This window comes from Bufo bufo, chromosome 1 (genome assembly GCF_905171765.1).
Source record: "Bufo bufo chromosome 1, aBufBuf1.1, whole genome shotgun sequence".
Taxonomy (NCBI): domain Eukaryota; kingdom Metazoa; phylum Chordata; class Amphibia; order Anura; family Bufonidae; genus Bufo; species Bufo bufo.
The window spans coordinates 45,647,844-45,708,791 of NC_053389.1; the positions used below are offsets into that span (position 1 = coordinate 45,647,844).

The following is a 60,948-nucleotide window of genomic DNA, read 5'->3' on the forward strand; positions in this document are numbered from 1 at the left end:
TGACACTGACACTTGGGGTACAGGATAATGACACTTGGGGTACAGGATAATGACACTGACACTTGGGGTACAGGATAATGACACGCTGACACTTGGGGTACAGGATAATGACACTTGGGGTACAGGATAATGACACTTGGTGTACAGGATAATGACACTTGGGGTACAGGATAATGACACTGACACTTGGGGTACAGGATAATGACACTTGGGGTACAGGACAATGACACACTGACACTTGGGGTACAGGATAATGACACACTGACACTTGGGGTACAGGATAATGACACACTGACACTTGGGGTACAGGATAATGACACGCTGACACTTGGGGTACAGGATAATGACACTGACACTTGGGGTGCAGGATAATGACACACTGACACTTGGGGTACAGGATAATGACACTGACACTTGGGGTACAGGATAATGACAAGCTGACACTTGGGGTACAGGATAATGACTCGCTGACACTTGGGGTACAGGATAATGACACGCTGACACTTGGGGTACAGGATAATGACACTGACACTTGGGGTACAGGATTATGACACACTGATACTTGGGGTACAGGATAATGACACTGACACTTGGGGTACAGGATAATGACACTGACACTTGGGGTACAGGATTATGACACACTGACACTTGGGGGACAGGATAATGACACACTGACACTTGGGGTACAGGATAATGACACTGACACTTGGGGTACAGGACAATGACACTGACACCTGGGGGACAGGATAATGACACTGACACTTGGGGTACAGGATAATGACACACTGACACTTGGGGGACAGGATAATGACACACTGACACTTGGGGGACAGGATAATGACACACTGACACTTGGGGGACAGGATAATGACACACTGACACTTGGGGTACAGGATAATGACAAGCTGACACTTGGGGTACAGGATAATGACACACTGACACTTGGGGTACAGGATAATGACACTGACACTTGGGGTGCAGGATAATGACACTGACACTTGGGGTACAGGATAATGACACTGACACTTGGGGTACAGGATAATGACTCGCTGACACTTGGGGTACAGGATAATGACAAGCTGACACTTGGGGTACAGGACAATGACACTGACACATTGGGTACAGGATAATGACACGCTGACACTTGGGGACACACGGAGGAGTTTCCATTGCTAGTTTGCAGGGTACATGTGGGTGACGCCCGTTATGTAGGTGTTTCTTCCGCCATATGGGGCTGCCTTGTGTGCTGATCCATACATGTCTGAACACTGTACACAAGACTGCTGGGTATGTAGAGAAGGGGAGGAAAGACCAGGGAGAGATGGAGGTGTCTGACCACGATAACCTCCTCACAGCCTCTATTGCTGTTGTAAATTCCCTAGCAGGAAGTGCAGCTCTGGAGAACAAACTGCAGTTCTTCAACAAGTGAAATATGGTGCTTTAAATGAATGGAAATTCTATACATGAACCCGTTGATGCATCCCGCCTTGTCATACAACCCACACAAGTTGTCAACCAAAATTGTTTGCGCTCAATGGCCAAGAAAACTGCATAGAAGGCACTTCCCTGCGTACAGGTGGGTTGTGCTGCCATAAACTGCTCTGGTGGTGAATGAGGATAGAGGCAGGGGTCTAGTTATAGGGGGTGCACTGAGCCCGGGAACCAAAGACCCCTCCGCCACATAAGAAGACACCAGTATTGCAGAAAACACATGGGGGGGGCCCAATACGGATTTTGCATTGGGGCCCAGGATCTTCGAGTTCTGCCTCTGGACGTTGCTGCTCCTGATAATGGGGGGGTATTAGGGATTTACTGTATCTTCCCTGCAGCGGCGGCTCCCTGCTACACAGTGTGTGCAATCTTGCATAACCGCTCTGCAGTGCTGGAGAGCGCACTCCATTCAGCTCTGCTAGCACTGCAGTAGGGGCGACTATTTTTTGTCTGGGGTTGGGGGGGGCGAGGGGGTGTGCAAAACTGTCCGCCCCCCTCCACACACACATACATCTGATTGCAGCCATCTTCCCAGCTCTACTGTAGATGCAGATAACAGTGATCTTTAACTGCAGCATTGCCAGGGACGAGAGATGTCCTCTGCTGAGGGGGCGTCCCTGCGCTGGAGAGCAACTGGTTGGCTGATATGTCCCCTTCCCAGGTCAGAAGAAGAGAGCAGTGCGGATCCTGCACGATTATATCACTGGATAAATCCGGGTAATTCTCTCCTTAATCCCTCGTCCTGTTATTCCTGCACACGGCGTGGGGATTCTGCAGGAGACGCAGGCAAAAACTCCCATTGTGGGGGGGAGGGGAGCGTGAGTCATGATGTCCGCAGCATCCCTATTGTCGCTAAAAGAGTGGCTAATAGCAACCGATAAAGAGATGAAAGTGAAGTGCCTATAGCACAATAGCGCAAACCCATAGGGCTCATGAACACAAACTTATTTTCTTTTCTTTTTTTTTGCGGACCATAGGCGGGACCATTCATTTCAATGGGTCTGCAAAAAAAAACGGAAGTTGCTCCATGTGCATTCCGTTTTCCGTATGTCTGTTCCACAAAAAAAATAGAAGATGTCCGCATAACGGACAAGGATAGGACTGGGTCAGCAGTTCCGTTCTGCAAAATACGGAATGCACACCGACGTCATCTGTATTTTTTGCGGACCGCAAAATACATACGGTCGTGTGCATGAGCCCTTAAAGGGAACCTATCATCAACTTTATGCTGACCTCACTGAGGGCAGCATAAAATAGTGACAGAAATGCTGATCTCAGCGGTGTGTCCCTCATGAGCTAAAAGTAAGTGGTTGCCGAGAACCAGCATCATAATCATTGCAGCCCGGGCCTGGAGAATAGTCAGATCTACCTGAGAAGAGTCCTGGTTATTCCTAATCTCCTGCTCTCTCACCATCTGCTGATGATTGACAGTTCTCTCCTAGAGAGAAAGAGAGAAAACTAGGTAGAAGACTGTCAGCCATCAGCAGGTGGGCAGGAGAGCAGGAATTCATGAATAACCAGGACTCTTCTCAGGTGGTCGTGACTCTTCTCCAGGCCCGGTCTGCAAAGATTGTGATGTTGATTCTTGGCAACCACTTACTTTTAACTTATAAATGACCGACCGCTGAAATCAACTCACCTGTCTCTACTTTATTCGGCCGTTAGTATGGGCAGCATAAAGTTGATGACAGTTTCCCTTTAAGGACCAAGCCAATTTAGTATTTTTGTTTTTTCACTTACTGCATTCCTGTCATAACTTTTATTATTTTATTTTTATAGAAACAGCCATAAGAAAGTTTTTTTTGTTCTGTTTTATTTTGTGGGCAAGTAAATATTTTTTTATATTGGCACCATTTGATCATTTATTTATTTGATAATTCATATAATGTATTCATAAAGTATTAAAAAAAAGTTAATTTGTAAAGCCTCATGCACAATGCACACGGCCATTGCTCGGCTATAATACTGACTTCTATGTGCAAGAATATAACTACTATAATACTGTTCCTATGTACAAGAACATAACTACTATAATACTGCTCCTATGTACAAGAATATAACTACTATAATACTGCTCCTATGTACAAGAATATAACTACTATAATACTGCCTCCTATGTACAAGAATATAACTACTATAATACTGCCTCCTATGTACAAGAATATAACTACTATAATACTGCTCCTATGTACAAGAATATAACTGCTATAATACTGCTCCTATGTACAAGAATATAACTACTATAATACTGCCTCCTATGTACAAGAATATAACTACTATAATACTGCTCCTATGTACAAGAATATAAGTACTATAATACTGCTCCTATGTACAAGAATATAACTACTATAATACTGCTCCTATGTACAAGAATATAACTACTATAATACTGCTCCTATGTACAAGAATATAACTACTAGAATACTGCCTCCTATGTACAAGAATATAACTACTATAGTACTGCTCCTATGTACAAGAATATAACTACTATAATACTGCCTCCTATGTACAAGAATATAACTACTATAAAACTGCTCCTATGTACAAGAATATAACTACTATAATACTGCCTCCTATGTACAAGAATATAACTACTATAATACTGCCTTCTATGTACAAGAATATAACTACTATAATACTGCCTCATATGTACAAGAATATAACTACTATAATACTGCCTCCTATGTACAAGAATATGACTACTATAATAATGCCTCCTATGGACAAGAATATAACTACTATAATACTGCTCCTATGTACAAGAATATAACTAGCATAATACTGCCTCCTATGTACAAGAATATAACTACTATAATACTGCCTCCTATGTACAAGAATATAACTACTATAATACTGCTCCTATGTACAAGAATATAAGTACTATAATACTGCTCCTATGTACAAGAATATAACTACTATAATACTGCTCCTATGTACAAGAATATAACTACTATAATACTGCTCCTATGTACAAGAATATAACTACTAGAATACTGCCTCCTATGTACAAGAATATAACTACTATAGTACTGCTCCTATGTACAAGAATATAACTACTATAATACTGCCTCCTATGTACAAGAATATAACTACTATAAAACTGCTCCTATGTACAAGAATATAACTACTATAATACTGCCTCCTATGTACAAGAATATAACTACTATAATACTGCCTCCTATGTACAAGAATATAACTACTATAATACTGCCTCATATGTACAAGAATATAACTACTATAATACTGCCTCCTATGTACAAGAATATGACTACTATAATACTGCCTCCTATGTACAAGAATATAACTACTATAATACTGCCTCCTATGTACAAGAATATAACTACTATAATACTGCTCCTATGTACAAGAATATAACTACTATAATACTGCCTCCTATGTACAAGAATATAACTTCTATAATACTACCTCCTATGTACAAGAATATAACTACTATAATACTGCCCCTATGTACAAGAATATAACTAGCATAATACTGCCTCCTATGTACAAGAATATAACTACTATAATTCTGCTCCTATGTACAAGAATATAACTAGCATAATACTGCCTCCTATGTACAAGAATATAACTACTATAATACTGCTCCTATCTACAAGAATATAACTACTATAATACTGCCTCCTATGTACAAGAATATAACTACTATAATACTGCTCCTATGTACAAGAATATAACTAGCATAATACTGCCTCCTATGTACAAGAATATAACTACTATAATTCTGCTCCTATGTACAAGAATATAACTAGCATAATACTGCCTCCTATGTACAAGAATATAACTACTATAATACTGCTCCTATCTACAAGAATATAACTACTATAATACTGCCTCCTATGTACAAGAATATAACTACTATAATACTGCCTCCTATGTACAAGAATATAACTACTATAATACTGCTCCTATGTACAAGAATATAACTACTATAATACTGCCTCCTATGTACAAGAATATAACTACTATAATACTGCCTCCTATGTACAAGAATATAACTACTATAATACTGCCTCCTATGTACAAGAATATAACTACTATAATACTGCCTCCTATGTACAAGAATATAACTACTATAATACTGTCTCCTATGTACAAGAATATAACTACTATAATACTGCTCCTATCTACAAGAATATAACTACTATAATACTGCCTCCTATGGACAAGAATATAACTACTATAATACTGCTCCTATGTACAAGAATATAACTAGCATAATACTGCCTCCTATGTACAAGAATATAACTACTATAATTCTGCTCCTATGTACAAGAATATAACTAGCATAATACTGCCTCCTATGTACAAGAATATAACTACTATAATACTGCTCCTATCTACAAGAATATAACTACTATAATACTGCCTCCTATGTACAAGAATATAACTACTATAATACTGCCTCCTATGTACAAGAATATAACTACTATAATACTGCTCCTATGTACAAGAATATAACTACTATAATACTGCCTCCTATGTACAAGAATATAACTACTATAATACTGCCTCCTATGTACAAGAATATAACTACTATAATACTGCCTCCTATGTACAAGAATATAACTACTATAATACTGCCTCCTATGTACAAGAATATAACTACTATAATACTGTCTCCTATGTACAAGAATATAACTACTATAATACTGCTCCTATGTACAAGAATATAACTACTAGAATACTGCCTCCTATGTACAAGAATATAACTACTATAATACTGCCTCCTATGTACAAGAATATATCTACTATAATTCTGCTCCTATGTACAAGAATATAACTACTATAATGCTGCCTACTATGTACAAGAATATAACTACTATAATACTGCCTCCTATGTACAAGAATATAACTACTATAATACTGCCCCCTATGTACAAGGATATAACTACTACAATACTGCTCCTATGTACAAGAATATATCTACTATAATACTGCTCTTATGTACAAGAATATAACTACTATAATACTGCCCCTATGTACAAGAATATAACTACTATAATACTGCTCCTATGTACAAGAATATAACTAGCATAATACTGCCTCTTATGTACAGGAATATAACTACTATAATACGTTTCCTATGTACAAGTATATAACTACTATAATGTTGCCTCTTATGTACAAGAATGTAACTACTATAATACTGCCTCCTATGTACAAGAATATAACTACTATAATACTGCTCCTATGTACAAGAATATAAGTACTATAATACTGCTCCTATGTACAAGAATATAACTACTATAATACTGCTCCTATGTACAAGAATATAACTACTATAATACTGCCCCTATGTGCAAGAATATAACTACTATAATACTGCTCCTATGTACAAGAATATAACTACTATAATGCTGCTCCTATGTACATGAATATAACTACTATAATACTGCCCCTATGTGCAAGAATATAACTACTATAATACTGCTCCTATGTACAAGAATATAACTACTATAATGCTGCTCCTATGTACATGAATATAACTACTATAATACTGCTCCTATGTACAAGAATATAACTACTATAATACTGCCTCCTATGTACAAGAATATAACTACTATAGTACTGCTCCTATGTACAAGAATATAACTACTATAATACTGCCTCCTATGTACAAGAATATACAGTGGGGGAAATAATTATTTGACCCCTCACTGATTTTGTAAGTTTGTCCAATGACAAAGAAATGAAAAGTCTCAGAACAGTATCATTTCAATGGTAGGTTTATTGTAACAGTGGCAGATAGCACATCGAAAGGAAAATCGAAAAAATAACTTTAAATAAAAGATAGCAACTGATTTGCATTTCATTGAGTGAAATAAGTATTTGAACCCTCTAACAAAAAAAGACTTAATACTTGGTGGAAAAACCCTTGTTTGCAAGCACAGAGGTCAAACGTTTCTTGTAATTGATGACCAAGTTTGCGCACATTTTAGGAGGAATGTTGGTCCACTCCTCTTTGCAGATCATCTCTAAATCCCTAAGGTTTCGAGGCTGTCTCTGTGCAACTCTGAGCTTGAGCTCCGTCCATAGGTTTTCGATTGGATTAAGGTCCGGAGACTGACTAGGCCACTCCATGACCTTAATGTGCTTCTTCTTGAGCCACTCCTTTGTTGCCTTTGCTGTATGTTTTGGGTCATTATCGTGCTGGAACACCCATCCACGACCCATTTTCAGTTTCCTGGCAGAGGGAAGGAGGTTGTCGCTCAGGATTTCACGATACATGGCTCCGTCCATTTTCCCGTTTATGCGAATAAGTTGTCCTGTGCCCTTAGCAGAAAAACACCCCCAAAGCAAAATGTTTCCACCCCCATGCTTGACGGTGGGGACGGTGTTTTGGGGGTCATAGGCAGCATTTTTCTTCCTCCAAACACAGCGAAGACTTGAAAGCCTTATGCTGGAAAACAGGCACCTAAAGCCCCCTATGTACAAGGATATAACTACTATAATACTGCTCCTATGTACAAGAATATATCTACTATAATACTGCTCTTATGTACAAGAATATAACTACTATAATACTGCTCCTATGTACAGGAATATAACTACTATAATACTGCTCTTATGTACAAGAATATAACTACTATAATACTGCTCCTATGTACAAGAATATAACTACTATAATACTGCCTCATATGTACAAGAATATAACTACTATAATACTGCTCCTATGTACAAGAATATAACTACTATAATACTGCCTCCTATGTACAAGAATATAACTACTATAATACTGCTCCTATGTACAAAAATATAACTACTATAATACTGCTCCTATATACAAGAATATAACTACTATAACACTGCTCCTATGTACAAGAATATAACTACTATAATACTACCTCCTATGTACAAGAATATTACTACTATAATACTGCCTCCTATGTACAAGAATATAACTACTATAATACTGCCTCCTATGTACAAGAATATAACTACTATAATACTGCCTCCTATGTACAAGAATATAACTGCTATAATACTGCCTCCTATGTACAAGAATATAACTACTATAATACTGCTCCTATGTACAAGAATATAACTACTATAATACTACCTCCTATGTACAAGAATATAACTACTATAATACTGCCTCCTATGTACAAGAATATAACTACTATAATACTGCCTCCTATGTACAAGAATATAACTACTATAATACTACTTCTATGTATAAGAATATAACTACTATAATACTGCCTCCTATGTACAAGAATATAACTACTATAATACTGCCTCCTATGTACAAGAATATAACTGCTATAATACTGCTCCTATGTACAAGAATATAACTACTATAATACTGCCTCCTATGTACAAGAATATAACTACTATAATACTGCTCCTATGTACAAGAATATAACTACTATAATACTGCCTCCTATGTACAAGAATATAACTACTATAATACTGCCTCCTATGTACAAGAATATAACTACTATAATACTGCTCCTATTGTAGGAAGGTGCAAGGGGCCGTCATTGATGGAAGGTATGTGTCTCCGAGGTTCCTGGCCTCGGTGAGGTAAGAGTCGGTAGTTTTAAGTGTCAGTGACAGCTAGTGCTGACTGACACTGTTGTTAGTATGGCTTTAATGCCGATCCGGGCCGGCTCTTACTGGGAGTAGCCAAAGTGCTGGGTGGGTGGCTCCTCCCCACGCTCCAGGCCGGGTCTTTATTGGCCTATATAAAACCCAGCCAGCAGTCTCAGCTGGGTGTGGTTGATCCTCCATCTGACAGGGAAGCTGTGGAGACTCTGTTTTGGGTTCTGTGAATCGGTGGCGTGCTAAAGACTTGAAAGCCTCATGCTGGAAAACAGGCACCTAAAGCCTGCTGTGGACGGCTGGGGGAAAGACTGCTAACCAGGTGAAGATTTTATTCTATGGACATTGCATGGTGTGAACAAACACCAAGACTGTGAATGCTCATTTTGTGTTTCCTTACGTGTGAATAAACACTGAACTGTTTAACCACCTCCGGACCGCCTAACGCAGGATCGCGTTCCGGAGGCGGCTGATTCATTCCTCCTAGATGCATATACGCGTCATCTCGCGAGACGCGAGATTTCCTGTGAACGCGCGCACACAGGCGCACGCGTTCACAGGAACTGCAGGTAAGCGATTGGATCTACAGCCTGCCAGCGGCGATCGTTCGCTAGCAGGCTGTAGATGCGATTTTTTTAACCCCTAACAGGTATATTAGACGCTGTTTTGATAACAGCGTCTAATATACCTGCAATCTGGTCCTCTGGTGGTCCCTTTTGCTTGAATCGACCACCAGAGGACACAGGCAGCTCTGTAATAAGTAGCACTAAGCACCACACTACACTACACCCCCCCCTGTCACTTATTAACCCCTGATCACCCCATATAGACTCCCTGATCACCCCCCTGTCATTGATCACCCCCCTGTAAGGCTCCATTCAGACGTCCGTATGTGTTTTACGGATCCATGGATCGGATCCGCAAAACACATACGGACGTCTGAATGGAGCCTTACAGGGGGGTGATCACCCCATATAGACTCCCTGATCACCCCCCTGTCATTGATCACCCCCCTGTCATTGATCACCCCCCCTGTAAGGCTCCATTCAGACGTCTGTATGTTTTTTTACGCATCCATGGATCGGATCCACAAAACACATACGGACGTCTGAATGGAGCCTTACAGGGGGGTGATCAATGACAGGGGGGTGATCACCCCATATAGACTCCCTGATCACCCCCCTGTCATTGATAACCCCCCTGTAAGGCTCCATTCAGAGGTCCGTATGTGTTTTGCGGATCCACGGATCCATGGATCGGATCCGCAAAACACATACAGACGTCTGAATGGAGCCTTACAGGGGCGGTGATCACCCCATATAGACTCCCTGATCACCCCCCTGTGATTGATTTTAGACATTTATATTCCAGACTTCTTCTCACGCTTTAGGGCCCCTAAAATGCCAGGGCAGTATAAATACCCCACATGTGACCCCAAGGTATTCGTTGAGGGGCATATTGAGTCCATGAAAGATTGAACTTTTTGTCCATTTCCGCTAACTTGTGCCAAAAAAAAAAAATCTTCTATAAACTCGCCATGCCCCTCATTGAATACCTTGGGGTGTCTTCTTTCCAAAATGGGGTCAAATGTGGGGTATTTATACTGCCCTGGCATTTTAGGGGCCCTAAAGCGTGAGAAGAAGTCTGGGATCCAAATGTCTAAAAATGCCCTCCTAAAAGGAATTTGGGCCCTTTGCGCATGTAGGCTGCAAAAAAGTGTGACACATGTGGTATTGCCGTACTCAGGAGAAGTTGGGGAATGTGTTTTGGGGTGTCTTTTTACATATACCCATGCTGGGTGAGATAAATATCTTGGTCAAATGCCAACTTTGTATAAAAAAAATTGGAAAAGTTGTCTTTTAGAGAGATAGTGACCCCATTTTGGAAAGAAGACACCCCAAGGTATTCTGTGAGGGGCATGGTGAGTTCCTAGAATTTTTAATTTTTTGTCACAAGTTAGCGGAAAATGATGATTTTATTTTTTTCTTACAAAGTCTCATATTCCACTAACTTGTGACAAAAAATAAAAACTTCCATGAACTCACTATGCCCATCACGAAATACCTTGGGGTGTCTTCTTTCCAAAATGGGGTCACTTGTGGGGTAGTTATACTGCCCTGGCATTTTAGCGTCCCTAATGCGTGAGAAGTAGTTTGAAATCAAAATGTGTAAAAAATGCCCTGTGAAATCCTAAAGGTGCTCTTTGGAATGTGGGCCCCTTTGCCCACCTAGGCTGCAAAAAAGTGGCACACATGTGGTATCGCCGTACTCAGGAGAAGTTGAGCAATGTGTTTTGGGGTGTCTTTTTACATATACCCATGCTGGGTGAGAGAAATATCTCTCTAAAAGACAACTTTTCCCATTTTTTTTATACAAAGTTGTCATTTGACAGAGATATTTATAATCCCAAAATTAGAAGAATGAAAGAAAACCGGCACTCCCAATAATCTTTGCTGATGATAGATTTATTAGTCACTCATATTCGGGTGACGCGCGTTTCGGCACTCACAGGTGCCTTTTTCAAACGAAGTGAGCAGCAGTATGAGCACTATAGTATACTGCTGCTCACTTCTTGTTTGAAAAAGGCACCTGTGAGTGCCGAAACGCGCGTCTCCCGAATATGAGTGACCAATAAATCTATCATCAGCAAAGATTATTGGGAGTGCCGGTTTTCTTTCATTCTTCTTGCCTCTATACTGCGTCCGCTAGCCTGTCTACCAGAGCAAAACCCCACAATTGGTGTCGGATGCGGGCAAACGCTGTGAGGCAGGCCTGAAGGCCGAAAAGTTTTTTGTTTTTCCCGGGCACAAGTGCACGTCCTATATTAAGCCGGCTAGGTTACGACCCAAGGCCCCTGACAAAATGGAGGCGGTCGTGAAAGCCCTCGTGGAGGCTAACTTGCAGCAGCGGGAGGCTAACAAGCAGCAGCAGGAAACTAACCAGCTGCTATTACAACATGTGATGGCGTTGCAAGCGGCCGGAGCGGCCCAGAACGTCCACGATGCCCGTAAAGTTGTCCGTGCGGCGATCCCTAAGATGTCCCCCTCGGATGACGTTGAGACCTATCTGGCGATGTCCGAAAAGGTGACCGTGAGAGAGAAGTTACCCCAAGACCAGTGGGCTGAGGTCTTCGCTCCGTTCCTGGCATCTGGACCATAGCAAGTGTTTTTGGATCTTCCCAATGATCAAGCGGCCGACTACCTGACCGTAAAAGGTGAGATCCTGGAGAGATTGGGGGTGAATGTATTGGTCCGGGCTCAGCGGGTGCACCAGTGGGAATTTAACTCGGCTGAACCCTTCAGACCACAATATTATGACCTGCTACACCGATTGCAGAAATGGCTGCAGCCTGACATATTGACTCCCACTGCTATGCTGGACTGGCTGTTGACGGATGTGTTCTGGAGGGCTTTGCCGTACCTTCTCCAACACTGGATCGGCCAGGTGTCTCCTGGTAATGCCTTAGAGATGGTCGACCTGGTGGAGCGCTACGAGGCCACCAGAAATCTGCAGGGAGGTTCTTGTGGGAGGGGGCCAGTCAAACCCCGGAAATCTCTACCCCAGACCCGGCGGCCGGTGCCAGCCAAACCTGCCCGAGATGTATCTCCTGCAGACCCAGCCCCGTTGGTTTGCTCGCGGTGTCACGAGCCTGGACACATAAGGGCTGACTGTCCCCATCGAGGTGAACCCATGGATATCAACTATGGCTACCACCACTCATTGTATGCCAGGAAGCTGTGTGCCACAGGTACCGCCGAGACTGTAGACAAAAGCCACCTGTGCCAGGTCTGGCAGTGGCACTGCTGTATTCAGGGAGCCTGGTGTCCCTGGTGCTGCTTGTCGAGTATACTGGCCGAAAGGTCGGCGTTATGTGCATTCATGGGGACTTAAAAGACTATCCCACCGCCCTGGTCTCTCTATCAATGGTGGCTGGCAGGTGGACTCATGAGGTGGCCGTCGCCACAAAGTTACCGTATAAACTAATAATTGGGAGAGACTTCCCCGGTTTCCCGGCACTATGGCCGGATACGAAAGTTACCGATACCCGTGAGACCGATGTAACCCTAGCAGAGTGGCCCGGCTCAGGGGGGAGACCAGAACCCTGGGAACCTGAGTCCAAAGGGCCAGCGGTAGGGGTGACCGCCACTTCGGTGGAAGTGGGGGAGACAACCCCGCTAAGTGTGATGGTGGGAGAGAGGGAGGACTTGCCGCCAGGTTCGGAACTAGCCGACCTCAATGTCTCCGGGGATAATTTTGGTACTGCACAACACCGGGACCCAACCCTATCCCGAGCCTGGGAAAATATAATAATAGATAGGGAACCACAACAACCGGGGGCAGAGTCTGTGTTTTCCCGTTTTGTGGTTCATCAAGAGATGTTGTATCGAGTAAACCAGCTGCGAGGTGAATCCATTGAACAGTTGGTAGTGCCCCAGGCTTATCGCAAACTCGTGTTAGAGTTAGCCCACCAGCATGTTCTCGGGGGTCATCTGGGAATGCAAAAAACGCAGGACCGGATTCTACAGAGTTTCTACTGGCCCAGTGTGTTCAGAGAGGTGGAAGAGTATTGTAAGTCTTGCCCAACCTGCCAGATAACGAGCCCCCAGCCACATTTCCGTAGTCCCCTGGTACCCCTCCCGATTATCAAGGCCCCGTTCGAGCGAATCGCTATGGATCTCGTAGGCCCGGTACCGAAGTCTGCTAGAGGACACCAACACATCTTGGTTGTCCTTGACTACGCCACTCGGTACCCAGAGGCGGTGCCACTGCGGCATACATCAGCCAAACTCATAGCTAAGGAGTTAATGGAGATGTTTTCTCGAGTGGGTCTGCCTAAGGAGGTTCTGACTGACCAAAGGACCCCGTTTATGTCCAAGGTCATAAGGGAACTCTGTAAGTTGCTCCACATAAAACAGCTACGGATGTCAGTGCATCATCCGCAAACGGATGGCCTGGTAGAGAGGTTTAATCAAATATAAAAAAATATGCTAAAAAAAGCGGTGTCTAAGGATGGGAGGGACTGGGTCCTTCTTCTGCCCTATCTCATGTTTGCAGTGCGAGAGGTTCTTCAGGCCTCTACTGGGTTCTCGCCCTTCGAACTGCTATACGGCAGACACCCTCGCGGTCTGTTGGACGTGGCCAAAGAGGCGTGGGAACAATAACCCACACCGCACAGAAGTGTTGTTGAGTACGTCACCCAGATGCAAGGACGGATGGAAACTGTTTTACCTCTGGTGAGGGGGCATATGGAGGCAGCGCCACGAGTCCAGAGTAGGATCTATAATCGGCAGGCTCGGGTCCGGACCTTTAACCCGGGTGATCGGGTATTGGTTCTGGTACCAACTGTAGACAGTAAGTTCCTAGCTAGGTGGCAGGGGCCCTACGAGGTACTGGAAAAAATTGGAGAGGTAGATTACAAGGTACACCAGCCAGGGAGGCGAAAGCCGGAGCAGGTGTACCATGTGAATCTGCTCAAACCCTGGAAAGATAGGGAAACCTGTTCTGAAGACAGCCCACGTCCAGGGTTCCTAGGAGAGGTGGTTTCGGCCCCTCTGAAGCAAGGGAAGCGGCTGCCACAGTGAAAATTGCTGACTGCCTTTCCTCTAAACAGGCTCAGGAGGCCAGGGAGTTTATTAGTCGGAACACGGATGTGTTCTCGGACCTTCCTGGACTCACTTCCATAGTCCGACATTACATTATTACTGAGCCTCAGGCAAAAGTCCGGTTAAAACCATACCGGGTACCCGAGGCCCGGCAACAAGCTATCGCGGAGGAAGTGCAGCTAATGGTCCAGCTAGATGTCATCAAGGAGTCAAAAAGTGGATGGGCCAGTCCAATAGTCTTGATACCCAAGCCGGACGGGACATTGCGGTTCTGTAACGACTTCCGCAAACTGAATGCGGTGCCCACGTTTGATGCATATCCCATGCCCCGAGTGGATGAGCTTATTGAGAGGTTGGGACAAGCCCGGTATTTTTCTGTGTTGGACCTCACCAAAGGGTACTGGCAGGTACCCTTGACAGAGGCTGCCAAGGAAAAACGGCTTTCATCACGCCAGAGGGGCTGTATCAGTACAAGGTATTACCCTTTGGTCTACATGGCGCTCCCGCCACGTTTCAAAGGCTAATGGACATTGTACTCCGTCCACATCGTCGGTACGCTTCGGCGTACTTGGACGATATCGTTATCCACAGCACCGATTGGGAAAGTCACCTACCTAAAGTACAGGCTGTAGTGGGCTCCCTTAGGAAGGCTGGCTTAACCGCTAATCCAAAAAAGTGCGCAATAGGGTTAGAAGAAACCAAGTACCTGTGGTATGTAATTGGGCACAGAATTAGCAAACCTCAGGTGAACAAAATTGAGGCAATTAGGAATTGTCCCCGACCTGTCACTACTTGGCAAGTAGTCGTTCCTGGGTAGGGTGGGGTACTATATGAGGTTTGTCCCCAATTTTGCTGCAGTCGCCGCACCACTGACAGGCCTTTTGAAGGGACGCAAGTTAGTGACGGTCCAGTGGAATAAGCAGGCGGAAAAGGCTTTCTCCGCTTTGAAGTCTGCCCTGTGTGAGTTCCCGGTATTGGTGACGGCGGACTTCAAGAGGGAATTTGTGGTACAGACCGATGCCTCTGAAGTAGGCCTCAGAGCTGTACTCTCTCAGGACATCAATGGGGAGGAGCATCCTGTTGTTTTCCTGAGCTGAAAGCTTACCCCAGCCGAGACCAGGTACAGTAGTATAGTGGAGAGAGAGTGCCTGCCTATAAAGTGGGTACTCGAATCTCTCCGCTATTATCTGTTGGGGAGAAAGTTTCGTCTGGTGACCGACCACTCCCCTCTCAAGTGGATGAGCCAAGCCAAAGAGAGGAATGCTCGGGTCACCAGGTGGTTCTTGTCTTTACAAAACTTTATGTTTTCCGTGGAACATAGGGCAGGCCAGTTACAGGGAAACGCGGATGCCCTGTCCCGAGTACACTGCGGGCGGGTATTCAACCCCCTCAGGGTTGAACAAAGGGGGGAGGTATGTAGGAAGGCCCGAGGGGCCGTCATTGATAGAAGGTATGTGTCACCGAGGTTCCTGGCCTCGGTGAGGTAAGAGCCGGTAGTTTTAAGTGTCAGCGGCAGCTAGTGCTGACTGACACTGTTGTTAGTATGGCTGTAAAGCCAATCCGGGACGGCTCTTACTGGGAGTAGCCAAAGTGCTGGATGGGTGGCTCCTCCCCACGCTCCAGGCCGGGTCTTTATTGACCTATATAAAACCCAGCCAGCAGTCTCAGCTGGGTGTGGTTGATCCTCCATCTGACAGGGAAGCTGTGGAGACTCTGTTTTGGGTTCTGTGAATTGGTGCCGTGCTAAAGGCTTGAAAGCCGCATGCTGGAAAACAGGCACCTAAAGCCTGCTGTGGACGGCTGGGGGAAAGACTGCTAACCAGGTGAAGATTTTATTCTATGGACATTGCATGGTGTGAACAAACACCAAGACTGTGAATGCTCATTTTGTGTTTCCTTACGTGTGAATAAACACTGAACTGTTTAAGTTAAAGACTTTGTGATTGCCGCTATACTGCGTCCGCTAGCCTGTCTACCAGAGCAAAACCCCACACTATGTACAAGAATATAACTACTATAATACTGCTCCTATGTACAAGAATATAACTACTATAATACTGCCTCCTATGTACAAGAATATAACTACTATAATACTGCTCCTATGTACAAGAATATAACTACTATAATACTGCTCCTATGTACAAGAATATAACTACTATAATACTGCTCCTGTGTACAAGAATATAACTACTATAATACTGCTCCTATGTATAAGAATATAACTACTATAATACTACCTCCTATGTACAAGAATATAACTACTATAATACTGCTCCTATGTATAAGAATATAACTACTATAATACTGCCTCCTATGTACAAGAATATAACTACTATAATACTTCTCCTATGTACAAGAATATAACTAGTATAATACTGCCTCCTATGTACAGGAATATAACTACTATAATACTGCTCCTATGTACAAGAGTATAACTACTATAATACTGCCTCCTATGTACAAGAATATAACTACTATAATACTGCCTCCTATGTACAAGAATATAACTACTATAATACTGCTCCTATGTACAAGAATATAACTACTATAATACTGCTCCTATGTACAAGAATATAACTACTATAATCCTGCTCCTATGTACAAGAATATAACTACTATATTGACCTAACTACCTCAGGTCTCATGTCAAAAGTTAAATCAACCAGTTCTAGATGACTGTGCCTTGAAGATCCGCACTATATATATGTCCTATGTAGCATATGCATTATAATGTCAATTATGCTCTGGACATGTCTGTACTCATTCATCCTGAATTGTGCATTATGTATGTCTACAATTTTTTTTGACTTGCTGTTTAATAAAAAGAAATTTGACAAAGAATATAACTACTATAATACTGCCTCCTATGTACAAGAATATAACTACTACAGGGAGTGCAGAATTATTAGGCAAGTTGTATTTTTGAGGATTAATTTTATTATTGAACAACAACCATGTTCTCAATGAACCCAAAAAACTAATTAATATCAAAGCTGAATATTTTTGGAAGTAGTTTTTAGTTTGTTTTTAGTTTTAGCTATTTTAGGGGGATATCTGTGTGTGCAGGTGATTATTACTGTGCATAAATATTAGGCAACTTAACAAAAAACAAATATATACCCATTTCAATTATTTATTTTTACCAGTGAAACCAATATAACATCTCAACATTCACAAATATACATTTCTGACATTCAAAAACAAAACAAAAACAAATCAGTGACCAATATAGCCACCCTTCTTTGCAAGGACACTCAAAAGCCTGCCATCCATGGATTCTGTCAGTGTTTTGATCTGTTCACCATCAACATTGCGTGCAGCAGCAACCACAGCCTCCCAGACACTGTTCAGAGAGGTGTACTGTTTTCCCTCCTTGTAAATCTCACATTTGATGATGGACCACAGGTTCTCAATGGGGTTCAGATCAGGTGAACAAGGAGGCCATGTCATTAGATTTTCTTCTTTTATACCCTTTCTTGCCAGCCACGCTGTCGAGTACTTGGACCCGTGTGATGGAGCATTGTCCTGCATGAAAATCATGTTTTTCTTGAAGGATGCAGACTTCTTCCTGTACCACTGCTTGAAGAAGGTGTCTTCCAGAAACTGGCAGTAGGACTGGGAGTTGAGCTTGACTCCATCCTCAACCCGAAAAGGCCCCACAAGCTCATCTTTGATGATACCAGCCCAAACCAGTACTCCACCTCCACCTTGCTGGCGTCTGAGTCGGACTGGAGCTCTCTGCCCTTTACCATTCCAGCCACGGCCCATCCATGTGGCCCATCAAGACTCACTCTCATTTCATCAGTCCATAAAACCTTAGAAAAATCAGTCTTGAGATATTTCTTGGCCCAGTCTTGACGTTTCAGCTTGTGTGTCTTGTTCAGTGGTGGTCGTCTTTCAGCCTTTCTTACCTTGGCCATGTCTCTGAGTATTGCACACCTTGTGCTTTTGGGCACTCCAGTGATGTTGCAGCTCTGAAATATGGCCAAACTGGTGGCAAGTGGCATCTTGGCAGCTGCACGCTTAACTTTTCTCAGTTCATGGGCAGTTATTTTGCGCCTTGGTTTTTCCACACGCTTCTTGCGACCCTGTTGACTATTTTGAATGAAACGCTTGATTGTTCGATGATCACGCTTCAGAAGCTTTGCAATTTTAAGAGTGCTGCATCCCTCTGCAAGATATCTCACTATTTTTGACTTTTCTGAGCCTGTCAAGTCCTTCTTTTGACCCATTTTGCCAAAGGAAAGGAAGTTGCCTAATAATTATGCACACCTAATATAGGGTGTTGATGTCATTAGACCACACCCCTTCTCATTACAGAGATGCACATCACCTAATATGCTTAATTGGTAGTAGGCTTTCGAGCCTATACAGCTTGGAGTAAGACAACATGCATAAAGAGGATGATGTGGTCAAAATACTCATTTGCCTAATAATTCTGCACGCAGTGTATAGTACTGCTCCTATGTACAAGAATATAACTACTATAGTACTGCTCCTATGTACAAGAATATAACTACTATAATACTGCCTCCTATGTACAAAAATATAACTACTATAATACTGCTCCTATGTACAAGAATATAACTACTATAATACTGCTCCTATGTACAAGAATATAACTACTATAATACTGCTCCTATGTACAAGAATATAACTACTATAATACTGCTTCCAATGTACAAGAATATAACTACTATAATACTGCTCCTATGTACAAGAATATAACTACTATAATACTGCTCCTATGTACAAGAATATAACTGCTATAATACTGCTCCTATGTACAAGAATATAACTACTATAATACTGCTTCTATGTACAAGAATATAACTACTATAATACTGCCTCCTATGTACAAGAATATAACTACTATAATACTGCCTCCTATGTACAAGAATATAACTACTATAATACTGCTCCTATGTACAAGAATATAACTACTATAATACTGCTTCCTATGTACAAGAATATAACTACTATAATACTGCTCCTATGTACAAGAATATAACTACTATAATACTGCTCCTATGTACAAGAATATAACTACTATAATACTGCTCCTATGTACAAGAATATAACTACTATAATACTGCTCCTATGTACAAGAATATAACTACTATAGTACTGCTCCTATGTACATGAATATAACTACTATAGTACTGCTCCTATGTACAAGAATATAACTACTATAATACTGCTCCTATGTACAAGAATATAACTACTATAGTACTGCTCCTATGTACAAGAATATAACTACTATAGTACTGCTCCTATGTACAAGAATATAACTACTATAATACTGCTCCTATGTACAAGAATATAACTACTATAATACTGCTCCTATGTACAGAATATAACTACTATAATACTGCTCCTATGTACAAGAATATAACTACCATAATACTGCTCCTATGTGCAAGAATATAACTACTATAATACTGCTCCTATGTACAAGAATATAACTACTATAATACTGCTCCTATGTACAAGAATATAACTACTATAGTACTGCCTCCTATGTAAAAGAATATAACTACTATAATACTGCTCCTATGTACAAGAATATAACTACTATAATACTGCCCCTATGTACAAGAATATAACTACTATAATACTGCTCCTATGTACAAGAATATAACTACTATAATACTGCTCCTATGTACAAGAATATAACTACTATAATACTGCTCCTATGTACAAGAATATAACTACTATAATACTGCCTCCTATGTACAAGAATATAACTACTATAATACTGCTCCTATGTACAAGAATATAACTACTATAATACTGCTCCTATGTACAAGAATATAACTACTATAATACTGCTCCTATGTACAAGAATATAACTACTATAATACTGCCTCCTATGTACAAGAATATAACTACTATAATACTGCTCCTATGTACAAGAATATAACTACTATAATACTGCTCCTATGTACAAGAATATAACTACTATAATACTGCTCCTATGTACAAGAATATAACTACTATAATACTGCCTCCTATGTACAAGAATATAACTACTATAATACTGCCTCCTATGTACAAGAATATAACTACTATAATACTGCTCCTATTGGCATAAAATAAAAAAAACAGCACATTATTTGCACACTTTGATGTGGATACTTTGAGTCTTTTAATCCTTATGGTAGAAATCTGATGTGCATTTAGTGAGCAGATAATAAGATGATATCTCCTCCCCCGGTTTCCCTGGTATGGGAATTCACCCTGACTGTGTATGTGTTCCTGTCCTCAGCTGTCATGTCGGGGTTGCCTCTCACATATCTGGTGCTTGCTGTCATGGATGAGATGTTTTCTATATGTCTATATTTGTCCTGAGTAAACATTTAAGGTGCTCCAAGGAGATGTCAGGAATCGCGGACAGTATCTCTACATCTGAGCTAGGACAGAAATAGATGGAAGACACTCACCCAGGATACACAGCAAATAAACACCTCCAGAATGACCACAACAAACAGACAAACTATCTTCTATCTATCTATCTATCTATCTATCTATCTATCTATCTATCTATCCTAGCAGAAAATGAAGAAAGACCACCTAGAAGGAGTTGAGATAAAAAAGCCTATGTTACATTATGGCGATGCTGGGGGATGTTACATGTAGTGATAAAAAAAAATCCCAAATCCTTACATTACATACAAACGCTCCATTGAATTTTTTGTCTGGCAGCACTGTAGCTTTTTGTCTGGCATCACTATTTTCTTTTGTCTGGCATCACTGTTGCTTTTTGTCTGTCAGCGCTGTTGTCTTTGGTGTGGCAGCGCTGTTGTCTTTGGTGTGGCAGCGCTGTAGTCTTTTGTCTAGCAGCGCTGTTGCTTTTTGTCTGGCATCCCTGTTGTCTTTTGTGAGGCAGCACTGTTGTCTTTTGTCTGGCAGCGCTGTAGTCTTTTGTCTGGCAGCGCTGTTGTCTTTTGTCTGGCAGCGCTGTTGTCTTTAGTGAGGCAGCACTGTTGTCTTTTGTCTGGCAGCGCTGTTGTCTTTAGTGAGGCAGCACTGTTGTCTTTTGTCTGGCAGCGCTGTTGTCTTTTGTCTGGCAGCGCTGTAGTCTTTTGTCTGGCAGCGCTGTTGCTTTTTGTCTGGCAGCGCTGTAGTCTTTTGTCTGGCAGCGCTGTAGTCTTTTGTCTGGCAGCGCTGTAGTCTTTTGTCTGGCAGCGCTGTAGTCTTTTGTCTGGCAGCGCTGTAGTCTTTTGTGTGGCAGCACTGTTGCTTTTTGTCTGGCAGCGCTGTAGTCTTTTGTCTGGCAGCGCTGTTGTCTTTTGTCTGGCAGCGCTGTTGTCTTTAGTGAGGCAGCACTGTTGTCTTTTGTCTGGCAGCGCTGTTGTCTTTAGTGAGGCAGCACTGTTGTCTTTTGTCTGGCAGCACTGTTGCTTTTTGTCTGGCAGCGCTGTTGTCTTTTGTCTGGCAGCGCTGTTGCTTTTTGTCTGGCAGCGCTGTAGTCTTTTGTCTGGCAGCGCTGTTGCTTTTTGTCTGGCAGCGCTGTAGTCTTTTGTCTGGCAGCGCTGTAGTCTTTTGTCTGGCAGCGCTGTAGTCTTTTGTCTGGCAGCGCTGTAGTCTTTTGTCTGGCAGCGCTGTAGTCTTTTGTCTGGCAGCGCTGTAGTCTTTTGTCTGGCAGCACTGTTGCTTTTTGTCTGTCAGCGCTGTTGTCTTTGGTGTGGCAGCGCTGTTGTCTTTTGTGTGGCAGCGCTGTTGCTTTTTGTCTGGCATCCCTGTTGTCTTTTGTGAGGCAGCACTGTTGTCTTTTGTCTGGCAGCGCTGTAGTCTTTTGTCTGGCAGCGCTGTTGTCTTTTGTCTGGCAGCGCTGTTGTCTTTAGTGAGGCAGCACTGTTGTCTTTTGTCTGGCAGCGCTGTTGTCTTTAGTGAGGCAGCTCTGTTGTCTTTTGTCTGGCAGCGCTGTTGTCTTTTGTCTGGCAGCACTGTTGCTTTTTGTCTGGCAGCGCTGTTGTCTTTTGTCTGGCAGCGCTGTTGCTTTTTGTCTGGCAGCGCTGTAGTCTTTTGTCTGGCAGCGCTGTTGCTTTTTGTCTGGCAGCGCTGTAGTCTTTTGTCTGGCAGCGCTGTAGTCTTTTGTCTGGCAGCGCTGTAGTCTTTTGTCTGGCAGCGCTGTAGTCTTTTGTCTGGTAGCGCTGTAGTCTTTTGTCTGGCAGCGCTGTAGTCTTTTGTGTGGCAGCACTGTTGCTTTTTGTCTGGCAGCGCTGTAGTCTTTTGTCTGGCAGCACTGTTGTCTTTTGTCTGGCAGCACTGTTGCTTTTTGTCTGGCAGCGCTGTTGTCTTTTGTCTGGCAGCGCTGTTGCTTTTTGTCTGGCAGCGCTGTAGTCTTTTGTCTGGCAGCGCTGTTGCTTTTTGTCTGGCAGCGCTGTAGTCTTTTGTCTGGCAGCGCTGTAGTCTTTTGTCTGGCAGCGCTGTAGTCTTTTGTCTGGCAGCGCTGTAGTCTTTTGTCTGGCAGCGCTGTAGTCTTTTGTCTGGCAGCGCTGTAGTCTTTTGTGTGGCAGCACTGTTGCTTTTTGTCTGGCAGCGCTGTTGCTTTTTGTCTGGCAGCGCTGTTGTCTTTTGTGTGGCAGCACTGTTGTTTTTTGTCTGGCAGCGCTGTTGTCTTTTGTGTGGCAGCGATGTAGTCTTTTGTGTGGTAGCGCTGTTGCTTTTTGTCTGGCAGCGCTGTTGTCTTTTGTGAGGCAGCACTGTTGTTTTTTGTATGGCAGCACAGTTTTTATTGTCTTCTGTCTTTTAGCGCTGTTGTTAAAGTGTGCACTCTGCCCGCTAGATAAAGGTGGGCAGTTCTTCTGCCTTTTAGACTCAGGATATGTGGTTTTTCAACAAGATCCCCCGCCACTCACTGCCCGCTCTACACAACGTTCTCTTCAGGGTCTCCAGCAGCTCCATCACCAGATCTTTCCCCCATGGAGAATGTCCGGGACTGGATGAGGTTAAGGTAACCCCATATACAGCAGCTGACAACCATCTTGTCTGAACTACGCCTGTAAGGTGAAAGAGCTTGGAATGTCCACAGGAGGACATCCAGTATCTGTATGACCGTCACCATGTCAGAGTGGCCGCCTGTATTCCAGCAAGAGGAGATGTCACCCAGTGTTATATACCCAGTATTATATACATCATCCTATACCCTGCTACAGAACCCAAAATAATGGGGGGACCACCCTGGTTGTGTGACCAGGGACCGAGCTCCACCTGCAGTTTATACTTTGTCAGTCTCACTCTCAATTGCTTTGAAGTCTATCTATCTATCGATCTATCTATCGATCTGTTTAAATACATCTCTCCATCAAGTTCTTAATCCATGAGTGATTCTGGGCCCTTCATATACTAATACCGGTTAATCATGTCTCCTATTAGATGTCTATTCTCAGGACTAAATAAAAATATATATATTTACGGGTTTTTTCTGGACATAAAAACTGTAAAACTGCTGTTCAGAAATATCAAAAAGCAGTTCTCCCCTCATGGAGCCCACACCAATGCTGCCCGGTCCTCCGCTGCTCTCTGCTTCTTGGTCCAGCAATGAAGTTCCAGCACAAAAGCATGTGACCACTGCAGCCAATTATCTAATGTATATGGGGCCTCCTCATCCTCCCTCAACAGATTATGTCAGGGAAAGGAAGGATCGGGCAGTTGGATTTCAACACTTGATCTTTTTGTTTTGGCAGGAGATGAGCCAGAAGTGTCTGGCAGAGACTTTATCCTTATTTGCCATTGAAAAAACATACATCATACCAAGTGTGTTCATGTATCGTAGAGTCAAAAGAGAAAGCTGTCGACCAAACTATCAGTTTAGTTGCTCTCCTCTGTACTTTTTCCAGCTCCAGGGCGTCCTTTCTATGAACTGGTGCCCAGAACTGAACTGCATATTCCAGATGAGGCCCTTACCAACGCTATGTTAAGTGGTAGTATTACATCCCTGACCCCGCGAGTCCATTCCTTGTATAATACATGACAATATCCTGGTGGCCTTAGAAGCAGCTGATTGACATTGTGCTGTTATTTAATCTACGATCTACAAGGACACCCAAGTCCTTCTCTATAAGTGACTCTCCCAGTGTTACATCCCCTAGTACATATGAAGCACGGAAATTATTACTACCAGGATGCAGAACTTTACATTTATTCACACTGAACCTCATTTGCTAAGTTGATGCCCAATCACTCAGACTGTCCAATCAGCTTGTCCTATATGGACACCTTCCATAGACTGTACCTTAAAAGGGTTGTCCCACCAGTAAATATATTTATTGCAAAATAATCCCAGTGAAGAGATATGACATTTACTTACACAGTATGGCGCCTCCGGGTGTCCGAAGTGTATAGCAATGAGCATGTCCATCTGATGAGATGGTGGACAAGCATGCTCAGCTATGTTCACTAAACAGCAGTCTATGTGAATTGTGTCTATCCTGCTTGTCAGGAAAGGGCTAGAGCCCATGCAGTAGCATGGCGGCATTATAGCAGAGAAGACTGCTTCCTAGGAATGACTTGTGAGCAAGTAAGTACAACTTCTCTTGACCACTCCAGACTCCGTGGTAGAATAATTATCTACATTTCTGCAGTGACCTATTCTTCCTGCTACCTGGGGGTGGGGGGAGAAGAGGAGAATGTACTGGGGATTATATTTATGGTTGCCAGAGTGGGAAGAAGACTGACTGGGAATTTATTGGGGACTATATTTACAGCTGCCCAAAGAAAGATGTAAACTGATTTGGAACTTACTGGAAACTAACAAGAAGGCTGGTAGTGGTGTAGCGATGAGGAGCAGAGGGGGAGTACAGTACAGTCCTGGCCAAAAGTTTTGAGAATTACATAAATATTGGAAATTGGAAAAGTTGCTGCTTAAGTTTTTATAACAGCAATTTGCATATACTCCAGAATGTTATGAAGAGTGATCAGATGAATTGCATAGTCCTTCTTTGCCATGAAAATTAACTTAATCCAAAAAAAACCTTTCCACTGCATTTCATTGCTGTCATTAAAGGACCTGCTGAGATCATTTCAGTAATCGTCTTGTTAACTCAGGTGAGAATGTTGACGAGCACAAGGCTGGGGATCATTATGTCAGGCTGATTGGGTTAAAATGGCAGACTTGACATGTTAAAAGGAGGGTGATGCTTGAAATCATTGTTCTTCCATTGTTAGCCATGGTGACCTGCAAATAAACGCGTTCAGCCATCATTGCGTTGCATAAAAATGGCTTCACAGGCAAGGATATTGTGGCTACTAAGATTGCACCTCAATCAACAATTTATAGGATCATCAAGAACTTCAAGGAAAGAGGTTCAATTCTTGTTAAGAAGGCTTCAGGGCGTCCAAGAAAGTCCAGCAAGCGCCAGGATCGTCTCCTAAAGAGGATTCAGCTGTGGGATCGGAGTGCCACCAGTGCAGAGCTTGCTCAGGAATGGCAGCAGGCAGGTGTGAGCGCATCTGCACGCACAGTGAGGCGAAGACTTTTGGAAGATGGCCTGGTGTCAAGAAGGGCAGCAAAGAAGCCACTTCTCTCAAAAAAAAACATCAGGGACAGATTGATCTTCTGCAGAAAGTATGGTGAATGGACTGCTGAGGACTGGGGCAAAGTCATATTCTCCGATGAAGCCTCTTTCCGATTGTTTGGGCTTATCTGGAAAAAGGCTGTCTGGAGAAGAAAAGGTGAGCGCTACCATCAGTCCTGTGTCATGCCAACAGTAAAGCATCCTGAGACCATTCATGTGTGGGGTTGCTTCTCATCCAAGGGAGTGGGCTCACTCACAATTTTGCCCAAAAACACAGCCATGAATAAAGAATGGTACCAAAACACCCTCCAACAGCAACTTCTTCCAACAATCCAACAACAGTTTGGTGAAGAACAATGCATTTTCCAGCACGATGGAGCACCGTGCCATAAGGCAAAAGTGATAACTAAGTGGCTCGGGGACCAAAACGTTGACATTTTGGGTCCATGGCCTGGAAACTCCCCAGATCTTAATCCCATTGAGAACTTGTGGTCAATCCTCAAGAGGCGGGTGGACAAACAAAAACCCACTAATTCTGACAAACTCCAAGAAGTGATGATGAAAGAATGGGTTGCTATCAGTCAGGAATTGGCCCAGAAGTTGATTGAGAGCATGCCCAGTCGGATTGCAGAGGTCCTGAAAAAGAAGGGCCAACACTGCAAATACTGACTCTTTGCATAAATGTCATGTAATTGTCGATAAAAGCCTTTGAAACGTATGAAGAGCGTGTAATTATATTTCACTACATCACAGAAACAACTGAAACAAAGATCTAAAAGCAGTTTAGCAGCAAACGAAAACTAATATTTGTGTCATTCTCAAAACTTTTGGCCACGACTGTACTATTTCACTTTCCTGATCCAGATTTTATGGTACAATTATTATCTGACCATTTGCAGGGTTACTGACTAAGGGTTACGCTTATGGCTGTCAGAGGGTGAAGGAGATTGACTGGGGACCATATTTACAGATGGTAGGTTTGGGAAGGAGACTGTCTGGTGGTGACGTGGAGCAGAGAGGAGTGGAAGAGTGCATGCAATGGGTTTTGGGAGTTGCAGGAAGAAAACAGTGAAATGGATCAGGTGACAAGGCCCAGAATAGCACAGACTAGCAGTGGCGCAGAGGAGGACACAGGAAAGAGATTAAAAAGGTATGCTTTTATGAATGGGAACAGCGCAAAATAGTTTAAAGGACTGCCATTGGCTGCTCCCCTCCGCCGACACTGGATGTTTTCATCCGTGTACAGGGAGAAGCAGCAGCGGCGGTGCGGGGACCAGGAGCCAAGCGGGGTAAGTATATTCCATGTGGGGGGACCGGCACATAGAGGGACACTTTATACTCTTGGATAACCCCTTTAAGCCCTTAAAGAGGTCATCTCATCTCAGACATTAATGACAAATTGCTAGGATATGCCATCAATGTCAGATAGTTGTGGGTCCGACTTCTAGGACTTGCTGCAATTTCCAGAAGGGAGCCCCCAAAGTGAAGGAGAGCCGTGAACGGAGGGTGGCCATGCATGTGCAGCGTGCTCTCCATTCCCTTAGGGAGCCCCATTCTGGTGATAGGAGCGGGTTCCAGAGGTGGGACCTGCACCTACCTGATGGCATATAACGTCCTAGCAATATGCCATCAATGTCTGAGTTGAGCCTACCCCTCAAATTCCCCCTGACATACACATGCATCAAGGATAGGCTTGTTGCAATAAGCTTCCGTGATGTACAGTACAGGCGTTGGGAGTCATAGGGCCTGTGCCCACATGATCACTATGAGAGTCTGGTTCTGACTGACAGCCGGCTCCTCCTTGAGCAACCAAGTCCAGTCCCGCTCACACTGTAGCTCCATTTATTCTCTATCGAGATAGCTGAGATAGCAGATATTAAGCCCAACCTGGCTCTCTATTCATCTCAGGGGTATGGAACCTCCATTCTTATGATCGTTGAGGGGGAACCCCACCAATCTAATAGTTATCCCTAACTGTGAATTACCATAGGGCATTTTGGGCAGCTACCCAGGGCCCAAGACTGCTGGGGGGTCCACGACTGCCCAAAACATCCATCAACATTCCTGGCCATCTCTAGCCCAAAACATCTGTGGCTTGGGCCCCAGATGTCTGCGCAGCGCCCTGCGTTTCATTCCTGTCCCTTCTTCCCTGTTCACTCTTATAGCCCACAGCACTACAGCTCCTCAGCACTAGCTCACACCATCTCCTCAGCACTAGCCCACACCATCTCCTCAGCACTAGCCCACACCAGCTCCTCAGCACTAGCCCACACCAGCTCCTCAGCACTAGCGTACACCAGGCCCTCAGCACTAGTCCACACCAGGCCCTCAGCACTAGCCCACACCAGCTCCTCAGCACTAGCCCACACCAGCTCCTCAGCACTAGTCCACACCAGCTCCTCAGCACTAGTCCACACCAGCTCCTCAGCACTAGCACACACCAGCTCCTCAGCACTAGCACACACCAGCTCCTCAGGACTAGCCCACACCAACTCCTCAGCACTAGCCCACACCAGCTCCTCAGCACTAGTCCACACCAGCTCCTCAGCACTAGTCCACACCAGCTCCTCAGCACTAGCACACACCAGCTCCTCAGCACTAGCACACACCAGCTCCTCAGGACTAGCCCACACCAACTCCTCAGCACTAGCCCACACCAGCAACTCAGCACTAGCTCACACCACCTCCTCAGCACTAGCACACACCAGGTCCTCAGCACTAGCACACACCAGGCCGTCAGCACTAGTCCACACCAGCTCCTCAGCACTAGCTCACACCACCTCCTCAGCACTAGCACACACCAGGTCCTCAGCACTAGCACACACCAGGCCGTCAGCACTAGTCCACACCAGCTCCTCAGGACTAGTCCACACCAGCTCCTCAGCACTAGCACACACCAGGTCCTCAGCACTAGCACATACCAGGTCCTCAGCACTAGCACACACCAGGTCCTCAGCACTAGCCCACACCAGCTCCTCAGCACTAGCCCACACCAGGCCCTCAGCACTAGCACACACCAGCTCCTCAGCACTTATCCATCCTACTTGAGCTCCTCAGGACTAGTCCACACCAGCTCCTCATGACTACCTCACACCAGCTCCTCAGCACTTATCCATCCTACTTGAGCTCCTCAGCACTGGCACCATCAGGTACTCCTTTTGTATATGCAGAGCTGAAGAACCCATTTAGGAGCTCTACCTTCTCTTGATCCCTTAGGGTCTTCTTTTATTTTTTTCTCGCTCATTTTGTGTTCCCTATTTTCAGCCATTTCAGGTTGGGGAGGCGACTGTGGAGCCCCCCATGATCACTACTTTATGTCACACATATCTCCAGAACCTCGGGAGACGTTGACATCCGTATGTGCGACTGACGTAAGCCTCTTCTAACGCTCCAACGCTGTGGTTGTAAGCAGTTCCTCTCTATCTCCAGGAGGTTTATCATGCATGATCGGGCGCTGACAAAGGTGACATTGTTACAAGTGGGTCAGATGTAAGGAAACATTCTGCTTGAAGGGTTCCCCGTGAACGGAGATGGGGGGTGGTCAGCAGACACATCCCAGTACACGGGCCGCAAACACTGCTCATCAGACCCTTCCAGGTGATCAGCTGTGATTTCTGGCAGATCTCCAATGTGCAGGTTCTGAAGAAGGACGGCAGAGGAATGGTAAGACGCCAGCTGCCCGGAGTCAGTCACAGCTCTGCTGCCGAACACAATGCACATGACTGACAGCTCAGCTCCCCAAGAGATTCTGCAGCAGCTGCATGCTTCACTAGACTGGAAATAGGGAGGAAGGTGGCTCAGCACACAGGACATGACAGGCTTAGATACACAGGCTCAGCAGACAGTATCACATATTATAGACTTAGATACAGCAGCTCAGAAGACCATATCACACAGGAGAGGATTAGATACAGCAGCTCAGCAGACAGTATCACACATGATAGGATTAGATACAGCAGCTCAGCAACAGTATCGCACAAAATAGTCTTAGATACAGCCGCTCAGCAACAGTACAACATATAAGATTAGATACAGTGGCTCAGCAGAAAGTATCACAAATAGGATTAGATACCGTCTCAGAAGACAGTCACGCACACAATAGGTTGGATACAGCAGCTCAGCAGATAGTATAACATATAAGATTAGATACAGTGGCTCAGCAGATAGAATCACAATTCATTGGCTGAGATACAATGGCTCAGCAGACAGTATCACACATGAGAGGCTTAGATACACTTGGCCTTTTGGTCACTTGATAATATTGGAATGTTTTAGATGTCTGCCACTTAAAATTTTCAAAATGTTATAAAATAATAAAAGTAACCCCTTAGGCCCCTTGCAGACGAGTGTTCTTCCCGCAGTGAGTCCGCATCGCAGCTCCCGGCCTGACCTCCCAGCGCTGCCGGGGGTCACATTGTGTTATATTGATTTATGATGCTATGTAACCCTTACAGTTCTGGAATGTATTGGATAACACTGGCAGCATTATACTTGTGTTATCCAATACATTCCAGAACTGTAAGGGTTACATAGCATCATAAATCAATATAACACAATGTGACCCCCGGCAGCGCTGGGAGGTCAGGCCGGGAGCTGCGATGCGGACTCGCTGCGGGAAGAACACTCGTCTGCAAGGGGCCTTACTGATCACCCCCCGCTCCCTTTCTGATGCTTCTCCTGTTCCTGTGTAGTAGCAGCTAGCATTGAAGTCACCGCTTATGCCAGAGACCGGCGGCAGTGGTCACTTATCCAGACCGATAGAGGACCCTAAAGAGTGGCAAGCAGAGTGGGGAAGCGGGGGTGCCCGCAAGCAGAGTGGGGAAGCGGGGGTGCCCGCAAGCAGAGTGGGGAAGCGGGGGCGCCCGTTTTGTTTTGTTTGTTTATTTTAGATGACTGGACAACCCTTCTAACACCTCAGGTTCTCTCTTGCATTCTACCACACATTGTGGAAATCCTTGCACGGATGGGAGGGAGGCGCAAGCCTTAGATACTTCCATATATCTTTTGTCTGGACAAAGCAGAATTGCTGGAATGTGTAGTTCATCAGTGATTATATAGCCGCACTATAGGGGGGGGGGGGTACTGTATAAGAAGTTTTATGTCTCCCTCTAGTGTTCTTTTTGTGGTACTGCATACAAATTCAGTTCTACAAAACCATGGGATTGAGTGCTCCTTAGGGCTCATGCACACGACCGTATGTATTTTGCAGTGTGCAAAACATGGATCCGCAAAAAATATGGATGACGTCCGTGTGCATTCCTTATTTTGCAGAACGGAACAGCTGGCCCATAATAGAAGAGTCCTATCCTTGTCCGTTATGCCGACAATAATAGGACATGTTCTATTTTTTTGTGGAATGGACATGCGGACATACGGAAACGGAATACACACGGAGTAACTTCCGTTTTTTTTTGCATTGAAATTAATGGTTCTGCATACGGTCCGCAAAAAAAACTAAAAGGCCACAGAAAGAAAATACGTTTGTGTGCATGAGCCCGTATTTGGATCCACTTACATATGAAAATTATTACCAATGGGGTTTTTTAGTCATAACAACCTTATAGCTGTAGCTTTCACCTTGACCCATGTCATGAGATCCATCAGAACATACAGGGTGTAAGTCTGATAAGACATCCGTCCATCCAGTTCAGCTTTTATCCTGCAAGGTTGATGCAGAAAATTGGAAGAAGCCAATTATCCTTGTTTTAGGGGGGAAAAAATTCCTTCCCGACTCCAATCAGGCATCAGAATAACTCCCTGGACCAACGACCCCTCTCTAGTAGCTATAGCCTGTAATATTATTACACTCCAGAAATACATCCAGGCCCCTCTTGAATTCCTTTATTGTACTCACCATCACCACCTCCTCAGGCAGAGAGTTCCATAGTCTCACTGCTCTTACCGTAAAGAATCCTCTTCTATGTTTGTGTACAAACCTTCTTTCCTCCAGACGCAGAGGATGTCCCCTCGTCACAGTCACAGTCCTGGGGATAAATAGATGTTGGGAGTGATCTCTGTACTGACCCCTGATATACAGGGAGTGCAGAATTATTAGGCAAATGAGTATTTTGACCACATCATCCTCTTTATGCATGTTGTCTTACTCCAAGCTGTATAGGCTCGAAAGCCTACTACCAATTAAGCATATTAGGTGATGTGCATCTCTGTAATGAGAAGGGGTGTGGTCTAATGACATCAACACCCTATATTAGGTGTGCATAATTATTAGGCAACTTCCTTTCCTTTGGCAAAATGGGTCAAAAGAAGGACTTGACAGGCTCAGAAAAGTCAAAAATAGTGAGATATCTTGCAGAGGGATGCAGCACTCTTAAAATTGCAAAGCTTCTGAAGCGTGATCATCGAACAATCAAGCGTTTCATTCAAAATAGTCAACAGGGTCGCAAGAAGCGTGTGGAAAAACCAAGGCGCAAAATAACTGCCCATGAACTGAGAAAAGTCAAGCGTGCAGCTGCCAAGATGCCACTTGCCACCAGTTTGGCCATATTTCAGAGCTGCAACATCACTGGAGTGCCCAAAAGCACAAGGTGTGCAATACTCAGAGACATGGCCAAGGTAAGAAAGGCTGAAAGACGACCACCACTGAACAAGACACACAAGCTGAAACGTCAAGACTGGGCCAAGAAATATCTCAAGACTGATTTTTCTAAGGTTTTATGGACTGATGAAATGAGAGTGAGTCTTGATGGGCCAGATGGATGGGCCCGTGGCTGGATTGGTAAAGGGCAGAGAGCTCCAGTCCGACTCAGACGCCAGCAAGGTGGAGGTGGAGTACTGGTTTGGGCTGGTATCATCAAAGATGAGCTTGTGGGGCCTTTTCGGGTTGAGGATGGAGTCAAGCTCAACTCCCAGTCCTACTGCCAGTTTCTGGAAGACACCTTCTTCAAGCAGTGGTACAGGAAGAAGTCTGCATCCTTCAAGAAAAACATGATTTTCATGCAGGACAATGCTCCATCACACGCGTTCAAGTACTCCACAGCGTGGCTGGCAAGAAAGGGTATAAAAGAAGAAAATCTAATGACATGGCCTCCTTGTTCACCTGATCTGAACCCCATTGAGAACCTGTGGTCCATCATCAAATGTGAGATTTACAAGGAGGGAAAACAGTACACCTCTCTGAACAGTGTCTGGGAGGCTGTGGTTGCTGCTGCACGCAATGTTGATGGTGAACAGATCAAAACACTGACAGAATCCATGGATGGCAGGCTTTTGAGTGTCCTTGCAAAGAAAGGTGGCTATATTGGTCACTGATGTTTTGTTTTTGAATGTCAGAAATGTATATTTGTGAATGTTGAGATGTATTATTGGTTTCACTGGTAAAAATAAATAATTGAAATGGGTATATATTTGTTTTTTGTTAAGTTGCCTAATAATTATGCACAGTAATAGTCACCTGCACACACAGATATCCCCCTAAAATAGCTAAAACTAAAAACAAACTAAAAACTACTTCCAAAAATATTCAGCTTTGATATTAAAGGGTTTCTGTCACCCTGCAAAACTCATTTTTTTTTTTTTGGATAGTTAGATTCCTCATAGTGCGATATAGCAGAATATAATGCTCTTACTTACTTTCATGCGGCCGATTCTTTATAAAACGAACGATTATACGATTATAATATGTTAATGAGGGCTCTACCAGCAAGTAGGGCGTCTACTTGCTGGTAGCTGCTGCAGAAATCCGCCCCCTCGCCGTGTTGATTGACAGGGCCAGCCGTGATCTCCTCCTCCGGCCGGCCCTGTCAGTAATTCAAAAATCGCGCGCCTCGCGTCATTCGGCGCAGGCGCTCTGAGATGAGGAGGCTCGTATCCTCAGCACTCCCTCAGTGCGCCTGCGCCGATGACATCACCGAAAGAGAAGACGTCATCGGCGCAGGCGCACTGAGGGAGTGCTGAGGATACGAGCCTCCTCATCTCAGAGCGCCTGCGCCGAATGACGCGAGGCGCGCGATTTTTGAATTACTGACAGGGCCGGCCGGAGGAGGAGATCACGGCTGGCCCTGTCAATCAACACGGCGAGGGGGCGGATTTCTGCAGCAGCTACCAGCAAGTAGACGCCCTACTTGCTGGTAGAGCCCTCATTTACATATTATAAAAGTTCGTTTTATAAAGAATCGGCCGCATGAAAGTAAGTAAGAGCATTATATTCTGCTATATCGCACTATGAGCAATCTAACTATCCAAAAAAAAAAAAAAGAGTTTTGCAGGGTGACAGAAACCCTTTAATGAGTTTTTTGGGTTCATTGAGAACATGGTTGTTGTTCAATAATAAAATTAATCCTCAAAAATACAACTTGCCTAATAATTCTGCACTCCCTGTATTTATACATAGCAATTAGATCTCCCCTCAGTCGTCTTTTTTCTAAAGTGAATAACCCTAATTTTGATAATCTTTCAGGGTACTGTAGTTGCCCCATTCCAGTTATTACTTTAGTTGCCCTCCTCTGGACCCTCTCCAGCTCTGCTATGTCTGCCTTGTTCACTGGAGCCCAGAACTGTACACAGTACTCCATGTGTGGTCTGACCAGTGATGTGTAAAGTGGTAGGACTATGTTCTCATCATGGGCATCTATGCCCCTTCTGATGCAACCCATTATCTTATTGGCCTTGGCAGCAGCTGCCTGACACTGGTTTTTGAAGCTTAGTTTGCTGTTTATTAAAATTCCTAGGTCCTTTTCCATGTCAGTGTTACCGAGTGTTTTACCATTTAGTATGTACGGGTGACTTGCATTATTCCTTCCCATGCGCATAACTTTACATTTGTCAGTGTTAAACCTCATCTGCCACTTCTCTGCCCAAGCCTCCAATCTATCCAGATCACTTTTGCTCGGTCAATGATCACACTACCAGGGTGGTGCCCCCTTTATTTGGGGTTCTGCAGCAGTGTATATGTTGAGGCAGGGTCATATTAATACTCATGTTGCCACCATTAGTACCAAGGCAGAATCTGCTTTCATTAATGGTTGTACCAGGATTTGCAGGACTGGAGAACGTCTGCTGCCATCATACATAGTGCAGAGACACACAAGACCAACATCAGGTGTCATGGTGTGTGGCGCCAGTACCTACCACAGCCGTTCCCATCTGGTATTCATGGAGGGAATATTGACCAGCCTTTGGTATGTCCGGTACATTATGGAGCCAGTCCTACTGCCCATGCTACCTGCACACGTTGTGGATTACGCAAAGGGTTTTCCACGCGGAAGTGTAATACGGTGTCAGCCTAGCGAATGAGATTCGACAAAACTGCTGTAAAAGAAAGCTGGATCTCCCATACATAGCAATTATGGCTCCAAGGTGAAAGATCTTGGAATGACCAGGACATCCAGCGTCTGTATGACCGTCACCCTGTCAGAGTGGCCGCCTGTATCCCAGTAAGGGGAGATGTCACCCAGTATTAATGTGACCTCATCATATACCCTTCTGCAGAACCCAAAATAAAGGGGGCACCACCCTGGTTGTATGACCAGTGACCGAGCTCCACCAGCAGTTGGGGCGCCTTCACACAATACGGATTTAGTTGCAGAAATGTCCGCAACTGAAAATTAGTTCCATTCATTTGAATGGGGAGGCAAGCGCACGGATTTCTGCAAGCCGCATACAGATGAATGGGCAGGAATGTCTGCAATAACAGCCGCAGTGTGCGAGGACTCCATTATACTTTGTCAGTCTTGGCTTAAATCGCTTTACGTTTTCCAGGTGTTTTCATTTTCCGGTAGTGTATGTTTTCAATCATAACTGAAGATTTTTATGGAAGTGCTGGAGATTCTATATGACGCGTGACACATAATAAAACGGCGTTCTATATGATGAATCGTCATAAAACGCCCTTATATTATATCCATCAGCACATAGAAGAGTGTTTTATATGATGATGGATATTATATAAGGATGTTCTATATTATCATATGTATTCTAGTATCATGCCACACTGGCCCGGGTACGATGTCCTCCTTTCTGGGGTTATGAAAGTGGCCACCCTACCTCCAATACTGACCCCTGTGGTACCCTATTAGTGACCGTGATCCCTCCAATATTGGCCCCTGTGCTTCCCCACTAGTCACGGTGACCTCTCTAATACTGACCCCTGGGGTACCCCACTAGTGACGGTGACCTCTCCAATACTGACTCCTGGGGTACCCCACTAGTGACGGTGACCTCTCCAATACTAACCCCTGGGGTACCCCACTAGTGACGGTGACCTCTCCAATACTGACTCCTGTTGTACCCCACTAGTGACGGTGACCTCTCCAATACTGACTCCTGTTGTACCCCACTAGTGACGGTGACCTCTCCAATACTGACTCCTGTTGTACCCCACTAGTGACGGTGACCTCTCCAATACTGACTCCTGTTGTACCCCACTAGTGACGGTGACCTCTCCAATACTGACTCCTGTTGTACCCCACTAGTCACGGTGACCTCTCCAATACTGACTCCTGTTGTACCCCACTAGTGACGGTGACCTCTCCAATACTGACTCCTGTTGTACCCCACTAGTCACGGTGACCTCTCCAATACTGACCCCTGGGGTACCCCACTAGTGACGGTGACCTCTCCAATACTGACTCCTGTTGTACCCCACTAGTGACGGTGACCTCTCCAATACTGACTCCTGTTGTACCCCACTAGTGACGGTGACCTCTCCAATACTAACCCCTGGGGTACCCCACTAGTGACGGTGACCTCTCCAATACTGACTCCTGTTGTACCCCACTAGTGACGGTGACCTCTCCAATACTGACTCCTGTTGTACCCCACTAGTGACGGTGACCTCTCCAATACTGACTCCTGTTGTACCCCACTAGTGACGGTGACCTCTCCAATACTGACTCCTGTTGTACCCCACTAGTGACGGTGATCCCTCCAATACTGTCCCCTCCGCTTCCCCACTAGTGACAGTTTCCCATCCAATACTGACCCGTGTTACCCCACTAGTGACGCTGACCCCTCCTATACTGACCCCTGTGGTACCCCACTACTGACGGTGACCCCTCCAATACTGACCCCTGTATTACCCCACTAGTGACGCTGACCCCTGTGCTTTCCCACTAGTGACAGTGACACCTCCAATACTGACCCGAGGTACCCCACTAGTGACAGGGACCCCTTCAATACTGACCCCTTAGGTACCCCACTAGTGACAGTGACCCCTCCAATACTGACCCCTGTTTTACCCCACTAGTGACGCTGACCCCTGTGCTTCCCCACTGGTGACAGTGACACCTCCAATACTGACCCCTTAGGTACTCCACTAGTGACTGTGACCCCTTCAATACTGACCCCTGAGGTACCCCACTAGTGACAGGGACCCAATCTGAGTGTGTACCACTAATAACCACCCTCTGTTTTCTATCCCTCAGCCAGTTACTTACCCACATACAGACGTTTTCTCCGAGTCCGAGCATTCTCATTGTATGCACTAACCCCCATCTATCAGACTTTCAACAACTCACCGCAGTCCATTCTACAACTTACCTCCTCCTAGAAGCTGATCAAATCACTCTGACATGACCGATCCCTCATAAACCCCTGCTGATGTGATGTTATACACTTACTTTCATGGAGATATTCCAGGATAGCACCCTACAATTCATCCAAACCTACATGCCTAAGGACTGGGATCATTCTGCAATTCACTGCTATATACCACATATTCTAAATCATCCATAATCAAGTCCAAAAAGAGAAGCAGCGCTCCGAACCCTCAGTGGGGTGAGAACATGACCCCCAGTAACCGTCTACCAGATCAGAATTCAGGATATTGTTTGCTGCTAGAGGACGACAAGTTCTCCGGATCTTCTATCTACTTAAATCAAAATTAATACGGTTTAAAAAAAAAAAAAAAAGACACAATTCCAATTTCAAATTCAATCAAGGGAAAGGTGGGGATGGGACTTGTAGGAAAGGGGAGCGAGACTTAGCTTTCTGCACATTAATGTCATTTACAAGAATTCAGCTTTGACGCTTCCGGAGACTGAACTTTTTCTTCTCCAGTCGGAGGCAGCGCCCCTTTGTCTTTTGAGGGGATTTTACATGGAACAGCTTTTCGCCATATTCTTTGTATGGCCCATTTATATATTTGTACAGGTTAATCATGTCTCTTATCAAAACTAAATAAATGTAATTATTTAAATATATCCTGAGATCTAAGACCCTCCATGCCCCATATCAGTTTAGTCGCTCTCCTCTGTACTTTTTCCAGCTGTAGTGCGTCCTTTCTATGGACTGGTGCCCAGAACTGAACTGCATATTCCAGATGAGGCCGCACCAACGGTTCGTATAGTGGTAATATTACATCCTTGCCCCGCGAGTCCATGCCTCGTTTAATACAGGACAATATCCTGGTGGTCTCAGACATTGTGCTGTTATTGAATCTATGATCTCTACATCATACTTGCATCATTTTCCTGTAGATGAGAAAAAAAGTTGCAATGGAAAAATACTGACTGTGACCACTAGATGTCAGCACAGGAGCACGAGTGCTTATAGGAAGACGTGTACCCCACGTCAGACAATATTGTAATATGGACAGTGGGCACCCCTAGACACGCCACGGAAAAGAACGCCAATGCTGATATAGCGGCATCCACGTGGCAGCCCACATTTACATTCATTTCCTTGCAATTTTCCTTTGATGCCGCACTTCATTAACCGACGTCAGCGCTTTACTTTTTCATCACCAGGCAACACCTCATGTAATGCACATTTATTGAGACCCGTGCTGCCATAACGTGAACCTTCCTGCAAACCACCCGTGATCTTTGGTACATTTGCAAACCAAGAAAAATAACATATTTTAATTATTGACAAAAATAGAATTTTTCTAGAGAGATTTTCACCCAAAATTCAGGAGATAAGACGACCGATCCCTTTAAAATATTATGACGGTGACCGTTCAGAAGATCCGTCGGATAAGCGGCACCCAGACCCAGTACTGATGTGTAAAAGGATCATTCCATCAGAGGAGTTATCGGATGGGAGTCCCAGTACAGTCCTTGGAGTAATCTATCGAATTTCTATCCAGTCCTTTCTTAGTAATATCTGTTTCTGGGAAAGCTGGGTGACAACTGCTGCAGCCGCCACTAAGGATTCCACTGAGGACGGCAAAATTATCACTGCCTGACTATGCACAATTGCCGTTCAGGAGTCTGGAAAAGCTGGATGATCACCCCTGTGGGAGTTGTAATGACAGCTACATTGGTAGTTACCCAGCTTTCCCAGCCAGTCTGTTCCTAGCTGTTATACAAGGGCACCATTCTGGAAATACTATTCCTGCATATGGGGCATTTTTTGGGCTCGGGAAGGGCCTGGTAGCACTGGTAACAGGAGCAGACATGCCCGCACTCCAGGAAGACACAGGACTTCTGGTGACTGAGGCAGATGCTGCAGGCGTTGCGAGCCTCCTCGTCTTCCCCATCTTCAACCCTGGCGGTGGCCTCTTCGAACTCCCTCTGCAGCTGCTGCAGACGTTGCTTCTCTTTGTGTTTCCGGTACTGGCGCCGCAGGATGAAGAAGAGGGTGACACTCGTGGCCACCCCGCAAATCAACGTCAGGATCTTCCAGAGCCGGACCTGAGACTCCTGACGCTGCACCAAGGAGTCATAATCCAGGCTGCTGAGGTAGTACAGCATCCCGGCCTTGGGCGGCTGTAGTTTCAGGATTTTGTTGTCTAGGACCAGCTCACCCACACCCGTTACCGTGGCCCCGATTTTCAGCATCTCTTCCGTCTCCTGGATGCCCTTCGGCCTCTCCCCTGTAATGAAGTCCCCCACGACGTTGGTGAAGGACTGTACGGCGGGGTGGAACTTCTCGTAGACCGTCTCCAGGTCCAACTCAGCCGCATCTAGGGGTTTAATTATGCGGATGGATGGGCCGAGGTCGTCACAGTCGTCTCGCGTCAGATCGAAGGGCACGGTGTTGGTTCTCTGGTGGATGACTTTCTCCTGGTCGTTCCTATAAGAGACACAGGCCAAATGCATGGTTATTACTGCTGCATGTCACTGCATCTCGAGTCCAGACCCAGCAATTGTTAATCTTGAAGGAACATCCTTGTACGTACTACTACTGCAAAACTGGGCAAGTGAAGCCTGGGAAAGCTGGATGACATCACACATATTTAGTAATAACCAAGCTTTACCACTCTCCTGATGGGTCCTATGTGCAGTACTGTAGGCCGCAGTAGATCCTCTGCTCCTATACAACTACACAGATATGCTTTTCTGGAGCCTGGTGAAGCTGGGTCAGCATCTATCATGACCATTTTGACTATAACCCTGGGCTAGTTATTCATGGAGACACACTCTTCTTTCCTTTCTATTGTATATTTATGCAGCTTTACCTTTCAGGTGTCTAGGAAAGCTAGGTAACAATCTCTGAGGCAGAAGTAATAGCAGTTACATTACGGTCACCCAGCTTTTCCAAACTCCTGAATGTTCAATCAGCTGGTGATGCATTGCATGCACCGGCAGCTTTGCCTTTCAGGAGTCTAAAAAAGCTGGAGCTTTAATAGCACTTATACTAGGTGTCACTCAACTTTCCAGACTCCTGAATGGGCAGTCTGATGCATTATTCGGCAGTACATCCTCTGCTGCATAACCAGGCAGATTGGCTTTTAAAAGAACCTGGTAAAGCTGGGTGATCCAGTTATGGGACCCGTGTCCAGACTATGATGGCTAACATCCAGCTTTATCAGAATCCTGAAAGGTCAATCTGTCTGGTCAGGCACTGGTACATCCTCTGCTTATCCTTCTTCTACAATGTGCCTTTCTGGACTCTGGGAAAGGAGGGAGATAACCTGCAATGATGGATGTCAACTACTTGTATCACACAGTTGAGCCCCACAGCAGATTTGCCTTTCTGGAGCCTGAGAAAGCTGGGTCACAAAGGCTGAACGGGCTGTAGTGGCAGTCATGCAGGTTGTCACCCAGCTCTCCTACTTCGGCTACTTTCACACTTGCGGCAGAGTGATCCGGCAAGCAGTTCCGTCGCCGATCCGGCAATCTGCATGCAAACGGACAGCATTTGTAGACGGATCCGGATGTGGATCTGTCTCACAAATGCATTGCGAGAGCGGATCAGTCTCTCCGGATGTCATACGGACAAACGGATCCGTTTCTATTTTTTTTTCACATTTTTAAAAAAGGTCTGCGAATGCGCAGACCGGAAGGATGGATCCGGCATTGCAGTATACATTCCTATCGAAAAAAATGCCGGATCCGACATTCAGGCAAGTGTTCCGTTTTTTGGGCCGGAGATAAAACCGTAGCATGCTGCGGTATTATCTCCGTCCTGAACAGTCATAAATACTGAACTGAAGGCATCCTGAACGGATTGCTCTCCATTCAGAAAGCATGGGGATGTGCCTGATCAGTTCTTTTCCGGTATTGAGCCCCTAGGACGGAACTCAGTGACGGAAAAGAAAAGCGCTAGTGTGAAAGTGCCCTTACAAACATATAACAGCTCGGCAGAAGAGGACAACTCGGGAACATGTGTTTACTGAGGGTCTGTCCATTTTACAGGAGACGCGCTTTAATTATTTGCCGAGGTTCGGCAGATGGCAGGGAGCGCGGGGCACGTGTCAGGTGACTGCACCTGGGGCGATAGCGCAGGAAGCGCGCCGGCTGTATCCTAGCAAACCAGGCTTTAATGATTAACGAGTGTGACCAGGTCCAGAAAGACAAGCGTCTTATCGGTGCACAAATCTCCCCTACATCCGGACAGCTGCTTCCTGTCCACAAAGTACGTACAAACGGAAAGACGGCAAAGAAAGAGTTAAGCAGGAAGGTTTTATTAAAGATACAAAAATAATCTGCAGTCCTGAATCGTCCTCTTCCGGCAACTTAAAAACTGTGAGCCATTAGATCAGCTCCTGGAAAAGCTGAGTGACAGCCAATGCAGCCAACAGGACGGCTCCCACACAAGTTGTCACTTACCTTTCCTACAATCCTGAATGGCATAAGTGCCTAATTATGCAACATCCCTCGCAAATCCACCAGGAAAGCTCAACCTACGGCCCCTCCAGCTGTGGCAAAACTACAGCTCCCAGCATGCCCTAATAGCTCTAGGCTGTTGGGAGTTGTAGTTTTGCAACAGCTGGAGGGCCGCAGGTTGGGCATGCCTGCCCTATACAAATGCAATAGTTGCTTTATGAAATCAGAGGACCTTTCCAAGCAAGTCCTTTAAAATCCATCAGGGCGGGCAGACACGTGACTCACCAGAGGTGGGTGGTTCTGTTCCAAACCATCTTGTGTTCCTTTAAGGAGAGCCTGTGGATGACGCCTCTGCAGTTCTCGACAAACTGACTGCTCAGAGACTCCTTCACCGACCTCACGACCCCTGAAACACAATGAATATTACCAGAAATAAGACACGGACACACAGCCAAAACAAGGCCGACCCATGGAGGCTCCACCAGACCTCTGAGGTGTCCTGTGGACTCTGGCAGCAGATCCTGTAAGTTGCTCGGTGCGGCCTCCATGGATGTTTCCAGCACAGATGACGATCATCGTGAGATCTGGGGAATCTGGAGACAAGTCATCACATTCATTTCTTTGTCGTGTTCCTCGTTCTTGAACTGGTTTTCGCAGTGTGGCCAGTACATTATCCTGCTGAAAGGGGCCACTGCCAATAGGGGGCACCAGTGCCACGAGGAGGGTACTTGGGCGTACTATGTTTAGGTTTGTGGCACTTGTCACGTCCACATGATGCCGAGACCCAAAGTTTCCAGTAGAACATTGCCCAGATCATAACACAGCTTTTCTTCTTCCATTAGTGCAACTGGTGCCATCACTCAGCCATTGGCATCATGTAACGTGATTCATCAGACCAGACCACCTTCTTCCATTGCTCCATGGTCCACTTCTGATACCCCCGTGCCTATAATGGCCACGTGAGCAAATATGAGCACTCTGAACAATCTGCAGCTACACAAGTCCTGTGTGATCTGACACCTTTCTATCACAGCCGGCAGTAATGTTGTCAGCAGTGGCTCTTCTGTGGGATCGGACCAGATTGGCACGTCAATGACCCTGCTGCTGGATCACTGCTTCTCCTTCCTTCATCCACTTCTGGTCAGTTCTAACTCCTACACAACAGGAAGACCACTGACTCTAGACATAATCTGGTCCTTGTCACAGTCGCTCTGATCCTTACACTTGCTGATTCTTCCTGCTTCCAACACATCAATTTCAAGACCAGACAGGACACTTGCAGCCTAATCTGTCCCACCCTCTGAGAAGCGCCATTGTCACCAGATGATCAATATTATGCACACAACAGTGTAACTAGAAATGACTGGGCCCCACAGCAAATTTTTGAATGGGGCCCACCATTTTTCTACGCTGTATATAAAGTCATTGCCTTAGGGCACTTTCACACTTGCAGCAGAGAATTCCGGCGGGCAGTTCCGTCGCCGTAACTGCCTGCCGGATCCGTCAAAACGCATCAACCTGATGGCATTTGTCAGACGGATCAGGATCCTGATCCGTATGACAAATGCATTGAAATGCCGGATCCGTCTCTCCGGTGTCATCCGGAAAAACGGATGCGGCATTTATTATTTTTTCACATTTTTTGCGGTCTAAGCATGCGCAGACCGCAATGTCGAATCCATTTTGCCGGAACACTCTGGGCTGGATCCGGCATTAATGCATTTCAATGGGAAAAAATGACGGATCCGGCATTCTGGCAAGTGTTCCGGAATTTTGGACGGAGATAAAACTGCAGCATGCTGCGGTATTATCTCCGTCCTGAAAAGTCAAAAATACTGAACTGATGCATCCTGAACGGATTGCTCTCCATTCAGAATGCGTTAGGATAAAACTGATCAATTCTTTTCCGGTATTGAGCCCCTAGGACGGAACTCAGCGCCGGAAAAGAAAAACGCTAGTGTGAAAGTACCTGACTACTGTGGAGGGGGCTCTGACAATAAAATCTTATAGTCCTCCTCCTGGGTGGTTCCCAAAGCAGCCGCTTCCCCTATAGCTACTCCCCTGGCACACAACCCCCTCAGTGGTTTAAGGCTGTGTTCACACACAACGCAGTGGCACATTTTTTGCTGTAGTTTTCCAAATTGCTGAAAAGCTGCATCGTGGCCGCAATGTGTGAACTCAGACTGAATGTTATGACTAACCAGAGAAATGTAACATGGCGGTCCTCCAGGCCTTGATTGGAAGACCCTTTTCCGTCAGTTTCACACATGCTGTGCAGCTATCCGGCAGAGGAACGGCCTGCCAGATATCACTGCCGTGCACCGCCCCATTGACTGTAATGGGATCCGGCAGGCTTCCAACCGGCATCGGGCACGAGTGCCACGTTTCGGGCAGACATAAACTGATGCAAGCACCAGTCAACGGGGTCTGGTGGTGCTCCGGCTGTGCTCTGGCAGGCTGTTCCTCTGCCGGATAGCTGTACTGCACGTGTGAGACTAGCCTAAAATCCTGTAACGGGGAAGCAGAAAACAAATGCAACTACAATCCCAATATATGTGCGCTGTCCCTTTAACCCATTCAGGGGCTTGGCCACAAGAGCTTACACTCAAGGTATAGAAGTGTAAAACTTACCTTCAATAACAGCATAGGGGACGCACTTTCCGGGCAAATCCATGAGGATGTTCGGTAAATCATCATCTAAAGAGATTTTCTTAGCTCCCTTTAAATAAAGGAAGAAAAACATTTCGAGGGGTTGTCCAACCAGCCGTCTTGTAATACAGAATAGACGACTACTTACCTGTCAGATCCCGCCGCGCTGCTCTAGTTATTTCAGCTGCGGCTGTGACGGATCACATCGACAACCCATGAGCGGACGCTCCGCTACAGCCGATCACTGAAGAAGACAGCGATTGGCTGCAGCGGTCACATGTTGCTGACGTGGAATGGCAGCGAGGGGTCGGTAGTCGCCTAATCTTTATTACAGGTTGACCCCATGAGCCGTCCAGTCTCCTATTGAAACCCCTTTAAGGCGACCCAGAAATCTCCTCAACCAGTGCAACGACCGCCGACAACGTCTTACCTTGAGCGTCTGCGCAGTGTGATATTTACGGCGGTAAACCGAGTAGAAGATGGCGGTGACTGCGGAGCTGGAGGCCAACAGAATGATCTGCCCCAGGGACGGCCGCCCGTTACTTTCCATCTCTGCAAAACAGAAGAGCGACATTTTATGGTGATTATTACAGATCCGGACAACCGGCTGCGGCACGGCGTTCTCAGACACGTGACGCGCGTCTCATTTGATCACGTGACACGCGATATCTGAACCGCGCAAACTACAGTGTGGCGTTCATGGGAGAAAAGTTGTTGCGCAGCCCCAAGCTAAAATCATGGATGGGATAAATGAGGGTTTCCCCCAGTCCGACAGGCGCTCAAATATTAATTAACGTATGACCGCGGTCTCTTAAAGGGACAGATATATATATATGACCAGAAATTAATACAGGGACCACATAGCTGCCTGACACTGCTGCTGAACAACTGAGGGCATAAGGGGCCACAATGACCCTAAATGTCACATAAAGTGGTCTCGTGGGTCTGTTAAAGGTGGAGTGGCCCCTACATGGCCGGGGTCCCTATGACAGTAAGCACAACACAGCGCTGTCTACACTCTCACGGGCAGCAGAACTACACCCAGCCCGGTATCTAAGAGGTTAAACGACACCCTTTTCTTTCACTGACCCCCTTTAACACTCACTTCCTGCTCATGCGCCGCCGATGGTGGATGACGTCACGAATGGGCAGGGAAGCCGCGGCGCTGCCCAAAGCCCTGCTCACGGGGTGGGCGTGGCGTGTCCTAAGCCGCGCCCGATGTCAGTCATGTGACTAGGATCCTTAGTTATAAGTAGCTGCCGCGCCTCAGGAGCCTGTAGACGGCAGAGGTCGGTGTGGGTCACAGTTGCTGTTCGGTGATACTTGTAAACTGGAGTGAAGGCTCCATATCTGATGTATGAGCAGATTGCTATTCAGGAGTGTAGGAAAGCTGTGGCAGCCTGATATGTGTATATAGTGCAGTACTGGGTTGAGTTGTGTAAAAAAAATGGCGCAGACAGGAAGCAACTGAATTGGACGTTTGTTTCACTGATATTACATGCCAAAATATGCTAAAATCAGCTTCCCGTGGTTTTCACAGTGAAATACGCGTAGTTGGTTACAGTCTCTTCACGGTGGGGCGTGTCCTCTCCGCAACTGTTTCACAACATTTTTTTCCGCAAGAAAATCTGCGCGTGAGCTGCAACGCGGATTGTAAAATCTGCAGCACGCCTATGGCGGTTTTTGGTTTTCCGCCACAGATATTACCCTTTGCAGTGCAGATGCTGAAATCAGCGGCAAACCGGAAGATCCGCAGCGGCCCATCCCGTTCAATGAGGCTAATTTCAGTGGGGCGAGTGAGGTCCAGAAAAATGGTCTACATGCCCACGACCGTGAGCGTTCTGCAATTTACGGAACCGGCAGCCAATTGTAGAAATGCCTATTCTAAGACTAGGATGTTCTATTTTTATTTATTTTATTCCCGGGCGACGGGGAACGAAGCAACAGATGCGGACAGCTGTCCGCATGTTTTGCGGCCCCGCGGAAGTGAATAGGTCCGCGTCCAAGCCACCAAAAATGCATCTCAGATGCGGACCCAAACAACGGTCGTGTGCATGAGGCCTAAGGGCCACAATTTCATGGACAGACCCTAGTGTGGCTGATCGTGACTCGCTGCATCGTCGCAATTTACAACGCTGTGAGTTTCAGCCCAACCACGGGTGTCCTGTAGTGAAATGATGCGCAGACTACAAGACCCGCAGCATCGTGAACCACTGTGCGGGGGCCACAGTTGGTCTCGTACCGCACTCCTCTGTGAAATTTGCCTTGGGACTCTCGCCGTGTTTTTTTTATTTCCTCAAGATACGGGCCTCGCCGTTTTGTGCGCCGCATCACTTGAACCAGTTGGGAACGCTGAAGATGTGGTGCGAAACCCCATGGAAGCAATACAGAGTCTGTCCGTGCCTCCGCACCGCCAAAAAATGGAATATGTTCTATTTTTTTGTGGTGCGGATGGATCGCAGACCCATTCATGTTAAACAGGTCTGGATCCATCTGCGACTGGTGCCCCACAAATTGCGGTCCCCAATGCTCCAAATGGCTAGCATACATTTGTGCGTGTGAGCCCTAAGGGATACGTGTCTGATGGGCAGGGGCCAAACCGCTGGGGCCCCCAGGCTCTGCCGTCTGAATGGAGCAGCCGTCACACTTGCATGTAGCTGACGGACACAGCTAAGCGCTTGAACTCTACTGTCGCCTGCAGTCCTAAAGAGTTGACTGGAGCGGCGGACATACAGAGCTGCCCATAATTATTCATACCCCTGGCAAATTTTGACAAAGTTACTTTTATTCAACCTGCGAGTAATTTTTTGACGGGAAATGACATAGGTGTCTCCCAAAAGATAATAAGACGATGTACAAGAGGCATTATTGTGGGAAAAAACCATTTCTCAGCTTTTATTTACATTTGAGCAAAAAGTGTCCAGTCCAAAATTATTCACACCCTTCACAAACTGTCACAGTCTGTGGGAAAATCAGAAGTTCTATACCATTCCAAATAGTCCAAGCTGTTCTAAAGCATCCTAATTACCCTGATTAATTGGGAACAGCTGTTTTAATCAACTCAACAGGTGAAAAACAGCAGCTCTCTGCAGTTGGTTTGTGGACAGTCATGGCTAAGACAAAGGAGCTCAGTGAGGACCTGTGGCTGCTCACAAGTCAGGAAAGGGTTACAAGGCCATTTCTAAATGTTTTCAAGTTCCAGTGGCTACAGTGCAAAGTATTATTAAAAAATATAAGATGTTCCGCACTGTGGAAAATCTCAGAGGACGTGGTCGGAAGCCAAAAGTGACACCTGTGCTGCCAGGAGGATAGTTAGAGAGGTGAAGAAGAATCCAAGAATCACCACCAAGGCCATCCTGGTGAATCTGGGCTCTGCTGGTGGCAATGTCTCAAGGCAGACAATCCAACGGACACTGCACACTGCAGACCAAGGAGGACGCCACTTCTCCAGATAAGGCACACAAAAGCTCGCTTGGCCTTTGCAAAATCTCATCTGGACAAAGAAGAAGACTTCTGGTCTTCTGTGTTATGGTCAGATGAAACAAAAATTGAATTGTTGGGTCACAATGATGTTTCCTTCATTTGGCGTAAAAAATGAGAAGCCTTCAACCCAAAGAACACCATCCTCACTGTCAAACACGGTGGTGGGAACCTAATGCTCTGGGGGTGTTTTTCAGCCAATGGACCAGGGAACCTAATCACAGTAAACGGCACCATGAAGATAGAGCAATACATGAGGATTCTCAACGACAACATCAGGCAGTCTGCAGAGAAACTTGGCCTTGGGCACCAGTGGACATTTTTTTAGCATGACAATGACCCAAAACACACAGCAAAAGTGGTGAAGAAATGGTTAGCAGACAACAACATTAACGTTTCGGAGTGGCCCAGCCAGAGTCCAGACTTGAATCCAATTGAGAATCAGTGGAGGGAGGTAAAGATCAGAGTGATGGCAAGAAGACCCTCCAACCTGGAAGATTTGGAGCTCATTGCTAAAGATGAATGGGCAAAAATACCTGTGGAGACATGCAAAAAGCTGGTCTGCAATTAGAGGAAGCGTCTGATTGCTGAAATAGCCAATAAAGGCTTTTCTATTGATTATTCAAAAGGGTAGGAATAGTTTTGGACTGGACACTTTTTGCTCAAATGTAAATAAAAGCTGAGAAATGTTTTTTCCCCCCACAATAATGCCTCTTGTACATCGTCTTATTATCTTTTGGGACACCTATGTCATTTCCCGTCAAAACATTACTTGCTGGTTGAATAAAAGTAACTTTAAGTCAAAATTTGCCAGGGGTATGAATAATTATGGGCAGCTCTGTACATGTGTGTTTTCCACTCCATTGGAATGGGGAGCGTGGACCCCTGTTCTCATGATCGTCGGGATCAGACACCTACCCTCTATCCAGTGAACAGGGGATAACTTATCTTAATGGGAATACCCCTTTAAACGTTGCTAACTTTCCAGTCAGTGTAGCACATAGGTGTTCGTTCCCGATAATCAGCCCGTGTGGGCTACCTTCACATTAGCGTTATTCTTTTCCGGCATTGAGTCCCCTCCTAGGGGCTCTATACTGGAAAAGAATTGATCAGTTCTATCCCAATGCATTCTGAATGGAGAGCAATCTGTTCAGGATGCATCAGGATGTCTTCAGTTCAGTCTTTTTGCCATTTCACGATGCAGAAAATACCGCAGCATGCTGCGGTTTTATCTCCGGCCAAAAAAAACTGAACACTTGCCGGAATGCCGGATTCGGCATTAATTTACATTGAAGTGTATTAGTGCCGGATCCGTCATGAAGTGTCCCGGCAAAACGGATCCGGCATTCCCGTAGATCCGTCTGACAAATGCCATCAGTTTGCATACGTATTGCCTGATCCGGCAGGCGACAGAACCGCCTGCCAGAATCCTCTGCTGCAAGTGTGAAAGTACCCTAAAAGGGCCTTAGGGCTCATTCAGACGTCCGAATGTGTTTTGCGATCCGCAAATTGTGAATACGCAAAACACGGATACCGGGCGTGTGCGTTCCACAATTTGAGGAACACACATAGCCAGCCCTATGATAGAAATGCCTATTCTTGTCGGCAATTGCGGACAAGCTTTATCTTTTTTGCAGGAACGGTTGTGGACAGCACACGGCCCGTTGAAATGGATGGGTCCATACCAAAATACAGTTGTGTGGATGAGCCCTTAAAGGGAGCTTGTCACCAGGCAATTTACTGCTAAAGCAGGCACAATTTAGCAGAGTCGTTTACTAAGACAAGCTTTTTACGCCAGTCTTGGATTCCCCCTTACACTACATGCAGCTCATCATAAATTTGGCGCATCTATGGAGGTCCTTGCATCTGGTGATAAAACTACACCTGGTTGGAATAGTTTTTTTGCCAAAATTTACCCCTGTTTCCAGGCATAAATGTTAGTAAATTTGCTGGGGCCAGAGTCCTAGCTGCTGCTCCGCAACTAAATATTCTGACTATTTTTTAGGCCTAAAACAGTTGTAAGTCCTTAATAAATGACCCCCAACGTCTTGTAGGGTTAGCTCAGCTCAGTGTAATCATACCTTTCACTTAGCGATCTGTTGCTTTATTCTGGAGAAAAAGTGCTTTTGATCCATATGCAAATTAGCAATCCAGTGCACTGAGGGCGGGCCCAAGATACTCTGTGTGATTTTGCTCCTCCTGCTTCCTCAGCCCCTCCCTCTTCTTGATTGACAGGGCCAGGCTCCTCCTACACAGTGGCCTCCCCTGGCCATGTACAGTCATCATCCTGTGTAAAATGCAAAAAAACAAACCTAAACACTGATATGTTTAGATTTTTATTAATTATTCAGACCCAAGATCAGGCTTCAAACTAGACCTCTAAATTATCAGACCCCAGACCATAACCATATTTAGCAGACTCCTAACCCCCAAACTACCAGACTCCAATATACTTCCCATCCTCGCTTTCATCAGGTCTACTTGGTCCTCTTGACTTTCGGGTGGTACCTTCCTGGAACTCCTGACACTGGCTGGCGTCATGACCCCTCTTTGCCAGGGCCGGCTCTGCAGAGAACGTCCCTAGGGTCCATTCACACGTCCGTGTGTGTTTTGCGGATCCGCAAAACACGGACACCGGCAATGTGCGTTCCGCATTTTGCGGACCGCACATCGCCGGCACTCTCATAGAAAATGCCTTCTCTTGCGGACAAGAATAGGACATGGTTACGAATAGTCGGGCGGCACTGCGTGAAGGTATGGGTGCGCGGTTAGCGGACGTCACTCCGGAAGCTTGACGCCACTCCTTTGTACTGCAATTATATCAGGTTTATTCGCCACTCATAGAAGAGCTGACGCGCGTTTCAACACATGCAAGTGCCTTTATCAAAACAATGTAAGCAGCAGGATCCTTGCACAGCGGAAGTGCGGATCTGCGGATGCGGACAGCACATTCCGGCTCCATTAAAAATGAATGGGTTCGCACCTGTTCCACAAAATTGCAGGACGGATGCGGACCCATTTTGCGGACGTGTGAATAGATCCTAACACTGATTAATGTCAGTACATTGTGTGCTGGCCAGCCCGGGCCCACCCTGAGACCTCGGACCCCATAACAGACACTGAGGCTGTGATAGCAGTAGTTACGCCTCTGGCTGGATGAGGCTGTAATGGTGACCCTGTTGTTGATCACCCAGCTTTCTCAGAAACAGTTAAGCTCCGGACCCTCCTGCTGCTCGCAGAACATTACACTGCGGGGGTCCAGATGTTTTATTGAGACCCCACAGGAGGAGACGCTGAAATATTCCTTCTCTTATTGACATTTCTTGATTTGACCTGAATGTCTCCATCTTACATAAGACCGCTCGCCGCGCTGTAACCGGGTCATCATTTCTCGTACTTTCGTATTCCAGATCTTGGCGCCGTCCCCTTTCATCTTTGGATTCAGTAAAAGCTTCTGACATATTTCTGTGGAGCTGCTAAATCGATATCCGAGCGCGTCACCGGCTGAATAGAGAAGAAAACGGGTTACTGGGTCAGAACCCAGCGTGGGGGCGTGACAGAGCGTCACCATGTCTGCTGCTGTTCTATAGAGAGAATATGACCTCTACTACAGCGCACCCAGCTTTCCCTGACTCCTGAATGATAAAGCTGTCCAGTAATGCAGCAGTACACCCTTCTCGTCTCATTCTGCATAATTAGAGGGACATCTGGATGACGTCACCTCTCCCCCCTTGGATGATCACCCAGCTTTTCTAGGCTCCGGAAATCTACCTTACATCAGTTTCAGCCTTTGGATCTATCACTTCCTGTAGTTCTACTAAAGCCAAATGTACTAAAGGTGATCGACCTCAACACAAAAATAATCATTTACAGGGTTTCAGTCACCATTAAATTAAATTTTAATATAATGTAGCATCAAAAGCTAGTTACTTTTTTAATTTGCTTTATGTTACAAAAATGTTCCAGTTGTGAGATAATCTCATACGCTCAGTTCCATCCCTCAATGGCCACCAGCAATAGCTACTGTGACAGTTACAAGGAGAGAGCTGCAGCAGAAGGGACATGCCTCCTGAGCTGTGACATGGAGAGCGCTACATGAGAAAGGACACACCCCCTAAGCTGCAGATGAAAGGACACACTCCCTGAGCTGCAGATGAAAGGACACCCCCCCTGAGCTGCAGATGAAAGGACACCCCCCCTGAGCTGCAGATGAAAGGACACACCCCCTAAGCTGCAGATGAAAGGACACACTCCCTGAGCTGCAGATGAAAGGACACACTCCCTGAGCTGCAGATGAAAGGACACACACCCTGAGCTGCAGATGAAAGGACACACCCCCTAAGCTGCAGATGAAAGGACACACTCCCTGAGCTGCAGATGAAAGGGCACACTCCCTGAGCTGCAGATGAAAGGACACACTCCCTGAGCTGCAGATGAAAGGACACACACCCTGAGCTGCAGATGAAAGGACACCCCCCCCGAGCTGCAGATGAAAGGACACACTCCCTGAGCTGCAGATGAAAGGACACACACCCTGAGCTGCAGATGAAAGGACACACCCCCCGAGCTGCAGATGAAAGGACACACTCCCTGAGCTGCAGATGAAAGGACACACTCCCTGAGCTGCAGATGAAAGGACACACTCCCTGAGCTGCAGATGAAAGGACACACCCCCTAAGCTGCAGATGAAAGGACACACTCCCTGAGCTGCAGATGAAAGGACACACTCCCTGAGCTGCAGATGAAAGGACACACTCCCTGAGCTGCAGATGAAAGGACACACACCCTGAGCTGCAGATGAAAGGACACACTCCCTGAGCTGCAGATAAAGGACACACTCCCTGAGCTGCAGATGAAAGGACACACTCCCTGAGCTGCAGATGAAAGGACACACTCCCTGAGCTGCAGATGAAAGGACACCCCCCCCCTGAGCTGCAGATGAAAGGACACACCCCCTAAGCTGCAGATGAAAGGACACACACCCTGAGCTGCAGATGAAAGGACACACTCCCTGAGCTGCAGATAAAGGACACACTCCCTGAGCTGCAGATGAAAGGACACACTCCCTGAGCTGCAGATGAAAGGACACACTCCCTGAGCTGCAGATGAAAGGACACACTCCCTGAGCTGCAGATGAAAGGACACACCCCCTAAGCTGCAGATGAAAGGACACACTCCCTGAGCTGCAGATGAAAGGACACACCCCCTGAGCTGCAGATGAAAGGACACACCCCCTGAGCTGCAGATGAAAGGACACACACCCCGAGCTGTAGATTAAAGGACACACCCCCTGAGCTGCAGATGAAAGGACACACCCCCTGAGCTGCAGATGAAAGGACACACACCCTGAGCTGCAGATGAAAGGACACACCCCCTGAGCTGCAGATGAAAGGACACACTCCCTGAGCTGCAGATGAAAGGACACACTCCCTGAGCTGCAGATGAAAGGACACACCCCCTGAGCTGCAGATGAAAGGACATGCCCCATGAGCTGCCAGCCCAATCAGAGCAATGAATGGGGAGATCTCTGGATCCATGTGAGGTACAGGGCTGGTTCCAGCTTTATTAGAAAGAGGTTGTCATGTACTATATGATGTCTGATTTTCACTTTTACATTAATCATAGGATAACCCATTTAGGTTAATCTCTCATGATCAGGTTGTTTTCAGGTCCAAGAATCTGTTCTGATCAAATTGATCATATATCTTTTATAGAGCTTGGATCAATTTCTCCTGACACAGAGCTCCTATATAAACAAGAGTAAAATGGCAGAATTGTCTGCCTGCAGCCACCACTAGAGGGAGCTCACTGAATACTAACTTATCAGGCTTAGGCTACTTTCACACTTGCGGCAGGACGGATCCGACAGGCTGTTCACCGACTAAAAAGTCGGACATGCGGCGGCCTTTCGCCGTGCACTACCGTGCTGCGCCGGAGCTCCACCGCCGTCCCCATTCTAGTCAATGGGGACGGAGCGGCGGCAAGGCGAAATAGCGGAAGGACGGATCCGACATGGTGAACAGCCTGTCGGATCCGTCCTGCCGCAAGTGCCTTAGGCTACATGCACACAACTGCTGTTCAAAACTAACATAATGTCAGGTTTTCATGGCCATTCTGCATCCATTTTCTGTCCGTTTTCCATTGCCGTTTTGCATCCATTTTTTTAAACCGGCTGTATTCATTGTTAATTTTTTTTTTAGCATCCCAACCCCAGCAGTGCCCTCAGTATCTATAATGAGGGTTCAGAAGAGGGCAACTAAAGTAATTACTGGAATGGGGAGACTACAGTACCCTGAAAGATTATCACCATTAGGGTTATTCACTTTAGAAAAAAGACGACTGAGGGGAGATCTAATAACTATGTATAAATATATCAGGGGTCAGTACAGAGATCTCTCCCATCATCTATTTATCCCCAGGACTGTGACTGTGACGAGGGGACATCCTCTGCGTCCAGGGCCGGCGTTTGGGGGGAAGGGGGGCAAACTGGGAAATTGCTCTGGGCTCCCGTCACCAAAGAAGCCCCCTTCCAGTCAGTGGCGGATGACGTTCAGGTTGGCAGCCCCAGGCCCAGCACCCAGCATACTTCGGCAGAGCACCGAAGCGCATAGTTCCCTGCCCCGCCGCCAATCATCGCCGTAGGCTTCACGCCTAGTAGGCCATGGGTTGTAAACTTCTTGATTATGTTGCGCACCATCAACAAAGGAACATCAAGATCTCTGGAGATGGATCTGTAACCTTGAGAATGTTGATATTTTTCCACAATTTTGGTTCTGAAGTCCTCAGACAGTTGTCTTCTCCTCTTTCTGTTCTCCGTGCTTAGTGCGGCACACACAGCAAAGATTGAGTCAACTTCTCCCCTTTCTATCTGGTTTCAGGTGGAATTTTTATATTGCCCTCACCTGTTACTTGCCACAGGTGAGGTTGAATGAGCGTCACATGCTTTAAACAAAGCTGTTTACCCACAATTTTGAAAAGGTGCCAACAATTTTGTCCGGCCCATTTTTGGAGTTTGGTGCTGGTCCACTGTGCTATATCAAGTCCACAGTCTCCTGGTGCTGTCAGCAGTTTAGCATGATCAAAACTGCTGACAGACTCCCTTTAGGTCCGTTTCACACGAGCGAGTATTCCACGCAGGTGCAATGCGTGATGCAAACGCATTGGCACCCGCACTGAATCCGGACCCATTCATTTCAATGCGTCTGTGTTTTACATAAGCGTCGGTTTTCACGCATAACTTGTGCGTTGCGTGAAAATCGCAGCATGTTCTATATTCTGCGATTTTCAAGCAACGCTGGAAGTGAATGGGGCTGCGTTTTTCACGGATGGTTGCTAAGAGATGTTGTTTGTATACCTTCAGTTTTTTATCACGCGCGGGCAAAACGCATTAAATCGCATTGCACTCGCGCGATCGCAGGCAAAACTGCTTGCGAAATCGCCCGTATTTTTTCACTGAACGCATCCGGACCTATTCCGCTCACGCTCGTCTGCAAGGGGCCTTAAGGGTATATCTACAAAAGACGCAATTTGCGGGAACAAAATGTAAGACAGATCCCCATGAAAGTCGCATGTTGGTGTACACATCTCATGAGGGCTTTCTTCTCCACGAGTGACAGGTATTGCAGCTCAGCCCCATTCACCTGAACATGGACGCTAGAAGCAGACGTATTTTCCTTTGCTGTAAAATTTCGGGGTGCCTCTTGCCTGTGGAGCCCCCCTGTGCTGCTGTACAGGTGACACGGAGCGCCCTCTGGTGGGAGGGTCTGTAATAACACCTCTTTTTCCCTTCCTTTCTATAAGGGCTACAAAGTATCCAAGACCCAGAAAATATTCCAATATGAATTTTTGTCTCCTGACAGTTTCCATGGCGACTCTGTGAAGTTTCGTTACTTGACATCATTTTCAGAACTTTGGTTGCCTTGGAAACAGAACGCAGCCGATAAATATAGAAAGTTTTCTTTCACTGCGGCGTCATCTAAATTAGTTTCGTGGTTGGGGGAGGGGGATATTATTGAATATTTTACGCGGATTTCATTGATGTCAAGAAACAGAAAACCGGAGCGCACTCATTCATGACATGGTGTGTGAAATGTGTCCCATTTTCAGCTATGCCGTTTCTGTTCTTCCTTTTGATGCCAGCCAGCACCGTATTGCTTAAAGGGGTACTCCTATTTCCAGAATGAGGGTCCTCCGCCTGCCTGATGAGTCATGCACTGGCCGCTGCATCCCTTCCAGGCGAAGAGTGAATTGGACAAATGGCCGTGATCGGCTCACCTGGCGGGATGGAGACCCCCCATCCTGGAGATAGGTGGATCCCAGACTTCCTGTAGATATGTCCTGATGGAATACCCCTTTAACAGGGTGGGTGTCCATTCTCATGGCACTCATTTGGCGTATACAGTACTAGTATTCTATATACAGGGTACAGTCTGGCTTCACCCGCTAATAGTAGCATATACAGGGTCCGGGGTCTGCTGATTGAGTTTATGGCAATGCTGACTAGTTGTCCTTACTAAAATCCGTCCATGGGGGAAGGGGGGGCTCCGGATCCTCAGGCTGATCGATGTCTCTGACGAGATCCCCTTCTGCTTTCCTGGAAACTCAAGAGCATTCAATTATCTGCTGGACGCGTGCAGTAAACCAGTCATTTACTATGTGACCCTTCCCTCGCTGGAATACTTCCACTCCAGCCCCCACTGAGGTGACACCCAGCTTTCCCAGACTCCTGAACGGCCATTCGCCAGGGTTCTGTGGGATTGTATCAAGCAAACTTGAAAATTTTTATAAAATTTAGAGTCTAAGAAACATGGCTGCCACTGCTGCAGATCACAATGAGGTTGTCACCCAGCTTTTCCAGACTTCTGCAAGGAAATTCTGTCTGGTTGTGCCATAATGCCCTCGTTGTTTTGGGTTTTTATTTGGGGAAAGTCGAGTGACAATTAGTAGAAGGTCTAGTACCATCCATGGGCTACCACCCAGCTTTCCCAGACGATTATCAAATCAACTTGCATATATTTCTGCATCTGTAGAAGTTGTCACCCAGCTTTTCCAGACTTCTGCAAGGAAATCCTATCTAGCTGTGCCATGTATAATGCCCCTCATTGTTTTGAGATGTTATTTTGGAAAAGTTGGGTGGCAATCAGTAGAAGATATAGTACCATCCATGTGCTACAAATCCGCTTGCAGACTGTATATTTCTGCATTTGCAGAGGTTGTCACACAGCTTTTCCAGACTTCTGCAAGGAAATCCTGTCTAGCTGTATAATGCCCTCATTGTTTTGGGATTTTATTTTGGGAAAGCGAGGTGACAATCACTAGAAGGTGTAGTACCATCCACTCAGCTTTCCCAGACTCCTGATAAACAAATCAGCTTTCATATATTTCTGCATTTGCAATGGTCATCACCCAACTTTTCCAGACTCCTGCAAAGAAATCCTGCCTAGCTGTGCCATGTGTATGGCCCTACTTGTTATGCGATTTTATTTTGGAAAAGTTAGGTGGCAATCAGTAGAAGGTGTAGTACCATACAAGGGTTGCCACCCAGCTTTTCCAGACTCCTGCAAGGAAATCCTGTCTAGCTGTGCCATGTATAATTCCTTCGTTGTTTCTGGGATTTTATTTCGGAAATGTTGGGGGGCAATCGATAGAAGATGTAGTACCATCCACTCAGCTTTCCCAGACTCCTGATAAACAAATCAGCTTTCATATATTTCTGCATTCGCAATGGTCATCACCCAACTTTTCCAGACTCCTGCAAGGCAATACTGTCTAGCTGTAATTCCTTACTTGTTTCTGGGATTTTATTTTGTTTATTCTGGGAATGTTGGGGGGCAATCAGTAGAAGATGTAGTACCGTGCATATGCCACCACCCAGTACCGTGCATATGCTACCACCCAGCTTTCCTAGACTCCTGATTAACAAATCAGCTTGTGTATATATATTTGGTCATTTGCGAGGGTTGTCACCCAGCTTTCCTAGACTGCTAAAGGGCAAATTAGCCCATTCACTTATATATAGGACAATTTGACAGTTGCATAAGTAGCAATTTCCTAATGTATAATTAGGGCCAGTCCCCTGGAACATGCTATCACGCGTGGAACTACAAGTGCCAGCATGCCCTGTGATTTCTCAGCTGAGCCCCAGCATTGTGCTTTGTAGGTGGCTTTGTTTTTGTGATAACAGATAGGAAAGGGGGGTGCAGCCTGAGGAGATGGGGAGGGGGGGGGGGGGGGGGGGAATGCTGTCCGCTGCCTGTGCAAATAGCACCAGGGATGAAGTTGGAATAGCAGAGGTGTGGCAGAGGAAGAGGGAGGCAGCTCCGAGCTTCTCCTCCTCATTCCTCCAACATCCAGGCTCCGGCACAGCACAGAAACCTGGAGCTCCTGCGCTGAAGAGGACAGGAGGCACCATGCTGCCCTGGAGGAGAAGCAAGTTTGTGCTGGTCAAGAAGGACAAGAAGAAGAAGGGGGTCAGTTACTCTTCCCTGCTGTCCTCCTTCCTCCATTCCTGCCCTGACCTCCTGCCCCCCTTGCCCCTGGAGCGCCTGGGCAACGTCTTCAGCAGCAGAAGGCAGAAGGTAGTGCTGAATCAGGAGGACCCTTCTTACACAGTGTGGTACCTGGGAAATGCCATTACCCTCCATGCCAAGGGAGATGGCTGCACGGTGGAAGCTGTCAACAAGATCTGGCAGAAGAGCGAGTCTGGGGGCTGTAGCACCAAGATGAAACTCTCTGTGGGGTCCTATGGCATTAGGATGACCCCCTCCAAAAGGGACTCAAGGAAGACGGTCCATGCCTACCTCCTGCACCGTATCACCTACTGCGTGGCTGACACCGGTCACCCCAAGGTCTTCTCTTGGGTCTACAGGCACCAGATTAAGAACAAGGCGGTGGTGCTGAGATGTCACGCTGTTTTGGTCTCCAAGGCTAAGAAGGCAAAAGCCATGGAGCGCACCCTGTGCCAGACCACCACGGTCGCCTTCAATGAGTTCAAGAGGTTAAAGAGGCAAAGTGACTTTAGGAGAGAGCAGAAGGAGCTTTTAGGGGAGTCTGCTGTCCCCGAGATCCCGCTGAGGAAGATCCTAAATGGCACCTGCTCTTACAACCCACCTGCAGAGAGGAGCAAAACAGTGCTCAGGCTTAGCTCTATCTTGGAGGAAGAGGAGGAGAGTGGTGAGGAAGACTGGCAGGATCCTCAGAGGTTAATGCCCCATACCCTGCAGCATCCACACTGTGACAGGGACACCATTCTGGAACTTGCACAGAACCTCAGGAGACTGAGCATCCAAAGAGCCTTGGCCCAAAAACTGCTTTACACCCCAGGCACGCAGATGTCAGACTGGAAGCGCCCCATGAGGACTATCTGCTGAGCCTCACCCGTCCATGCCTGGACAACCTTTGGGTCCCTCAGTCTCACCCAGACCCCCTGATGGTGGGCACATACTGGGTTTGGTTTGGCCAATGACCTCTGCTATGTTTGGATCAGGGCCAATACTTTTTTGGCTGGTAACTACGAGTTCCTGGCCATGGACACAACTTTCGTCTTCCCCCGACTCCCCTATTACCAGCCGCTGTCCTGTTCTCCTTTCCTCAGGTTGTCCCCATAGGCATGAGATTATCGGCAGACCCCCTCTGATGTCTGACCATAAGTCAATGCCTCGCAGTCCCAAGAGGTTCAGTGTCAGCTGAGGCTCTCCAGTAGCATCCTTGCCTTGATTGTATTGACAGTAGGGTGCAGTGAGTGATTTCCAGGAAGTGTTATCTTAAGCTCACAGTGGAAAATCTCCAATGATTATGATGTGTGCCAATAAACCCAGAGTCCCAGCATTCGTGTGTCTCTTGTGTAAATCACAGGCTTGCCGATCCCCGCTCTATTATATTTAAAGGGACACTACATCCACTGGCTATCTTCTCTCCATTTTTACTTTTAGTCTATTGTTCCCTGTTATTAGCCATTTCAGGCTGGAAAAGGTGGGGAAGGGGGTTGGCTGTGATGGTAGTGTTCGTTAATGGGATGAGTGACACCCATCCCATTGCCTCCATACGTGTGACTGATATCAGAAATATCTGATTATAAGCTGCCGACTTTAAGGTCAGCGGCCCTTTAAATTATTGCTGTGAGCACTCATGGGTTAATCAGCTACTTGGAGGCATGGGTGGAAGTGTCTGTTGTACTAATTGTTGGGGGATGAGATGGTGGCTTCACAGTTTTTATTAACCAATTAATTTACTGTGGTTTATCTGCATCTTGGAAAGCTGGGTGACAACCAATATGGCCGTCGCTACTACTGCTCAGATTTTGCACTGACATCTATTCAAACAGCTGCACATAACTAGTACGACAGCTCCCGCGGGGGGTTGTCACCCAGCTTTCCAAGGCTCAGCAATGCATATCTTCATAGATCATTGCCTAACTAGGTTGATCTGCCTTTCAGGAGTTTAGGAAAGCTGGGGTTATAATTGCACCCTTTTTGGTCGTCACCCAGCTTTCCCAGGATGATCTTTTGTAAGCAAAACATAGTCCTCTGTATCATTGCCTAACTAAATAGATAAGGCCTCTTTCACACGACCGTATGGCTTTTTCAGTGTTTTGCGGTCCGTTTTTCACGGATCGGTTGTTCCGTTTTTTGTTTCCGTTCCGTTTTTCCGTATGGCATATACAGTAATTACATAGAAAAAATTGGGCTG

The 60,948-nt window shown here is 45.9% G+C and overlaps 2 protein-coding genes across 2 annotated transcripts; one reads left to right on the forward strand and one right to left on the reverse strand.

Annotated features, from left to right (window-relative positions):
• Window positions 1-38,636: 38,636 nt before the first annotated feature.
• MUL1 (mitochondrial E3 ubiquitin protein ligase 1) lies at window positions 38,637-45,977 on the reverse strand. The gene is made up of 5 exons (XM_040422544.1): window positions 45,887-45,977; window positions 45,212-45,333; window positions 44,764-44,851; window positions 42,418-42,538; window positions 38,637-40,156 (listed from the first exon to the last, which is right to left on the reverse strand). Exons 2-5 carry the CDS (start codon window positions 45,329-45,331, stop codon window positions 39,436-39,438), a joined length of 1,050 nt encoding a protein of 349 aa, XP_040278478.1. The 5' UTR covers window positions 45,332-45,333; window positions 45,887-45,977; the 3' UTR covers window positions 38,637-39,435.
• Window positions 45,978-58,670: 12,693 nt separating this feature from the next.
• On the forward strand, window positions 58,671-59,630 carry FAM43B (family with sequence similarity 43 member B). Its single transcript, XM_040422554.1, has one exon. It carries the CDS (start codon window positions 58,671-58,673, stop codon window positions 59,628-59,630), a length of 960 nt encoding a protein of 319 aa, XP_040278488.1.
• Window positions 59,631-60,948: the final 1,318 nt, after the last annotated feature.

Excerpts from the sequence above, each read along its gene's own strand:
- FAM43B (XM_040422554.1), top strand. The coding sequence starts at position 58,671 with ATGCTGCCCTGGAGGAGAAGCAAGTTTGTGCTGGTCAAGAAGGACAAG.
- MUL1 (XM_040422544.1), bottom strand. The coding sequence starts at position 45,331 with ATGGAAAGTAACGGGCGGCCGTCCCTGGGGCAGATCATTCTGTTGGCC. Across the intron at positions 44,852-45,211 it reads ACACTGCGCAGACGCTCAAG|GGAGCTAAGAAAATCTCTTT; the intron begins GTAAGACGTTGT and ends CTTTATTTAAAG. Across the intron at positions 40,157-42,417 it reads AACAGAACCACCCACCTCTG|GAACGACCAGGAGAAAGTCA; the intron begins GTGAGTCACGTG and ends TGTCTCTTATAG.